General features: G+C 25.1%; 2 protein-coding genes across 2 annotated transcripts; one reads left to right on the plus strand and one right to left on the minus strand.

The window, feature by feature from the left end:
- Positions 1-1,324: 1,324 nt before the first annotated feature.
- LOC145830202 (insulin-like receptor) lies at positions 1,325-36,127 on the minus strand. Its single transcript, XM_082938121.1, has 34 exons — positions 35,814-36,127; positions 35,238-35,391; positions 33,054-33,216; positions 32,261-32,365; positions 31,682-31,805; positions 31,300-31,496; positions 30,880-31,144; positions 30,406-30,531; positions 29,932-30,094; positions 29,345-29,580; positions 27,614-27,821; positions 24,136-24,321; positions 23,898-23,963; positions 22,456-22,616; positions 21,753-21,974; positions 19,468-19,529; positions 16,174-16,341; positions 15,592-15,710; positions 15,261-15,349; positions 13,189-13,264; positions 12,459-12,788; positions 11,522-11,688; positions 9,461-9,530; positions 7,406-7,562; positions 6,784-6,900; positions 6,190-6,449; positions 5,588-5,723; positions 5,314-5,408; positions 4,074-4,233; positions 3,450-3,678; positions 3,179-3,306; positions 2,923-3,002; positions 2,385-2,528; positions 1,325-2,315 (listed from the first exon to the last, which is right to left on the minus strand). Exons 1-34 carry the CDS (start codon positions 36,037-36,039, stop codon positions 2,123-2,125), a joined length of 5,382 nt encoding a protein of 1,793 aa, XP_082794247.1. The 5' UTR covers positions 36,040-36,127; the 3' UTR covers positions 1,325-2,122.
- An 18,105-nt stretch (positions 36,128-54,232) lies between these two features.
- LOC145829744 (uncharacterized) lies at positions 54,233-68,812 on the plus strand. The gene is made up of 6 exons (XM_082937613.1): positions 54,233-54,357; positions 62,125-62,223; positions 66,193-66,332; positions 66,752-66,925; positions 68,128-68,209; positions 68,436-68,812. The coding sequence occupies exons 1-6, from the start codon at positions 54,244-54,246 to the stop codon at positions 68,496-68,498; spliced, it is 672 nt and encodes a 223-aa protein (XP_082793739.1). The 5' UTR covers positions 54,233-54,243; the 3' UTR covers positions 68,499-68,812.
- The last annotated feature ends 3,277 nt before the right edge of the window (positions 68,813-72,089 follow it).

Consider the following 72,089-nt stretch of genomic DNA (forward strand, 5'->3'; position numbering starts at 1 on the left):
CACGAGGGAACAAAATTGCACGAAGACGATTTTGCACCAAGAGTCATTTTTGCACGAGAGTAAATAATAATAAAAAGAAAAGTTACGAACTAAGAGTAAGGGTTAACAGTGGTAGAAAAAAAAGCTACTGACCGAGGGTAAGGGGTAACAGTTAAAATTAAGATTTAAAAAAAGTAATTTACCAACCGTGGGTAGGGGCTAACAGTGATAGTAAAAAAATAAATCAAACAAAAAATTTTAAACTGTGCAAAAATGTCTGCTCGTGCAAAAGTTACCCTTCGTGCAATTTTATCTTTGTTCAACTTTGTACCCTCGTGCAAAAGTATCTTCGTTCAGTTTTAAGCACTCGTGAAATTTTGTACGCTCGTGCAAATTAAACAGCTACCCGTTTTATTTGGGTAGGTGACAAAAATGCATAAAGGGTCACTTTTGCACGGGTTGAATTTTTTTTTTTTACTACCACAGTTACCCCTAACCAGTGGTTGACAACTTTTTTTCTTAGTACCTATTTTTTCAAACTATCACAGTTCCCCTAACCCTTGATCGGTAACTTTTAATTTTTTTTTTGTTTTTTTACTATCACTGTTACCCCTAACCCTTGGTCAATTTTTTGTTTGTTTATTAATTTTATATTTATGCTTTATATAGTTTTACTATTTTCATTTTATTATCACTGTTACCCATAACCCTTACCTTTGGTCGGATTTTCTTTTACTTTGTGCAAAATTGTCACTCGTGCAAAAGTGTCTTCATGCATATTTGACTCGTTCCCATTTTATTTAGATTGAATAGTTAAATTCTGAAATTCTTTTTTAAATCTCAGAAATTTTTGAGCACTTGTACTGACAAACCTTGTATTTTGCCAATATAGTTTTACTTTACTTCAAAAACCAATATTAATTAGAAAAAAACTCACAACTTTAAAATCTATCTAGAAAAAAAAATCGAATTTCTTTAGGAACTTTAAATATTTTTAAACATTTGGACGGACTAAAACTAAATATTTCCGATATTTTCAAAAGAAAGATTTAGCCAGACGCGTAAGAACCTTGTTATATGCTTAAATAGCATTTGTTATTATGTTAACAACTATATTTATTATTAGATACATTTATTTGTTTGTGTGTCAATGATATGCCATGAAAGCCTTAAGAACTTACAAAAGAAAAATCTTTCAAAAAGACTGTCTTTACTTTTGAGACGCGATGAAACTGTTTTAAATCAACTATTTACAATAGATTTTAATTTAGTAATTGTACTAATACAAACAAAAAGTGTTCGTTTTTATTAATCGACTGAATCAATTTCCAATAATTATTTAGAAACTTCATCGTTATTATATTTTATTTACAAATAAAGCACAAACAGACATGAGATATTTACAATTGTAAAAAAGCAAAGACATAGCACTAAAGCAACTTAAAGTTTTGAGAAGCACCCTTACAATTTATATTGATAGAAAGGTAGAAATTATCTTGATAGTATTTAACACCTACTAAAAATTTATAACACGTTAGTTATTTAAAAATAATTACATTATGCATTGAAAAAAACAGGTTTTATAGAACGTAATTCAAATAAAATAGGAAACTTTTATTAATGATTTAGCTATAAAATTTTAATAATTAAATATTGATTACAAAAAACATCTTAGTGATTGAAGTAGATCGAAAACAGTGGCAGTAAATTAAAATTAGTTCTTAATAAAAGCTATTCGATTATAAGAGTACCATAAAAGTTCTGTTCTTAGTTCTTTTACGCTTAGTAAAGCGTATAAATTTTTATAAAAAATGTACAAATAAAGCAAAAAAAACTGTCATCGAAAATACAACGAAGGTTTAAGAAGAAACTAGAAACATTATTCAAACTAAAATTAATCTATTAAAAAGTTTTGTAAAATTTTTTAACTAAAAATATATTTTTGCTAGCTTCAAACGTTTTTGTAATTGAAAAAAAACTTAAGTCATGATTAAAATTTTTAAAACTAATATGAGTTCAAACATTTATACGAAAAGATAAGTAATTATAACAAAACAAAAACTTGTTGTGAATTATCTTCGATTACTTTTTCATCATCGTAAACTCGTTTTACTCTTTTAGGAAATTTCTTACTTTGACGAGATCATACAATACTCTGTTCACGACGAATTTCGTCCATTTCGTAGTTTTGGGACTTATTTCCATGGTACTTAGATGAAATGACGTCATCAATTGAGAGGGGTTCTACTGGTAGCATGGGTGCAGTTTCAGTGTACACGTTGCTTAGCAAGTCGTTAAAATCGTTTGAAGGAAGTTTCTCTGGAGATGCTTCCATTCTGTTGTGTTTTCAAGTTTAATAAACACCAGTTAAATTTATGCGTCGAAAAATGAGTTAATAAACTTACTTAGTAGTGAAGTAATAAGAATTGGCTACAAATTGGTCGTTTAAACACCCATCAATATCCTCCCTTTCCCAAAGTTCTAGTATTTTCATGAAAGTCGGTCTGTCTTCCGGGTTGTAAGCGAAACAATACATCATCATTTCACATCTGCGTCATTATACATGTCAAGTTTGTTAGGTAATACTTTCAATTTGTAAATAACTCGGTAAACCGAAAGATAAATTTAAAAAAAAGTAGTAATTAAAAAAATAACTTATAGTTTAAACGCCTCCCAGACAACTTATTTAATCTTTTTATATCTAAAAAGCTAAATAAAAAGGCTGTTTAAAAGTAATAGGTTAAGTTTTAATTATTGATTTTTTTTTGTCTTACCGACACAAACATTTTTCTTTGAAGTTGTTTTTTACTTCAGAAATTTAAATGTATTTATAAAGAACTTTTTTTTAAACTAAACCTAATAAAACTTAAAATTTGTTTTTAAAATTTCATACACAACTATTTAAAAAATAAAACTTAGGAAGTTGAAATTATAAAAACGAACAATATCTCGTGACATCCTGCCGGTTTGCTCAGATACCCGCCATCCATCACGTACTTTGTCACTGATTCATGCGGTCTGCCCTGTAAATTTACTTGCTTCAAAAAAGCACAACTTATAGTCTAACTTAAAAAAACTGTTAGTTCCTGATTCTTTCCTTTGAATTTTATTCTATTGTTTACAAATCTACCATTAGAAATGTATGCATGAGAGCAACTAATTATCGTAGTTAAGTGGAGTAAAAGGCAAAGCATGTTACTTGGTAAGGTTGCTGCGCGTAAGTTGCAATTTCCCACAAAACCACGCCGTAAGACCACACGTCGGTGGCGTGATCCCACAACCCGTCCCTCAGCGATTCAGGAGACATCCACCGCACCGGCATCTCACCTGTTTTGTCAAGCATTGTGAATTGCAATATGACAATCTTAATAACATGAAACATATTAGTATTTTATCAATGCAACAGCAAAAACTACAATCTTCATAAATTAGTGAGTTATTTTTTCTTATTGTGAATTGATGATAACAACCTTTCCTATCAATGCGGTAGTAGTCCCTCTCGTAAACGTCTCGAGCAAGCCCGAAATCGCCGACCTTCACCGTGAGGTTCTCGTCGACCAGACAGTTTCTGGCGGCGAGGTCCCGGTGAACGAACTTCTTCGAAGTGAGGTAAGCCATGCCATCGGCGATCTCGATACACATGCGCATCTTCTGCGCGTCGCTCAGAACCACCCTGCAGTCGCTACCGCTCGTCTCGTCCTTTCAATGAAAAAGCGATGTTTGAAAAGTTTAAATCTTTTACAAAACTGTGGAAATTTCTCAAGTGTGCGAAGAAACACAAAACGTATTTAACATTTAAATGAAGGTTTGCTGTCAATAACAGTTCTGAAGAAACGTTGTGAAAATTGTATAGAGAATAAACTTTCATGATTATTACATAAATTTTGAGATTTAAAGTTAAATGCTGTTTGATGCTACATGATGATGTTTAAACTTATGTTTTAACTAATGAAATTGAAAGTATCAAATAAAAGTATATATTTTGATCAAGATTTCTAACTTCCTAAAGTTCAAGGATTACTGGTTTTAAACACCGAGCTTCGTTTATCATAGTCAATTGGAGCTGTTACTCAGGTAAAATAATTAAAACTAACTTCTGGCCTGTTGTTTCTGAGGAAGTTCTTCAAATCCCCGTTACTCATAAATTCCATGACAACCAGGGGTTTTTCGTGTTGCGATACAACTCCTATCAACCTAACGACGTGGTACGCTACAAATTCCTTCATCGTGTTGGCTTCTTTTAAAAACTCGAGTCTGTCGATAAGAAAAGGTTTTGTATAAATAAATTATTTTAGCTCATAATGTGAAAGCTTGTCAATACAAATATAAATAATTATAAAAAACACTTTTTATTGTGGTTATCTTACGATGAAGTATTAAAAGTTATCATTTTAAAAATTAATCTGTGTTATTTTTCTAACATGAGTCTTAAAACCTAAAATTAAAACTATAAAAAAGTTCTAAATACGTTAAACTTATCGAGTAGTTTCTAAATAAATACATTGAAATTTTCACTGAAAAAACTATTTAAAATCAAGGTTTAAACAAACAAGTCAAAACAGGTTTAAATACAACATATAAAACTAAAGTTACACAAAAATGTAAGATGAAACTTTTTAAAGTTAATTTTGGTAAAAGCATAATGAAAAATACTAACGTACTAAATAATAAAAATAGTTAATAAACAATTTTAAAACTTTAAAAATCTAGAACGCCATACTTAGTATACAAATTTAATAAATAACGTGTTAGATTTTTTTAACTTTTTTTTTTCTAATTAATTAAGTAGTAAAAGCGTTCAATATCTAGATTTATAAAAACTTCACTAGGATCTTTTGTTAGTAAACAATTAAACCTAAATTTTGAACAGTTAAAAGCTATTATATTATTTTCATTATAACTTTATACAAAACTACTTTCTTTAAGTTTATAAATTATAACCAAGAGTTTTAATACAGAATTGAAAAATTAAAAATATTAGATTTTTCGTGTAAATAAATTTCACAGGTATATATTAATATAAAACAAATTTAAACATAAAGTTTTGTACTTTACTTTTGAGTTACAGATAAATCAGAAATTTTTTGTCACACACAGTATAAATTACATTAAATTTTTGCGAAAAAAAATTCCATTACCTTATACATAAACTCCCATATTTTTAATACTAATTTGCATATAGCAGCAGCTGATAAACTACATTGAAAACAACAAGTACATTTTTCAACAGAAAATAGAAAACTCTTTATAAACCACCATAGTATCATATAGATACATATTCTGCACTGATTTCTAAACATTTGACAAAAAACTTATAAGATATTAAAGACATACCTTGTCGCCGTATTTTCATTGTTGTGCAGAGTTTTGATGGCGACTCTTGTTTGGCTTTCACCTGCTACCACATCCTTTGCAAGTCCTTCAAACACCTGCAACAGTTCGATAAACAAGCGTAAACAACTCCATACAAAATACTAGTTCTTTACCGAACAAAATGAGAAATAATTGAACACAAGCTTTTATATTTTTTTTAAGTATTATCTAAAAAATAGAATAAATTATTTAAATTAAATACTTTAAAATACAATGAAATATTAAAAAACTTTACCTCTCCGAAATGACCTGTGCCGATTTTTTGCATAATTTCGATTTTTTCAAACGGAATTTCGTAGGCGTCCGGTTTGTACCAAGGACCATAGTCCAAATTGTCTTCCCAAACTGGTTTCTTGCTCGCTGCCCTACTCCTTCAATTTTTTAAAAATAAACATTTATTTAGTTCTTTTAATAGTGAGCGCATTTTAATTAGTAAGCTTTAAAGTACAGGTAGCGTTTTGTGTAATAATCACTTCTATTAATAAATAGAAACTTTACAAAAATTAAAAATAATAAAAATGTAAGTCTGAAACAGCATTTAAATCTTAATTTATTTTAAACATTAATTTGAAATACATATTCATTAGTGTGGTCATCACTTAAACTGGATGTTTTTCAAGTAGATTATTTGAAATATATGTAAAATTAATTGGTTGCAGGAAACTTCGGTGAAGAAACGTTTTGATTAAATAGCGGATAAGAAATTTATAACATAATTCTTTTTTGTTTTTGCTTTACGCGGTCATCAATCTTATAAAAAACGCTTTTACATTATACTAATAAAAAATGCTTGAAAATGTACCAAACTTATTCAAATAAACCAGAAAGCCAGCAAACCTCTTGTAGAAGTACGCGCAAATAACGCCGGCGATTACAATGAGGGTGGTGAGGCAGGCGACGGTGACTTCGTAATTGTAATTCCTCGGAGCGGTCACCGTGAACTCCACCCACGGCGAGTAGTTCCACTCGTTCGCCTCCCACATGGAAGTGGCGAGCACCCTCGCCTTCGTGTCTCCTCCCTGCAGGTCGTCCAGCACGCATGTGCGGTTGTTCGATTCGTAATACTGCAGCGTGCAGCACTGCGTGTGCAGCTCTTTCTGTTCGGAGAATTTCAATTTTACGACAACTGTAAATTTACGTCCTTAAATTGGACTTTATTAACTAGTTTTTTGTCTAAAAGTTGTTTCATTCTAAATTCAATACATTCAGTTTTTGAATCAACTTCGTGACTTGAGTCGAAAAATATATATTTTTCACAACTTAATAAAACTATTTTTCTTAACTGCTTGTTTTTTAGTTTTGATGGTTCTTGAATAAAATTTCAATGGAAAAACGGTCTAATTACATCACCGGTTATATTGTATAGCAAACCAACAGTTAAGTTTGTTTTTATTTTTTCAAAACTAGTAAAAGTAAACTTGTTTAACTAACACTTCCTTCTATCTCATACTCGATAGTGTAGAACTTTATGTTTCCATTTGGAAACTCCGGTGGATCGAACTTGACAACTCTCGTGTTCCAGTTACTACCATTTGTTGAAGCTGGCATCTGAGTTTATGTGTTTAATTAGTGGAATTTTTTTTATTGCATTTCAATGTTTAATAGTTTTAAATATTAATAATTTTACTACAGTTTTCATATAGTACATCTTAGAAAAATTATAAATACAAAAAACAAATTAAATACTTAGTGTAATTTTAGTGGAAAAAAAAAGTGAAGAAAAAGTACTGAGTTAAAACTATTTTATTTAATCTTTTATTTAAAAGCTGATTAGTATTTTAGACCGTCTATATAATAAAAATGATATATGTGATATTTTTAATAATTTAATAGAGCTTTATTATAATTTTTTCAACAAACTTTGAATTAGTTTAGTCAAAAAATTTTTGTTTCAACTACAATGAAAAGTCTTAAGATTATTTAACAATTTGCAAGACATTTTGCTACTGATACCGACTAAACACAAACAATTTTAACAAGTATTTCTACGATCGTACAGTTATTATCCCTAATATTTTAAAAACTGCTCAATTGAATTTTTAACTCAACTAACATAAATCTCAACATTTCTGACAATGTCAGCGTACTTGTAAGGGAATGTGGTGACCGTGCCGTTTTTACTCTTGTCCTTGCTGGTGCACCACACAGCACCTTCCCTGTCATGCACGCAAGTGACCACTTCAATTTCATATTTGGTGTTGTGGCACAAACTGGTGAGATTTTACAAACTTTATTCAATCTTTTTTTTAATTGCAAATCTAAGAAATATGCTTTTTTTCTCGTTTGTTTCTGAGTGTAATGCTTGATTAAAAAATTAACGATAACTTTAACTTTTATGTTGTAAAAATAAAATTGTTATTTTTCTAATACAAAATTTGATTTATCAACATTTAACTAACATGATGGTCATTTATGTACACGTTTTACACTAAATTAAACTGTAGTAAATAGCAAAGCGAAGAATAAACTAAGTTTTAGAAGATTACTTCCTTAAAAAGTTCAGTAGAAAAACTTTCTTTTAAATGAAATAGAATATATTTGGAGGAGATACTTAATAGCTATAACAGAAAAAACTAAACTTAAGTTAATATTTAAATCATTTTAAATAGTATTTTATCCTGGAAAAATTATCCGTATACGTTATGTTTTCTCTCACAAAAGCTCTAGAACTAAAATCTTACTAAAAGAAATAAAACTTTGGTTTTTAATGGAAACAAATATTATTTCTTCTGAGCAAATTTAATATGTTTTTTAAATAAAAATTGATTATATTTAACATTCAATTTTTGTAAGTTGTTGAGTTAAAAAAGTTTAAAAGTCTGTGTCTGGTAAAAATATTTAAAAGTTTCACTTTAAAAGTAAACATTTTTAATAACTTTCTACCGTAATACAGCTATAATATTAAAAAATATTTACTTTTTTTTTTGCAGAATAATGATATTTTTTGATTACAGGTAAAACTTTAAATTGCTGAACTAGAATTTTTACTAAAAATTAAGACTTTTTTCATATAAATATATTCTTAAACATTATTTCACAAAAACCAATAAATAAAAACTAATGTTGAATTTGACTTTTGACTCGTTTATTTCTAATATCTTTAATTTTCAGATGTGTTTATATTGCACAATTAAATTTGTAATTTATTTTTAATTTTTACTCTGAGTCATAAAAAAAAGTTATTAAGTAAATATAATTATGTTGAAATCTTATATACTTGTGTTTGGTTATTTTAGTTTTTGTATAGTACTTTAATAGTTAATTGGCTTTTTTACCTGCTACAAAAAATTACAGAAAAAAATATAGCTTTTGTGAGCAAAAAAAATAAATAAAGGTTTTTTTTTACCAAAAAATACTTTCCTGGTAGTTTAAATTGGTATATTTATACAAAATATAAAATGGCATTTATAAAGGTTGTTCGCAATACACAATTACTGTGCAAATACATAACGTTCTAATTGACTGATTTTTTGTAAGCGATGAACTTGTTTCAACTTATTGTTATAAAACTTGTTTACTAAATTATTTTTGGAGAAACTTTTAGCGTTTATTCACTTGCATAAAACTGGCTTTCTTTTGATAATCGACAAAAACGCTTGTTTTTAAATTATTTGTTAATCTTAAACCAATTCGTTGTATTTGCATTGATTATAAAACATCTAAAAACTAAGTTTTTTGTATAATTTTGAGATGATTTCTTTCTTAAAATAAATAAGTAAATGCAATAGATTATAAAACTTTTTGGTTGTATTAGCTATTTTGTAAAAAATCAATGAAACGAATTTTAGAAATATTTACACATTGAAAAAAAAGAGAGTTCGTAGTAAAACACAATACAATTTGTGTAGTCAACTTTATACCGATATATAATAAAAATACCCTACATAAGCAAAAACAACATGCTGGTTTTACATAACACAACAAAACATAATACTTTTCACAAAAAAAAATAGTGATTTAATAACTATAAGAGTAATGTGACAAAATAATTAAATAAAAAAAAGTTTTACTACATCTTCAACTCGATTGAGAACTATTGTTTTCTTTTTTGTTGAAGTTTAAGATAAGTTAATTGTTAAGCATACTTATAAATTTTACTATAACTTACTTTTCAAATGTGTAATCATTTTTATAAGTGATTACTTCAAAGTACTCGTCTTCACATTTTCCACTATCATCTATAAGAAAATATTTTTCTTATTTATTCACAATTGTAAAAAATTCTACCTAAATACGTTAAAAGTCGATATAACACTGGCTAGGTAACAGTGAAATAACAAAAAAATAAACTATATATATTTTTGTATTAATATATTGTTCACTAAAAATAAAACTACATAAAATGGGCATAATTTAATAATGATAATAGATTTATGTGACTAAATTGAAAAAGAAGGTCACTGCTAAAAAGAACAAGGTGGCCACTGGGCTTTGGAAAATTTTCTCCAAGTTATCAAAATTTCTTCCAGGTTTTTGAAAGTACACGTTTTTAGATCTAGTTTTAGTTCAAATTTAACGTGAAACACTTTATTAAATAGTATAACAAAATTTAAAAGATACTGTAAAGCTACTTTAAATTTGTTTTTAATGAAAATAACTTTTGAAGATGAAAAAAAATTCATATGGTAGATTTTTTGTGTGATATCAAAATTTTACAACTTAATATATAAAATTTTTTTAAAGTTCCAGGTTTTTCCAGATTTTCTTTTTAATTTATAAAATCCCAGCTTTTTCTAGATTTTTTTAGTCTAAATTTTCAAATTCAAGGTTTTTCCGGGATTCCAGGTTTAGTGGCTACCCTGAAAGAATTGATAAAAAAAACAGAAAAGTATCAAGCTTAAGCAGCTGTTAACAGGGTTTCTACCAAAATTTTGAAATTTAAACTGACATGCCTCGATTTAGAGTTTAGATTGAGATTTACTCTAGCCTTTGCTGGTAGCTATATAAGTTGGGCTTATATATAACTAAGGAATGATGATTAAGTTGTAACGGCGTAACCTATTAGTAGTATTACTTTTTGGTACATTATTTTACTTTTTTTAAATAATCAAATAAGATGTAGCCTTGGAAAATATCATAAGAAACTGAGTTGTCAGAACTTGAATTTTTATGAACTGTTTCAGACGTACTTTAGAAGTTCAGAAATTTTCAAGCATTCGTAGTAACAAATTTGACTTTTATCGTACAAAATTCAAATGCAGGGTAGCCAAATGTTTTTTGTAACTTTCTTTCAGGTTTTTTAAAAACACGTTTTATAATTCATTTCTAGTATAAAATTAAATTTAAGGTAAAAAAAAACTGTGTTTAATAGCATAACAACAATAAGAAGATACTGTAAAGCTACTTCTAATGTGTTTTTTAATGAAAAAATTTTAATTATACAACTTTTTTATGTTTATGGTAGATTTCTTGTATCTCTAATCTATTCGAAATTTCATTACTTTACATGTAAATATAGTTTAAAATTCCAGAATTTTTGTTAGAAATTCTAGTTTTTTTTTCAAAATTTATCAAATTCTATTGTTTTCCAGGTTTTTTTGCTAAAATTGTCAAATTCCAAGTTTTTTGATTGTCCTAAAATATATATTTAGTACAGTGGTCTTCATGGTGTGTACATGTACACATTAGTGTGCACAGAAAATTCAATAAGGTGAAACAATTTTTTTGAATAATGTTTGACTCATATATGTTTATTATAAAAAGGTAATTATAAAGTAATTTAAAATCTTAAGTTCTCAGTTATATATTGATACACTCAAAAACAAAATAATACAGATTTTCCTAAAAACTGTTTTAGAGTATATGGTGCATTGGTGCACCACTAAATTTATTTTCATGAATGCATAGCTTTGAAAAGGTTAAATACTACTTATTTAGAAAGATTTCACAAAATTAATTATCTATCAAAATATAAACTTATTATAAAATCTCCTTTAGAATTTCAGAAATTTTAAAGTATTTGTTGTAAAAGTTTATACATACAAAAGACTTAACTATATTTTTAAAAACTCTTAACCTTCTTTAATAATTTTACTCGATTTTTCTTTTATTTGAACAACTATTTAGCGTAAGTATTTTTTAATATCCCTCAATTTAAATATTCCATCATAAGAAAACAAAATAAATTAAATATTAAAAAAAAAATCATATAATACTACAATTCACTAACTTGTTTGTAACTGCTGACAAACTGGATCAAGTTTGTTGAGTGGGTACGGCAACTTTGTCATATTTCTGTATTGGTATTCAAACAAATGTAAGTATTGAGACTCGACGAAACCCGTTAATTCCGACGTCTCATTTCCTATTGGGTCAAAATTGAACGAACCCTTTAATCTGTGTTTGAAAAACACCATTAAAAATTATTTTTTGATATAAAACAATGTTGTTAAAATTTAAAAAAATAAAGTTAAACAATTTGAGTCAGTTTTAGATTGAAAATAAAGTTTTAAAGGCAACACATATAATAAAATACATAAAGTTAAACTCTGATGTTAAATCATTAAATCCGTATTAAGTACATGAAATTTAAATAATTCTACTTAGATTAAAAAAAGACATAACTTTAAATAGAAGTTAATCTCCAAATCATTAATAAAAAGAAAGTATTAGCCTGGATTTATAAAAAATAAAGGTAGATTGAGCTTCATTGTAATAAATATTGTAAACTATTTAAAGTAAGCCTGAATTTTTCTATTAGCCAAAATGAACAACTACCCCAAGACTTTCAAAAATTTATAAAATCAAACATTATATAGCTTGAGTGAGTGGTAATAATATTTGTTACAAAGTATTTAAAAAGTTAGTAATGTATATTACTACACGGATAGCTAAACTTTATTCAATTAAGTTTTTAAAGAAAACTATAAACTAATCTCTAACGACCAGAGCAATTATAACATTTTTAATGCTTTAATAGAACTACACAAATTAATATTTAGTATTCTTACTACTAATTATATCTGTTGAAAATAAAATTGATATTAAGTCGTAATAACTTTTCTTTTTTATAAATTCTAAATTTTGGTTGAAAAAATATTTTATTCAAGTTAAATTAAATTTTTGTTATAATTCAAATATGTTCAATATTTAATACCAAGACTGACCCATATTTTTTTACTCTCATTCTTAAATTCTTATCTGAACTATTTCCATATTCCTTTTCTATATAAACTGGTCGATCTTTAGGACTCCCGCTTCCATATTTAAGCTGACCTTCGTACTTTTTCGCCTCATCGTTTTCTCCCTCGTTTATATCTTGCTCACTGTTTTCCGTACTTGACTCCGAAAGGACTGTTGAATTATAAACTTGCCTTCGTTTTCTCAACAAAGGTGCTTCAAAGTCACGCGTCTCTGGATTTTCAAGTTCCAAGAGGTTTGCGTGTTTTTCTGGGTCAGACTCAACGTCTGTAAAGACCGAGTAAGCTTCGCGGGTTCTGCTCAGATATTGTTAATGTTTTTGAACTTGATCAGAACATTTAAGACTTGAACTAATTGCTAGTTGATTAAAACTGTTTTTGAACTAATTAGTTTTTAAACTGAATTTCAAAAAGTATAACTTTAAGCAACATTTTGAGCTTTAGAAAAAATAACTGTTGTTTGAAGTTTAAGTTTATACTTTACAACAATTAAATTTAAGTAAATGCGATTGTAAGTAACGTAAGCTCTTGTTCAAAACCTAGTTCAAAACGTTTATTTTGTTAAAAATCTACGTATAATTTCAAAAATTTATTTATTAAATATTATATTTCATCTATGCATTATAATAAATTTCTTAGACATACTAAATTATTTCGAAAAAAAGTTTCTTCATACTTAAAATAAAAACAAACTAACTTTTTCAGGCTGCGTTTTTTTCTTTCAGTAAATTCTGTTTTATTGGCAACATTGTTCACATTATCATCTGTGGTGGCTATAAAAAAGTATTTTCTTTCTTTTATTTTATTTAAAAGTATATTATTAATAGATATTTCAATCACTAAAAATAAATTTATAGTTGTTAAAAGTACTACTGCTCACGAACTAATATATCTGGCCAGTAATGTTAAAACATTGCAAAATTTTACCACCGACCCATGATATAAATAAAACGATATTTTGAGATCGTAATTCAAATTAAACGTATCACACACGTAACAAGTACAATAAACAAGTATATTTGTACAAATTTACAATTTCCCAAAGCTTACTTTTTAGAATTCTTCTGCATGTTAACAAAAGCTTTTGTATGCTTACTTTTTTGTTGAGATTAATTAAACACAAAAACATTCATCTTTTCTTTAACTCACCAAGTTTTTTAAGTGAATTTGAAAAATTAAATATTTAATCTTGAACACGACGGTTTTTGGGTAAACTGACTGAATTATTAATTTTACAAAGAATTTTTTTAACTTAAAACATAAATTTTAATATTGTATGTCTTTTTACAAAAAAATGTTTTATTAGTTATCAGTATCTAACTAATTCGTCACTATTTTTTTGCAGTATTCTAATAAATATTCGACTTACAAGTATGTACTATACATTAATTATTGCATAAAAGTCACAAGTTCAGCGTAGAGCGAAAAACAAAAATCAATTAAATGAAACTTAAAAATAAGATGGAGCAATTCAAAATGTAGTTATAATAAATAAAACTAGTATAATCAAGTAAATTTATTTAAATAAAATTATTATACTTTCTTAAGATTTGTAACTAAAACGTAAAAGTAAAACTATGTCATAAGATTTATTCATATATTCCTTAAAAAAACATAATTAAAAAGTACTGTTTGATATTTATTCATTCTTATTATAATAAATCTGATAACTTTGACAAAGCTTTACACTATAGAATACTTTTAAAATTAAATCTTAGTAATAGAACAGTAAATTAGTTTTTAAAAACTTATTTTAAAGTATTAATGTTGTTATGTTGTACTGTCAACTAAAAATCAAAATTTATAGGACATTTTAGAATTTCAGCTTTATAAATAAATACTCTGTTGTACATTTTACATACCATTTAATCAGTTTATATATAAAACCTAGTATTTATTGCATTTTAGTTACAAAAAAAAAACTATTTAGTATGGTGAATTTCAAACTGTTAGTTGTATACTATTAATTACTGAATTTGTATGTCACATTTAAAATGTAAAACCCCTATTGTAATATGACACATACTCAAGGAACTTGATTTAAAAACATGTATGTAAATGTATTAATGTATCGGAATTTCCTTAGAGCTTTTGTTAGGGTTGCTAACTATTATTACACTATACTAGACTCTTAATAAAGATGTATCACTCTTGAAACCGATTAAGAAAACTTTAATCAATTGTTCTTATAAACTTTAATTTTTAACATCACTAAAGGTAATACTTATCCATAGCAATTTTCAAAAGATTAAACGTGTGTACAATTTCTGTAAAAAGGTTCAACCAAAAAAAATGTGGACAAAGTTTCATAACCTTAAAAATTGAACTAGAAAACAATGTTTATTTATCTTCTAAGCTAGATACTAAAATGACAGGAAGTTGTCAAAAAGTAATGTCACAGCTTTTAGTCAACTAAAATAATACAAAAAGTGTTCTATATACTCTCTTATAATAAAAAATAGAGCTGCTAATGAGATTAGATGATCTTTAATAGAAAAGAAAATAGTTTTAGTTTTTATTGCCTAATGACCACACTTTAAATCTTTAAATTATATATTTCAAAAAGTTATCTATAAAAACACCTAATAAATTTAAAAAATTTTTCAATACTAACTAAAACAACAATTAACAGCTATTTTAGTAGCATAAAAGGTATTTACTCAATCAAACTTCAAGCTTAGAAAAAACTAGGTTCAAATTGGTGAATTATGAAATTTTTTTATGATTTAAGAAATCAGACTATATGGGATCACTGTAAAACAAACTCACGTGTGTCAAATACTTCTGGTTCTACAAAACCACGATATTTACTTATGAGGAGTTTTTCTAATCTTCTAAATTGATTGTATGGGTATTTTCTGTAAAAGCGAAACTATACAAGTTTACAGTACTTAATAGAGATTTTAGGTAATCTTTAACTTCATAACTGAATAAACGTATTTATAATCTTTTTGTTTTTGAGCAAATAAATTTCAAACTAATTAACTAAAAGTCCTGATAATGCAGAAGAAAAGTAGTTTTACTTTTAATTTCAACCTCCGGCTTTATAATTAATAAATTTAATTCTATTATTAACAATAACACAAAAAAAAACACAAACCCATGCCTTAGTGTGGAATAATATTCCTCGAGAAACCCTTCAAAACCCGTTATTTCGTACATTGGTACTTCTTTTTTCTTTTTAAAACTAATTGGTACTGGACCCTCAGTCTCGCAGTTCTGTCATTAGTAGATGTTTTATTTGTTTTATATAGATCGAAATCTATATTTTTGCTCTTAGTTTAAGTTATAAATGCATTTCTTCGGTTGTATATTTACTCTACAAAGTTTTATGAATATTTAAAATATGGTCACTTAATATATTCAAATTACAAAAAATATTTATAAAAATAAATTGTAAAAATGAACAAAGTGTTTTAAAATTATGATATTTAAGAAAAAGTACTTACATACAACACACTCTTTTAAACAAGTGTTAAAAAATTTATCTAAATATTTTTTTTATTCTGCAAAGATTCCATAGGTTTAATATAGCTATGTTATTTCATTAGTTAGTATATAATTGGCGAGCGAAAACTCAAATTTCTTTTCATTTTATAAACAACACGAGTGGTAAATGTAAAAAATTTTTAGCACTAAGTACAGGAGGAAACTTTTTGAATGTAAAAAACAACAAAGTTACTTGAAGGGCCTCGATCTTATCATCAATTGTTAATTTCGCATGCATATCCACGAGCTTTTCATTGTCGGTTAGAACTTCTCTGCCGGGAGTGTTATCTGGTACCTTCGTGCAAAAGTACATTTTCGGCTCGGAACTTTTCCGGTTTTCGTCTTCCTCGTCGGCTTGCAGCTGTTTTAAGTTTTAAGTTTTTTTAAAGTTGTTTAGCTACTTCACGTATTTTAAGAATATTCAATAAAAATACCTTGCATGATATTGGCAAAGAGCTTGAAATGTTTTATTTTAAAACATAACATAAATGTATTTTTTTTACATAACCAAGGGCTGATGCAATACAAAATGTTTCGCAATGAAAAAGCAATGCTTACTTAAGTCTAACCAGACATTTAATGGCAAAAAGCTATAAAAAAAAGTTCTGTAAAAGGGTATTTAAATTTTTAGATGTACTTTTCACATAAATAGTTGCTATATTTACTTACAAAACCAAACAAAATTCAAAAATATATAACAAGTTTGAACAGTAGGTTTATATAAGTTAAGCTTTCTTAGTTTTAGTTTTTATAAAAAAACGATCAGATTTTAACAAAAACACCAACAAATAATTAAGTATTAAACAGACAAATACAACTTAAATGGTTGAAAGTGAAAAATACATAGTAAACATGGCGAATTTAAAATATATAAATTACGAAACATTAAGGATGAAAAATATAGTTTTTTATATACATATGCAACGAAATTATCTACCTCACTTAACCTGGTTGATTTAACTATAAAAAAAACAGTATGTATTCAATAACAAACCTGAAAACGTTTGCATTTTAGGCGGTCTTAAAGAAAATGGAAATTATATATTTTACAGAAAAATTTTACTGAAATTCAGTAGCTAATTGGTAAATACTACGCTAGTTATAACTAAAAGTCTAAATAGTAAAAAGTGTCTATAAAAGTTATCAAATGATTGCTTTTGTTTATGTGTAATATTTATGTGGACTTTCTTAGTTAATTCTATTTATTATTCTGTAAATTTGCTATTATGTTATTCAACAGAAAATGATATTTTGAAAAACAAATATTATTCAAAACAAACTAATTAAGCTATATATAGCAGTCAATTAACGATTAGTAATTGGTTTGTTTATTCCTTTATTAGATGTTTTTTATGAAAAAACAATCCTTAACAACAAACAAATAAACACTAATGGTTGAAAAAATTTTTGAAATGTTAACTTAAACTTTTATACAAAAAATATTATACCAAGAACATAAAAATTTGAAACAACTATGATTTTTTGTTCAATAAACATATTTTTGTTTAACTTTAAAACTTATTTAACAGTCTTATTTCAAGAAATTATAATAATATAGTTTTTATACCACCAAAACATTGGTTATTCAATAATCAAAACCAATTTCTATCTACAGTTCCTGTGACTTTACCAAATTGGTCAACAAGCTGCATTCTAAACGCTAAAGCAATGAAAAATATTTAAACAGTTAAAAACACATTTTATATAAATTAAAATACCGGAATAAAAATGTATAACTCTTTAAAATCAAAACAAATCTGATTGTACTAATATTTGTGACCTGAAAAATTTAACAATGTAAATAACTTATTTTGAAGAATAAAATACAGTTGTAAGGCGTAGAATGTGTTTAAAATTTTATATCTATTTAATCATAAGAAGTGGACACTGGACATTTAGTCATTTTAGACTTTAATATTATGCATAAAAAAAAAATTTTTTTAACTTATTCATTATGTATAGTTATTTGCCTTAACTAAAAAAGAATGCTCAATTTACTAGGATGTAAAGAGCTTATTCAAATAGATTTATGCAAATTGTATATTTTATTTGCGACCGGTTTCGGTGGCAAGAGATTGCGACCTTTTCAAGCAAAAATAAAATATGAAACTGCATATAACAATGTTAGTTAATTATACTGTTGTTTAAAAACTTATTTTCTAAACTAAAGGTCGCAATCTCTTGCCACCGGAACCGGTCGCGAATAAAATATACAATTTGCATAAATCTATTTAACTTATTCATTAAAAACACTTTTAATCCCGCTTATTTTTGAGATGTATTGTGTACCTTATCGATTTCTCTACTGTAAACCATTATTTTGATTTGAAATACTATACTTTTTTAATACTATAAAAATATATTGAAGTTGTTTTAACAATTAATTTTTAAAGAGCTTCACAATTAAGGAGCCTTTATACAATTATGACAAAAGTTAAATTGTTAAAAAGTTTATTACTTAACAATTGTTTCACGCTAGTGCGATGATCACAAGTAAAAGTAAACAAACTAATAAGTTGCAACGGACAAACATTTTATATAGTTTTAGATAAGTAATTAGTTGATTAGGTGATTAGTTAACTAATTGAATTTTAGTAATATTCAGCAAGATAAATTATAATTAACGTAAAAACAATCATAACAAAAATCAAACGATAAAAACAAAACTATATAATGAAAACAAAGGTAGATTAAACTTAAATCTAGCAAATTAAGACTTTAAATAAAATTTTGTAAAATGTCTACATTTTCCCACCAGTTCTGATCTCAAGTTTAAAAGTTTGTTTTTATCCGCAAATGCGATTTCGAGTCTTTCTAAGTTACATAGAGTGCAAATTTTACTGGGCTTGTTTTGGTTACTGCGATGAACAATTTCCCATTTTATCATATTTTTCCAATCAGGGTTACTATTCTTTATTTTGTGAATGAATCTACTTAATCTTGTGCTTTCTTTCTTCTTTACATCATTAAAGGATTGTGTATGTTCGTAAAATCTATTTTTAAATTTTCTCCCAGTTGAACCAATATAAATATGTTCTTTTTTGTTATACATGACTGTTGCTTTGTAAATAACTCCTTTGGTAAGACATTCACCTTTAACTGGACAATTGTTTTTTGATCTACAATTGCATAATTTGCGGTTTTTTTCAGTTGTATCATTTGAGTTTTGAAGTAGTATACATATGATAGATTTTTCGTGTAAAAAAAAAAATTTCCTACTTAAAATAAAAGATTGTTTAAATTCCAAGTTTTTCAGTGATTTTTTATCAAACCAAAACCAAAAAAAAAGTTTTTTTTTTTTTCAAAATTTCTCAAGTTTCAGGTTTTTCCAGGATTCCAGGTTTTTAGGCAATCCTGCTGTCTACGTAAAACTAAGATTACTGTTAATTGTTTAAAGTTTCGACAAAATATTTTAATTATTTTAATCAAACAAATAGACTCAATTTAAATGTAATTACAGAATTATAGCTTATTTTGAAAAACTTACTTTCAGTTTTTCATTAAGAGCATCTATCTCACGCTGTGCCACACTTTCTTTAGTTATTCTTTCTAAAAATAAACACATTTTTATCACAAGTATTTGATAACAAAGAAAAACCAATAGTAAACTAGAGATTTAAGATTAAAGTTATAAATTTTAAAAACAAACAGATATTTACTTTAGTTTTTTATACACTTTTTTAGACATTTTCTATAAAAAGCAATATTTGATTTAAAATAAAAAGTTACGCACTTAACTTTACTGTCAAAACAATGTAAACTAGTTTCGTTTACTTTACTTTTTAATAAAAGTAAAAACTAACTAATATATGTTCCCATTAATATTATTTATACAATGCTAAATAATTCTACACTATTTAAGATATGTAATATTTAAGTTTTAAGCTTGTAGGTGTAGCTGAAAGTCAATAAAATTGAAATTTAGAACAGCTTTCATTTTAGTTATCAAACAAAACTTAATAATTCTGGATACATAAAAACAAAGATAGAGTTTTTTTTTCGTAACTTTGTAAGCGTTTCTGTTACAAAGGTAGAGAAACAGTTAAAATATTTATAAACGGCCGTAATAGACGCCGACAGATCTATACTTTCCTTGTATTTTATTGTTATTTAAAAATACTAAATTTATGATACAGTTTAGCAACTTTAATGCTCATTAATATTAGTTAACTATCATTTTTGTTTTAGAAAACTATTTTTGACAAAAACAATGTGCGAAAATAGCTGGCGGCTACAAAACAAGTGTGAATTGATTGTTTTTTAAACATCAAACCTTTTCTTCCTAAATGTTAACAAAAGACATAAATTGCTTTCATCTTCCGCAAAAACACTTAAAATATTATAGCATATTTGACAGTAAAACATATTTTGTCATAGAGTAAGTACAAGTTAACGCATAAAATACACATATAATTTTATTTAATAGATAAACAGTAAACGAAATTACTATAAAAGCAATAACAAACTTCGTTCAATTACACTAAGTTTTCAAGGTTTAATTGTGTTCATTAATATCAAATATTTCTCAACTTATTAAAAAGTAACAAAATGCAGAGCTAAAGTGTACATAGTACACTATGTAAAACTACTAAGAATTTTTATTTTATCATAAGCTTTATGTTTTCTCACAAAATATACAAATATTATATGTGACCTTACTGTACACATGTGCATGCTTTAGAAATAATGGTATAGATATTTTAACTTATAGTAGTAAAATTATCAACAAAAGTTTTAGTGAACACACAATGTACAACAATATCTACAAAAACTATACATACTGTAGAATGAGTTTAATCTAAGACAAAAATAACCTTTAATAAATTTAACCCTCATAGAATTATACAAATATTTAAGATTCTTTACAGAACATAATGTTTGTTAAATTAAAGAAAAGCAAATTACAAACAAGTATTATAAAAAGTTTGTCGATTATGATAAACTACAAAGCTTACACTTTGATTAAGTAGTACCCTGACTGAATTTTAAACAAACAATATCTTTCAAAACTCAGTTACAGGTTATTTTAATAAATTTTCTTTTTAATTTTTAAATGCTAAAATTCAAAACTAAGCAAATTTTTTAATAGTGTTCGATATTTCTATAAAATGAATTTTTTTACAGCTATTGTAATTTTGAATAAAGTATCCGTTAAAAATTTTACTTTTGTTATATCTCAAAACACTTTAAATACTGCCAGTATAACGTTAAAACTTGATTAACACACACACACATCTTGTTGTTATTGTTTGAATAACTTTTATACATGCTTCAACTCAGTCACTTATAATAAAGTTTTAGAGTGTATTTACTTTTGTTAAAACTAAACAAGGAGAGTTAGTAGTATAGCCTGACCAAAAATTAAACTATTTCATGAAAAATAAAAAATATTTTCAAACAAATGATGTAACTATTAAGTCTACACAGTATACTTGTTTAATTATAAATCTGATTTTCAAAACATCAAAATAAATATGTGTTCATGCTTAAGAAATCAAACAAATACTTAAAAATATAGCTTAATTGCGGACATTTAACATCTATTCTACTACTAAAAAGTAACTATGATACAGCAAGAATAGTAATAAACTATTATTAGTGTTGTATATTTAAGAAAACTTAAGTAATATTAAGTTATTTTCCCAATCAATATAAAAAACATGAGCTGACCTGGTGAAGCAATTTCAATTTTTTTAATGCATAAAACACCTTCATTTTTATTTATACAAACGACATTTATTATAAACTTTTGTTAATACAGCTTAAACAAACTTTTTTTACACTTTTCGTTGTAATTGACTTTTTTGTGGCATTTTCGTCTAACTAAAATCTTATAAAAAGTTTTCCTTCCACCGGGCACTCCATGAGGCGGCACCCAATTAGCGTACACTCTGTTCTCGATCTTGTTCACTAAATAAGACTCTTTGTTCTGATCGATGGTGGAGTTGTTGGGGGTCAGTATTTGAACGTTCATCATACGGGGCGGGTCAGGAGCTGTTTTAGGGAAAAATAATTTAAACTATAAGGACTAACTGCAGCACAGTAAACTGTAAGACGCTTTGACTTGCAGTAGTTAATGAGGGTTGCAAAATGTTTTTGGGAAATTTTCTCCTGGTTTTCAAAATTTCCTCCAGGTTTTTATAAGTATACATTTTTAGGTCTATTTTTAGTTTAAAGTTAAGTTTAAGTAAAAAACTGTTTTAAATAGTATAAAAAAAAATTGAAAAGATACTGTAAAACTACTTCAAATGTTTTTCTAATAAAAAAATTTTTGATGATAAAAAAAAAATTATCTATATTGTATATTTTTTGTGTCAAATCAAAATTTTTCGACTTGACATGTAAAATTTATTTAAAATTCCAGGTTTTTAGCCTAAAATGTCAAATTCCAGGTTATTTCATTTTTTTAAGTTATTTAACAACCCTGGTTAATGTTTAAAAATTTTGCTGTAATATTTATTTTAACTATAGTTACCATTAGCACGAGTTGTAAAGTATTGCATCTCACTCTCCCAATTGTCTGCATCTTCGCGATCTTTTACAACAGCCTTTCCGTAGTAAGCATACGTTTTACCAGGTAATAATGGGTCAACTATTATCTTCAATTTATCTGAAGGCAGTGGTACACGTATGAACCTGTTGTTTGTAAAACTTCAAACATTCGAAATGTTTAATCTGTAGTACTTTAACATCTTAAACTTTAATTTTTTAACAGTTTTTAAATACTGAACAAAAAAAGAATAAAATATTTTATTACAACGGTTATTTGATTTTGGTAATACATAACACTTAAAAACATGTATAAATGGATTTTAATTCAATAATTTGGCCTGAGAAAAGAGTGCATATAGATCGGCATATTTATACGTTATAAAAACTTTAAAGTACATAATTATTTGAAAGGTTTTATTTAATTCTAACTATCAGCTTCAAAAAGTATACCACAAGGCAGGTCTTTTTTTTTTCTTTAAATTATGTAAAAAAAGCTGTTTTTTAATATATTTAATGCTAAAAAACGTTAATTTTTTTTTTCTGCACACAGTTTTTATTTTTTACTTACTTTTCACATCATTAATTTTTAAGTTAGTTTTATCACAATAATATCATATTTTATAAAACTTTTAGCTGATCCATAAATTATGTAAGTATTGACTAAGCTTGATAAAAAACCTTAGTTATGTTTATTGTAACTTATTTGTCTGTTTTATTAACGTATGTTTGATCATTATTAACATTAGTAAATTATAACCACAAGAATGACAAAAAACATCTTATCAATAAAATGGACTAACTATGTAGTGTTAATTTTTTTTGTAGGCAGTGATAGCAGAGGTCTTACCAAAAAACAGTTATCAGCCACAATGTATAAATTACATTTGTTTAAAAAAGACACTTTACTTATATTACATTAATTGAATGTTGGAAAACGTTAAGTTGTTCATCTACTACAGATTTTTGCATAGAATTGCCTTTGTCCACCTACTACAGTTAAAAGACGAGAATCCAACTTTGTTACATATAATTGCAATATTTGAGGTTATGCTAGGTATCGGCAAACTGTGATCAGCAGGTCAAATGCGGCTCGCAGAGCGAAATCTTTATGTACTTTTAGGTAAAAACATACTGATTTAAAGCTGAATAAAATAAAAAAATTTAAGGTGGTCGATTTTTACGAATCAGTATAGTAAAAAATACAACATATAGATAAATAACTTTTAAAGTTAATATTATAGTATTGTTTTCTAACTCAATTTTTTTTAAAGCTTAGCATAAACTCATTTATTAAAAATATATTGATTAAAAATAAAAGTACAAAAAATTTTTTTTCAATATTAATCTACATTAATGGACACCACAGTTGATAACTTTAGAATTGTAATTTACTTTAAGTAATCAAACTGATAGGTGGAAACTTACCCGTCCATATCACTCGGATCCAATACATTTTCTACAGGTTTTTCTACTTTGTTCTCATTTTCGAACCTTTCAAATATTAACACTAATTAAGTTTATTAAAAATACTGTATTCAAAAACTAAAAAAGTGTTTGAACCTATAAAAGTTCACTATAATAAGAGTTAAGTTAGACATACACTGTTCATTGAAACTGTTTTAAATTACAAAAAGCAGACATTTTTCTTAAACCCAAAACTCACAAAGGTCTGTAAAATATATTCCATCCGTAGCTCATCTCTTCTGGTATAGCAAATAATTTATGAAGTTTTTTACCATTAGACTTCCCATTTGAAATTGAGTGTACCAAAACCTTGTCTTGAGTTGTGTTTTCATTTTCAGGAAATATTAGGTCTCCATCAGTTTCATTTTTTTCAAAAAGATAATCACTATTAAACATTTAAAAATCAAAGGTTTGAAATACTAAACAAAATAAGAATAAAATATTTTATTACAACGGTTATTTGATTTTGGTAATACATAACACTTAAAAACATGTATAAATGAACTTTAAGTCACTAATTTGGCCTGAGAAAAAAGTGCATATAGATCGGCATATTTATACATTATGAAAACTTCAAAGTACCAAATTAATTGAACGGTTTTATTTTAATTCTAGCTATCAGCTTCAAAAAGTATACCACAAGGCAAGTCTTTTTTTTTTTCTTTATATTATCTTAAGAAAAATAGTTTTTGAATTTATTTAAAGCTAAAAAAATGTATAATTTCTTTTTTGTTTTTCTGCACAAAGTTTTTAATATTTTACTTACTTTTCACATTATTAATTTTCAAGTTAGTTTTATCACTTTAATTTCATATTTTTAAACACTTTTAGCTGATCCATAAATTATGTAAGTATTGACTAAGCTTGGTAAAAAAAATTAGTTATGTTTATTGTAACTTATTTGTTTGCTTAATTAACATATTTGATCATTATTAACATTAGTAAATTATAACCACAAGAATGACATGAAACATCTTATCAATAAAATGGACTAACTATGTAGTGTTAATTTTTTTGTAGGCAGTGATAGCAGAGGTCTTACCAAAAAACAGTTATCAGCCACAACGTATAAAATATATTTGTTTAAAAAAAGACACTTTACTTATATTACATTAATTAAATGTTGGAAAACGTAAAGATGTTCATCTACTATCATCTACTACAGATTCTTGCATAGAATTGCCTTTGTCCACCTACTACAGTTAAAAAACGAGAATCCAACTTTGTTATATATAATTGTAATATTTGAGGTTATGCTAGGTATCGGCAAACTGTGATCAGCAGGTCAAATGCGGCTCGCAGAGCAAAATCTTTATGTACATTTAGGTAAAACATACTGATTTAAAACAAAAATAAAAAGTTTTGGTGGTAAAAACTAACAACAACGCTTTATAATTTTTAGTTACGAATAACTAGTACTTTAACATTGCTTATTTTATCTTTTTTTTCAAATTATTATTTATTTAAATAAGCTCTTTAAGTTTCAGTAAATTGAGTAATATTTTTTATATAAAAAAAATAACTATATCTTTTTTTATTAAATACTACGGATTTTTTTCAAGTTGCTGTAGTCTGAAGGCTTTTTTCTATACATTGCGGTCCGCGAGTTATCTCTACTGGAAAAATTATAATAGTAATAAGAAGCTGCCGAGCCCTAGACTATAATATTCTATTTCTTGGGATAAGAAAGATCTAAATAGCTAACAACTTCACTTACAAAATTATAGTAACCATTTTTAAATAACAGCTTCTTTTTTTTTAATAATATAGTTTATTGTTGTAAAATTATCTTTTTTTGTTTTTTCTTTGATATTGCTTTATAGTACCACCAAAAATACATTACTTGTGTTATTTTATTTTCACAAATTTACTAAAAATTTTTGATTTAAGGTGTCATTTAAATTCACAGTTTAAAATACTTTATTGAAAACTCTGTGAAAGATGTATAACAGTCTAATTAATAAAGTAAAAAACTGATAAAGAGTCTACTTATTTTACTAAACAGAATATACTTTTAATATTATTTAGAACTTTTTCTTAAGAAGATAAGTTTAATAGATATGCCAAAAGTTGTTTTTTAGTAAACTATTGTTTTAAAAATAATTACAATACAAAGCTGTTATTGTCTTGAAATAAAAAATAACATATATGATATCATTACTTACTAGAACTATAAAATACTTTTAGTTGTACTAATTTTAGTTAGCAAAACAAAGTATACTAATGATTTAAGGCCATAGGGGGGGTAGAAGCCATTTTTTGACCAAAAATAACATATAGACTTATATTATAGTAAATTTCATAATCTTTCAGATGCTTTTTTTAGATTTTAAGAATATTAAGTAACTTTTTTTTATGACCGGTTATATAAAGGGTTGTCTTTATAAAGGGTATATAAAGGGTAACTTTAAAGCCGTTTTTCTCGGGTTTTTAAAAACGGGCTTTAAAATCTATCTTCTCCTTCATTTTTCAAGCAATCTTCTTCAAATTTTTAGGAAATGTTCCTTACATTATGAGAAAAAAACGTTATTTGTGAATTTTAATAATTTTAAAAAATAAAAAATTTATGACAAAAAAAAAAGTGATTTTTTATCAAAAAAATTTTTTTTTCAAAAAAAAGGTATTTTTACTTGAAATTTTTTAAAGTCACTAATAACGTTTTTTTGTTATTGTATAAAGAATAGACTGTGAAAGTTTGAAGAAGATTGCTTAAAAAATGAAGGAGGAGATAGATTTTGAATGCATTAGTCTTTTTTGCCGTTTTAGTTTTTCCTTCCCCATAAGGAACCTGTTATGCGGCCCGACTTTGGCCGGTCATATCTCAAAAACTAATTCGAACTTTTAAAAACGGTAAAAAGCAACTTGAAGCTTAGTAAAAACTCTATAAAAAAAGATCAACTTGTAAAAAACATGGCCTACCCCCCCCCCCCCTATGGCCTTCAATAATTCAAAACTGTAGTTTACATGTCACTTTAAATAACTATAAAAAGTATATTCAAATATTTATAAACAAGTAATAAATCAGATAGTTTTATTTTTTCTTAAAAGTTTTTATGTACAAACGTATTTTACCCTTTATGAAAAAATGTAATACAATGATTTTTTAAATCTTAATAGTTTAAATAAACTATCTAAACTTTATGAACTTTAATGACATTTTAACTAAACCAACTTTAATAACTATTGACAGACTTCACTGACTTTTTAAAAATCTTAAAACACTAAATTCTGATTCAAGTTAGATAATTTTTAAAACAAGACATTAGCAATCAATAGTTTGTTAAATAATGGTATACTATTTTTTTATTTAAAACATTTTTGTACTAGTAAGAATATGGATAGGTCCAAACTGAATATTAAAACAAATATAAGGTATAATTACTTATTTTATGAAAAGTCTTCAAAAAATTGCTTAAATATTACTGTGTATAACAACGGTAATGTTTACATTATAAAAATCTAACTACTCTCGTCTTTTTTTAAGTTATTGTAGTTTAAAACTAATTCTAACTACATTATTGCAATTGTAAAGTTATTTTAGACAATAGTTTTTTTCAGGTAATTAAGACTCTTTCACGGTCTATTAAAGATAATTGTAAATAACCAACCAAAAAAAAATTTAGCATAAAAAATGTATATTTATAACAACTTTAATATTTAAACAAATCTTAGCTTACTCGACACTAAAATCTTCTCCAGTATTAAATTTCTTAAGAGAATCCTTGTCTACATATCTTTTTTCTGTTATTGAATTTATAAAACCTTCATCATTGTAATAACTTCCTTCTAGAATACTAGGCTCTAGTTCAAATGTATACGACCAGTAACCCTGGTTACGTGAAAACCAGTTAGGTGTAGCAGTAATGTCCAAAAGTCTTGTCTTGCCTGAAAAATTATAAAAGACTTGAATCTTTGGTTTTCAAAACATGTAGCTTTTTTAATATAAAAAATAAAAATAAAAAGCTTTAATGCAAAGTGCCTTTAAGTGAATATCTTTTTTTATTTTTTGTTTACACAGCAAACGTTTTAGACAGTTATAATTGAGTTTCCAGAAATATTTATAGTTTAATAAAGAATTCTAAAGCAATAGCAAAGTAAAGTCTAATTTTGAGCGTAGAAGTTGTGAACCATGAGGGCAGCATGCACCTCACGGATCTGAAACACTAACAAAAATTTCTAAACCATTATTAGTTTAAAAACATCCCGTGCAAATCAAACAAATCTGTAAGCTTTTTATAACAAAAAATTTTAATTTGTTCTCATAAGTTAACTTTAAGTACACAGTATTACTTATTAAACAATTATCTCAATCAGGGTTCGTACGCGAAATATTTTTCATTTAGCCTGACATTTTTCAAACTAAGGAAAATCCCCTTTAAAAGTCAATTTAGGTATTGGGAGGTCTTGATTAGTACTATTATAGTTACTGACTTCAACCAGCTTTATCTCAAAAATATTTTGAGCTATAAAAATCTGCAAAAGGTAACTCATAGCTTAGTTACAACTCAATAAAATAAGACTAAATTGTGAAAAAAGTGATCCTAAACTCTAAATAAATACAGTGATTGTTGATGTCATATCAGATTTAAAAAGCTTACACTTAAATAAAAAAACCTTTAATATTTTGTTCTTATAAAGAAAAATGAATTGTACCTAAAATTTGTACTCCCACAAAACTTAGTGCTTATATCTTAAAGCTAAGTTTTAGTGTTGTGAATATCTCTAATAACTTTAAACAAACAGTAAAATATATAAATAAACAGCTAAGAGTTTTAATCTAAAAAGTATTTGGTATAATGCCTTTAAATTGAAAATTAAAACAGTTCAACCAACTAAGCTCTGAAAACATAGCTGATGTAAACATACAGCTAAGTAGTTGAACTAAACTGTAATGTTTAAACTGTATTTTTTCTATGAATATTCATAATTATGACGTATATAATCTACTCAAAACAAAATAATGAAGATTATTAATTTTTTTTAGAGTTTCAACAAAAGATTTTGAGCATTTATTTTTACAAATACTGACTGATTTTGTCTTTAATAAGTAAATCTTTATTTATAAATAAATTCACATCTCAATTTGATCTTAAAAAGATTTCTCAATTTATTTTTTATCAAAAATTTTAAAGCATTTAAACTGAGAAAAACTGAGATTCTCAAATTTTTAAATAATAAAAACTCATTTAGCTTGACTTAGCCTGACGCGCACGAACCCTGCTCAATGGAATTTAATTTTTTAATTGTTATTTTTTTATTTTAACAGAAAATATTTCAAATTTAAGCGGCTTGCTAAAATATTTTTTTAATTTCGACCCACAAAGGTTTGTCTTCTAGTAAATCTGGTCCGCAAGTTATATAAAAGTTGCCCACCTAATTTGAATCATTTTGAACGAAAAAAAACTAACAAGAAGGTGAACTAGTTTCAAAATCGGATATTTCATCACTGCCATCGGTTACATTCTGCATTTGTCTTATAAACATAGTATATTGTTTACACAGTTTTTTGTTGGCTATTAAAAGAGACTTTCCATTTATTGAGAGCGATGTGTTCTTACTTGTACCGATTATATTATAAGGAGAGAGAAACCACAAAGTTTTCAAGTTAGTGGTTAAGTAAACTGCAAATGAGTAGTTTCTTGGACTGAAAAAAAGTTATGATTTTTTTTTTGTTCTTTTATTTGAATATCATTTAAATAATCTGCTTAAAAGTATAATTAGTAGTCCCTTTTGCTAAATTTGCATTTTTAAAACATTTTAGTATAGCTAGTATAAATGAATAAAAATTGCACACTATAAAAAAGTTTCAGTTTTTATTATCGTTACTACTATTATTATCAAAGATTTTACTTGACAAATTATCAAAAACAAAACAATAATTCACTATAGGTGTTCCAGAAAACAACCATATAAGAAAAAGTTGTTTATTAATATTTAAAATTAAATAGGTTATTAAATTGAACACTTTTATTTTAAAGCATTTTTTTGCATTTACCTATCTGGTATGTACCTAGGATCTATAACGATGTCAGAATGTCCTGTTATGTTGTTTAAGTTTTGCAGATAATCAACTGTAGTTAAAGAGCCACGTATTTCAAGTGCATCAACAGTAACCAAATTGCGGAAATTTTTTTCCAATAGTGCATATTCAGCATTGCCTATAAAAATATCATATGATAGTATTTAGATTTATTATCAAAAGTAATAAACAGATTTAATATTTAAATTTAGCTGATAGATTATTTTTTAAACTATTAAAATAGAAGTAAATCTAAATTTTTAATTGTATAAATTTTAATACGAATCGTAACGTTAAGTATTCAAAGACCTTTGTTATTATCACTTGTTGTGTATATGTAAAAAAATAAACAAATTATACACATACTTAACATGTAATACTACTAATCATATTAACATGTAATACTTAGAGTTATATGCTACTAATCAATTATTACTTAAAAAGTCTTACTGGTTCCATAGAAGTTTAAAAAAAGTATCCCCTTGATATAGTTGCAACCTCTAAATTGAGTAGTTTCCCAAGACTGGATTATTGGACATTTTTGACCTTGCAAAAATAATACAGGACAAGGGCACTCTGCAAAAAATAATAGTAAAGACATTGAGTATTTTTTATATAAAAGAAAATAAGAAAAAAGCAGTTTATTTATGTTCGTATTCATTGCTCTTTTTATAACAACTTTAAAAACAGTAAATTACAAACTGAAATTATTATTTTTATATATATCAAGGGTCAAAATTTCATTGAAGTTCGCTAAGTAAGTTTTTTTTTAATATTTACAATTCAAAAAATAAAGCTACTAAGACAATATTTTCATACATTTTACACTTACTTTTTTATTCAATAATATTTTAATAAACAAACAAGAAATCAACCGTAGAAAGCTGCATTAGTAAGCTTATTAAAATCCGATATTATATACACCTTTAAAACATTCATTATCTCTGCTGTAAATTTCTCCTGGGGCTAGTTTCTGTCCTTCACATTTTCTACAAAACATAGCTAATGGGTGAGCAATTGTCTTATTGCGCTGGTACAAAAATGGTTTATCTACAACTAGCTTCCAGCCAAGGGGACAAAATTTATTTGGAAAACACTTTCCTTGCTCAGACGAAGCATTATAATACCATGTACCTAATTCATAAGCACATTGATTGCTGGTAACACACATGTTGAGCGACTCATTGTACTGTAGAAAAAGTTTGAAAATAATTACTGGAAAACAAATAAAAGTTCTGCTTTAATCGAGTAAACTGCTGTAAAAAGTTTTAAACAGCTATTCTAGAATTTTTTTGAAGCTTAAATTACTGTTGTATTGTTTGAAATTGTAAAATTAAAACTAACTTTTAAAGTTTTCGGGGGGCAAGACTCTACGCAAGTTAAGTTTTTGTCGAGGTAGCCTATTTCACCTTTTTTTCCAACTTCATTACAAACAATGCAGCCACTAGGGTCGTTAGGACGTTTGCAAATACCACGACACAAGCGGTGACAACCGCATTCACCTTCTTCTGTGCAGCTGTCAGGACATTGTGGAGGACATGCTAAAAAAATTAATTCAATTTCATCTGTATTACATGCAAACAACTTATTTTAACTTAAACAACAACTAAGTGAAGTTTTAAGGTTAACAAAACTAAAAAACATTTAGGACTATACATAACTTTTGTACATTTAGAGTAAAATTAAAGTTTTTGTGTTTAGTAAGAAGTTAGCTAAGAAAAAAAACCTTTCTGGCATTGATGAGAACTAGGTCCCCAGCAATGTCCTAAAGTACAATTTTTATCACATATATCTAAACAGTACTTTCCATTGCCATAAAACTGAGATTCTCTCATTAGTTTGTTCTCTTTCTGAAAAAAGCAAAAAATAATATGTAGAACTTTCATTTTTCTTAAAAATAATTACATTATATATGAATTGTTTACTAACACTAATAAACTTATGAAAAAATATCCATCTATGTCATTATTAAATTTAAGGATCTACTATAATTACAGTGGGTAGTAAATTAGAAAAAATACAAAAATGCAGTTCTGAAGAACACCTAAAAAAAACTTGACAGAGGAGTTAAAAAACCTTTTTTTTAAACCTAGTTGAACAGCTCCAAGTTTATGTAAAAGTTGTTTAGTTTAGAAGAACCTAATAATGGATAGTTAACAGTAAAAATTAATACTTTTTGAGAATTTAGGACTAAATAGTTTGTTTATTAAATAAGAAGAAATCATTTACATATAATATTTTTAACAATATTGTATTAGTAAAAATAGTTTGATAATTGCCGTAATCTTAAAACCAACAAACTAACTCCTGTAAGTGCTATCCAATTTACCGTATTAACAAAACACATTCTAGGATTATTACCTATTTTCACTGCTCCTCTTTCTATTCTTTGTAGCTTTGAAAAGCCAATCTGCATTATTTTTTTAAAGATATTACTTTAATTTTTCAAGCAGTTTAAACTTTTTTTTATTTGTATAGTTTTTATCTCAACTAAACAAAAAGTATTACTTTAACTTTATATTCTGAATTACTATATAAAGTTTAAATTATCATAAAACTAAAATGAAATGGATCTTCATAATTTACAAGTACCAATAAACAAACTGAAGCACAAAAATTTTAGGCAAAATTAAAAATCAAGGCATACACCATTCAGTAAATTACCCAATTTTATGTGCTTTAAACTTTTAGTTAAATCAAAACACTAGTTTTTAACCAAGATAGAGAACTATATTGTCATAATTTTTATTTTTTAATTTGTATAGAATTTTAATTACTCATTTTATCTAAATAGTTTATATCTACATGTAAAATTATTTTCACTTTCTAATGCTGTGTATATTAGACTTAGATAACTTTTCAAAGCCTCAATCACTTTTAATTTTTAAAGTCTTGTATACTTGTTAATTTTAATTACTATAAAGTCTTATTCATTCATACATAAATAAGTTCATAAAGATATTCAAAAGTTAATTCTATTTATTCGACAACATTAAGCTTTAAAATCAATATTCATTTTAGAATAATGATTATGAATCAGTTAGTTTTTTTTTTATAAAGTTTACTATTTAACATCAAACATAAATAAAAAGACTAACAGACGCAGTATTAGTTTTAACAACCACCAATGCGTATTTATCCACAAATAGATTCTTACCACCTATTGAAACAAGATTAGGAAAAACTTTTCCCAAGTCATAAAAATACTTTGATTGTATCAATATGTATCCAGCCACATGCTTTAGTTTGGGTAGTGTGAAACTGTTGGAGTTGTTTGAATTTTTTTAAATACTATCATCAATTTGTATATTGTTTCTCATACTTTTACTTAACACAGTTAAACTTTAGAACTAAAAACTTTAAAACTATATTTAAGGGCATAAAAGGGCATATCTCACACTTTTTTCGGAATTTGATCTTATTTATATAGTTTTTACCAAGCTACAAGACTATTTTTACAGATAATAAAAATTCAAAATAACTTTTGAGATAAAGCCGGTCAAAGTCGGGGGCAGCAATAGGATCCTTATGAAAGGCGCAAACTAAAACAGCAAAAATAGACTATTTCAATAAAAATCTATCTTCTCCTACGTTTTTTGAGATAACTACCTCAAAATTTCAGGAAGTATTCTTTGATTTATTAAGAAAATTCTGTCAAAAATCATTTTTATTTTTTTATTTTTTTAAATTTTGCTCGGACAGAATTTTCTAAATATTGCAGGGAACATTTCTTAAAAATTTGAGGTAGTTATTTTTAAGAACGTAGGAGGAGATATATTTTTAGTGATTTCTAGTTATTTGCTATTTTAGTTTGTGCCTCCCATAAGGATCCTCTTGCTCCCTCCGACTTTGAACGGTTATAGCTAAAAATTATTTTTAATTTTTATAATCTGTAAAAAGAATCTTGTAGCTCAGTAAAAACTATACAAAATAGGATCAAGTTTCAAAAAAAAAAAAAAGTATTAACCCCCCTATGTCTTTAAAAAGTTTTCTTTTTCAATCATATTTGGTTAAATTTACATATGGATAAACTTTTATAAAAATTTTTTTAATATATAAGCAACATTGTTAAAATGCAGTTTACTACTTTTGTTATATATTTGACATAAACTGGTAATAAACAAAATAGCTATATACTAAATTACACATTTATTATTTTCAACACAAAAAAAAGGTTTTTCTTCAGTCTTTTCAAATATTGTACAAATATAATTTAAAATTTTGATTATTTATAACTTTGAATTTAGTTTAGTATTAACATATATTCAGTTTTCAACTGGTTTGTTTTAAGCTTTTAAGGCCATAGGGGGGTTTAACCATGTTTTTTACAAGTTAATCTTATTTTATAGAGTGTTTTCTGAGCTTCAAGATGCTTTTTATCGTTTTAAAGCATTCAAATTATTTTTTGAGATATGACCAGTCAAAGTCGGGCCGCATAATAAGTTCCCTATGGGAACAGAAAACTAAACAACAAAAAAAGACTATTTCATTCAAAATCTATCTCCCCCTACATTTTTCAAGCAATCTTCTTCAAACTTTCACAGTCTAATCTTTATACAATAACAAAAAAAAATTACTTTGGAATTTTAAAAAAAATTTGTAAAAATTTTTTTTTGAAAAAAAAACACTTTTTTTTCAATTTTTGTGAGAAAGTTTTAATTTTTATAAATTACCAAAATTCTAAAGTATTTTTTTTTTTTTAATATAAGAAACTTTTTCTGAAAATTCGAAGAAGATTGCTTGAAAAATGAAGGAGGAGATAGATTTTTAGTGAATTTTAAAATTTCTGAGAAAATTGACCCCAAAAATTATATCAGAATTATTTTTTTACAAAAAATTAAATATCTCAAAAGTTAAATGATATTTTTGAATTCTATAAAAACTGGCTTGTAGTTTGTACTTTAAGCTTTCATATAAAAGCCAAAGTTAATTTTTGTAAAAAAAATGTTGGACCTTATGTGACTAAAAATTATGGACCCCCTATGGCCTTAAATTAAGCTTGTAAAAAAGTGTAATAAAGCTTGGAGCTTTTTGCTAAGATAATCAAAAAATATAATAGTCTTTATTAGTTTGTAAAAATATTAATTGAAATACAAAAATTTAAATAACTTAACCAATCTGAATTTTTTAACAAAACTGTTAGCTATATCTTTGAAACAATAATTGAAAACATTAATAACTATGTAACTTTTTAATAATTTTAAATTTAAAATATGTTAAAATGTTTCAACCCATTGTTTTTCTTAATGATAGATAGAATTTTAACTGTATTAGACTCTTACTTCTTGTAGATATCTTTTAATTTTTCAGGTTCATGAGGGTCAAAAACTTGTAAAACATCTTCTATTTCAACATTACCCCATATAACCTCACAATCTTTATATTTTTTTACATGCTCAGTTGGATCTTCGTCTACATGAATGAAACTATCACACACTAAAATAAATATTAAATTTCCTTGTTGTAAAACTTTTATCTTTTAAGATATTTCCATATTAAAAAAAATATCAATGTATATAGTACTACTTTTACATTTGTTTAAAAACTATAACTAACAATTCTAAGTACTAGTTGTAAATGATTTATTTATGTAACTTCAATAAAGCGAACATAAAAACAGACAACATATAATATAAATAGACAAATCGTTAATTTACAAAAACTAATAAACGTTTTTAGACTTATTAAAATATACAACACTTGTTCATTTTATTTATATTCTGCAAAGCACTTTAGTTATTTTTGATACTAAAAAAAACTTAAATTTTTTATTGTTAAGTTTTTCATTTAAATTAAAACTCATTTTTTATCATACAGAGTATATTTAAGAAAGATATTTTAGTTCTTTAACTACATACCTTTTAAATCTTTGTACTTGTTAGAATTTCTAAATCTAGTTGTATGCCTGTAAGTCAAATGATCAGCAAGATAACGTGTACCTTCATTTTCTGGAATTGTGTCATTTTTTATGTACATATCTTTAGGAACTTTGTACTTTTCAAGAAGCTCTTCATCATAACCAACTACCAAAATAATTTTGGTAAAATTACAAAGGTATAGAAATACCCAAAATGGTTTATTCATTTTAAAACTAATACTTGTTTTTTTTTTGTTTTTTGTTTTTTTTAGATAAAAAACTATGTTGTTTAAATCTGGTAAAAAAAAAAGTTTTTGATTTCTTGTTAACATTATTTTTATCTTTTTTTAACTAAGCCCCTTTTTAACAAAGTTGCCACTGATTTTTGAGAAATTTCTTCTAGGTTTTTTTAATTTCTTCCTGGTTTTTAAAAGCACATGTTGTTTTTGGGTCTGTTTGTATTTTACAGCTAAGTTTAAGGTTAAAATCTATATTGTATATTACTTACAACAACAATGAAAAGATACTGTGAAGCTACTTTAAATATGCTTCTTAAGCAAAAAAAATGATGATGACAAAAATATTTTGTTACATGATAGATTTATTTGTCAAATCAAAATTTAACTACTTAACATGTAAAAATTGTTCGAAATTCCAAGTTTTTCTAGGTTTTTAGTGATTTTTTTTTAATTACAGGTTTTTTAACCTAAATCCTCAAATTGTAGGTTTTTCCAGGATTCTAGGTTTTGTGCAACCTCGTTTTATACAAATATTCTAAGTATTATATTAGGATTTTATAATGTTTAAGCTTTATTAATTGATTTTTTTTCAACAGATCAACCTATACACTAAGTCAATGACAAATAAAACAACTATAAATAAACAATAAATATTTTAAAAACAATTTAACAGACCAACAATAGATAATACAAATTTTAGATAAACTATACTTTAAGTTTTACCACTAAAAGTTGTTGCTATATTTTTACAATAAATTTCAAAGAATTAAAGCTTCTCTTTGGCTATAGTAAATTTATTTTAGACAAGGTTTATTAATACTTACAATATTAAAAAAATAATATTAACTTTTTATTAACACTATTAAGGTTGCATCTCTTTGAAGTTAGAATGAAATTATATGACCAAAAACAAGCAAAAGTTTTATGATTTTTCTTAAGTAGTAATACTAAAAAATTAAAAACAATACTGTAAATCAAAGTTGAGTACTTAAAAAAACTTAGGATAAAAAGATATAGAGTTTTCCAAGTCTTTTTCACCTAGTTTGTCAAATTCTAGGTTTAGCCAGGGTTCTAGGTTTTTTGGCAATCCTGTTTAATTTTTTTGTGTATAATAAGGTCTTTATGTAATTTTTAAATATGACTTTTTGTAAAGAAAAAGCTTAAGCTTCATATTTTAAAATTTTTAAATAAAAAATAATTTACTTATTGAAGCAAAAACCCAACCTGTATGGTTAAAAACTAGCCAGTGTTACATCAAGCTAGCATGATTTGTAATACAAGGTTAAAAATAAACATTAAAATAAATAAACTCAATACAACTAAATTTCTAAGAAATAAAAATCAAAGTTAAAATAGCTAGCTTAAGTTTTGTAGAAAAAAAACAAATGTGAGTTTTTGAGCCTAAAGTTTTTAAAAATGCTTTGAAAACCTTAATTTAGCATGAGTTAGCATAATTCAGCAAGAGTATTCTTATTTCAAACTAGCCTGAGTTATCCTGGCTAGTCTGATTGTTTAGTAATCCAGCATCAAACTATGTTGAGTCAGCCTGAATTAAAATAAAAATTAAACTCTATGTAGAAACAGCAAGTACCAGTTAAAAATTAATGATTAATAAGCTTGAATTCTTAAAATCAGCATAAAAAGAAAAACTATTATTTTTATAATTAAAATTTTAACTACAGAGAAAAAACTATTTAACAGTCTAAAAAACTAGCTAGTGATTATGGAAAAACATTCAAACTAGCCTTGTTTTGCAAGAAAATTCAAACATGTATGAGTCAGCATGAGATTTTCTAATATTAAATACTAGCCTGAATTAATGTGCGGTAGGATACCTAGTAATTAATTTACTAATTAAATACAAGACAAAGCATTATTTTTTTATATTGTATGTCTTTTTTTGATTTAAGTAATGTTGGGAACAAAATAAAAATTCTACTCTATAATTTAGATATGCAATGCAGTGTTTTGTAAAGAAACATTGATTAATTTATAAATTTTCAAGATAAAAGCTTTAGTGATTTCTTGTTGTGTATTTTCAATATGAGTTTGACCCAGGATATATACCAAAGTGTTCATGGTAATTCATCAAGTCACTATATTTAAATAAAAAAGGTTGCAGACTACCAACTTAATTGCAAGTACTACTTTATCATAAATAAAATAGGAAAAAATTAATATCAAAAAAGAGGGCAAAGTAAAACTATCCTTGGAAATAAGAAGCAACTAAAGTAGTTTATAAATTTCTAAATTTATATAATAAGTCTGGTATTGAACTTAAAAGTTGAGAGGATCAAACTATTATTTGGAGAAGCTACTGCATCATTATACAGGGTTTGTGCAAAAAAAAGTTTTTAATTTAGACTGATAATTAACAGTTTTGACCCATTTAGTCTGATGTTCACCTTCCTCTTATGTATTTGTTTTGAGTACGCACTTCTCATTAAATACACATTTTGAGCGCTTATTTCTAGTATGCATGTTTTGAAAAGTACGCATTTATTTTAGGCACATTCAGTAAGTACACATTTTAGTACGCATCTATTATTAGCTACAAATTTTTGAACCAAGATAAAAAAATTTGTCAGTGTTCTTTTTTATTAAGACTAAAAATGTTTAGTTACACTCTTTCTATGGAGTATGTGCTGTGTTCAGAATGTGTTAGTTTTGTTAATAACTTCAGTAACTTGTAATAAACAAACAGTAAAACTATTACTAATAAACTGCTATGAGTTTTAGTCTTAAGTGTATTTGGAATTGAGTTTCTAATTTAGGAAATATAACAGTTAAACTATCTAAGCTCTAAAAAAATAGCAGATGTAAACAAATTCAATCTAACAGCTAAGTTGTTTAAATTCAACTGTTAGGTTACATGACTATTCAAATTAGGTCAATTTAAATTCCTACAATTAAAATTCTTAAATTTTTTTTTAATAAACTATATCTTTAAATATAAATTCAAGTTGAGAAAAATAAAAATAGGTAGCTAGATCTGATTAGAAAGAATATGATTATGAAAAAAAGTTATAAAATATTTCTTATATTGAAAACTTTATTAAGAGAAAACTAAAAACATTTATTTTTTCTAAGTTTCCAAAATATACCATGACAAATAGTTTGAGTTTGAAAAAAATAAAAAATGCACTCATAGATCTGATTATTATAATCATGATGGTGAAAAAAAAATAATTGTGTTTTGCTTAAAAGATCAGAATTTAAATGGTCAGAATTTGAATTGTCCAAATTTGAATTGCTATGCACCTTAACTGTAATGTTTCAACTGTATGATTCTGAATAAACTTTAATAATTATGATGTATATAATCTGCTCAAAACAAGATAAAAAAGATACTTAAATTTCTATTGGAAACTCAAAAAGTTTCAAGCATTTGTTTTAACAAATACTGACTGATTTGGTCTTTAATAACTAGAATTATATTTAAAAATACATTCACATCTCATCTTGATCTTTAAAAATAATTCTTAATTTTTTCAATCAATAATTTTTAAGCATTTGAGCTGAAAAAAAAAATAATATTCTCAAAGTTTTAAATTCAAAAAATGATTAAGCCTGATGTTTTCTAACTTTTTTCAATTTAACCTGATTTGGCATTGTTTAGTCTGATGTGCAGGAACCCTGATTATAAGACATTAGTAAAAGGTAATAAGAGGAAAGAAATATATTTATACAAAACTATGCACTAGAGAATTTAAAATACTTAAGACACAGTGAATAAAAAACAGTATCAAAACAGTCTTGCAGTGTCCAAATTAAAAAAATGGCCATTTTGCTAGATATAGCTCTTCAGACTAAACAAAGATTATTAGAGTTAGAATTTTCAAGCTAAATATACACAAGGTAATTTAAAAACCATTTGGCTGAAAATTTATGACAGTTAGGAAATTGCTGACAATTCCTTTGTAATTCTTGCCAAACAGATTAAGATGTATCATCATTTTTTTATAACAAAAAAAATGTCCACACAGGCCTGTTAAAAACACATGTGTATCACTTGCTGACTTTGTTATTCAAAAATAAATTTAAATAGTATAGTTGATGATTGTAGCAAAAAGCTGCATGAAACATATGAATATTTTTTTGGACTTAGTGTTTTGAAAAAATTTATTAAAAAGTTTTTTAAGCCTGCAAAGTATAATATTTTTTATTCATATATACTAAGGTGCTCATAAAAATGATGAAACTTTCTGCTGGAAAAGTTTAACCTGTGCCAAATGTAACAAAATCACCCTGTGCAAAATTTTATATGATTTGAAGAAGCATAAGTGAAGGTAAAACCTATTTTTCTCAAAACAACCTCTACCTATGTGAATTTTATGGAACCTTAAAATTTGACCTTTAAGTTTTTGGATGGAAATTTACTTATATGTATCAATTATAATAATTCTATGTGTTTCAAGACAGTTTGAAGAAAGTTTCATGAAGGTATTTCTTTAATTTTTCCATATTTTTTTATCATTTTTATTCTTTTTTTTTTTTTAATTAAAGATGCCTCTATTAAAGTATTTTCAAATTGTCTTAAATTTTTTAAAATTTATTTGAGTTTTTATGATAATTGCTACATTTTAAAATTTTCAAGCATATAACTTGAAAGTCAAATTCTTGAGGTGCCATGCAATTTACATTAAGTTTGTTATCAGAAAAATAGATTTTGCTCTATTTTTTAAATTATCTAAAACTTTGCACAGTGTGTTTTTGTGATATTTGTCACATGTAAAAACTTTTCCAAAAGCATATTCAAATTAGCTGCTTTTATAAGCCCACTTAAAATTCATGTATTCTACTTAAGTTGTTTATCTTTTTAAAACTAAGTTTGTTCATAACTTAAAATTAACTTGATAAAGTAGACTCTATAATTTAGTCACATGCAACTGTTTTGAAAACAAAATAAAAACTGCTTGATAAACAACTTTTTTGGTGCTTTGATGATATTTGATTTTAGGAAACATAAGAAAAGCTCATACAAAAGATACTCTAAGAAAAAAAGACAAAAAATTGATACATGTATGGTTAATTAAAACACGATATAAAACGACACAAAGTTAATCTGAAAGTGGTGTTCCTAGAATTAACATTTTTTCATCTAGATGTAAAAATTACACAGGAAAAAATAATTAAAATGTTTAGTGCTTTGGGAAAATTAAATAGGTAAAGTTTTACTCAAATCAGTTTTTTAGCACTAAACTCAAATAAATCGATTACATTTTTTTCTTCACAAAGACAAATAAACTTGTGAGCAGGTATATCTGCTGTTACTTTGTCGAATTTTACATTCATAATTTTAAATACAAAAATATAGCTAACTTACGTTGTTAAAAGAAAAATAGCTCGTAGTCAAGCAAAGTATTTTACTTACACTGAAACATAAAAACTATTAAGTAAACTTTTTTTAGCGAACCAAGAATCAAAAACATTATCTGATAATACTAGCTTTGCCTAAAAATCAAGTTGTTCTATTGTTTATCAGTAAGTAACTTAAAAGCATGTTTGACAGGGGCGTCACGTGTCTAGACTTTTTCAGTAGGATAGCACTTTGTTATTTGTTCAAAAACAAAGTATTTTCTTTAGCAGCTTTTAATTAACATTTTAGAAATTTTCATAATTATCTATCATATAATAACAACAAATTATACAGTATCCTTCTTTTATTTTACTAACATGTGTTTCTAAGTGTTAACGGGTTAACACACTTCAACGGAGCTCTGTAAAAAAAAATACTCCAAGGAATGAGTAGAAGCTAAAGTAGGTATATAAATGAGTCGGTTAAAAATAATTGCTACAGATTTTTATAGGTTAATGGTTAATAAGAGATAAAATACTTAGTGTTAAATCCGACTGTTATAAAAATATGTAACATTTGTAATTATTAAGTCTAAATTAAACAAACTAAAGTAAAAATACAAATTAAAATAACAAATCATAATATAAACTACATACCTGAAAATGAAGAATGTACTAATTCTAAGTGTTTACTGGTTAATATTTATTGAAAAATATATTTAATAATCACGTCACAATGTATATGAATGTAAGGACTAACTAGTTAATTTATACTAGGAAGTTAATTAATGTGTTCTTTATGTTTGAAAAAAGTAGTTCATCGCTTTTATTTAAAAAAGTAATATGTTATCTGTTGTGAATAAAGAGTAAAACAACAAACATTAATTATTAAACTAATAAATTAAACAAAAGTAAAGGCAATAAAAGTTACATATAATATATGTCTATTATATATTCTTTTTTAATTTACTTAGCTACATAATTTTATTAAATACTAGTCAACCAGAATGCAAAATCTGGATAATAAATACAGTTCTTTAAATTTCAGTAAAACAATTAAAATATACATCTAGGTCATTTATTATTGACAATGTGAAAATTTTTCCTTAAATTGTCAAGCTAACATAAATAACGAAAATATTTACAAATAAGAAACTGAACACGAAGACGATTCAATATTAGTAGTCAACTTGTCTTAACATTAGTAAAACATATTCAATGATATGTAAAAGAATTAATAAGTCAAACAATTCCAGTTAAAATAATTTAGCTACACATCAAACTTTAATCAAAAATTAATTATGTTTTTGCAAACGTAATATAAGCAAAAGTGAAAGTTTCAAAAATTAAAACTGAAACCCTTTGAGTTGTAATAACGATTAAAAATAAATTTTTTGAACAATTTTGATTGGCTCATTTTTTATCAAAAGTTTAATTTTTCATATGCGCAACTTTTACAATTATAACATTTTTATATATTTTTTACTATTTTTTCAGCATAAAAACTTATAAAACTACTTCATATTAGTTCAACAGTATTCAAAAGTTTAGCAAAAAAATACAACTAAAACTACTTAAATATGTTAAGTCTCTGGTTAAATAATGTTTTAATTGAATAATTTAAGTTTTTTCTCCTTATACTTCTTTTTTCAGGGGGTGCACAAGAAACAGGAAACCAGTCAAAACACGACCCTGATGTTTGATTAATTTGAATTCGACTAAAGTAACCTTGTAGTATTGTTAGACAACTTAAAAAAATAATAATTTAAACATAGACTTATTTTGATAACCTGGTAATTTTGAAATTTTTGCAAAATTACCAAGTATTTCTGTTTTTAAATTTTGTTTTGTTTTCTTTTTTGATTCATTTATACCTTATTAACAGTTTAATTTTAGTTAAGCCTAAAGTCTTCTAACATGTTTTCAATATTCTTTTAAGGTTTTATTATTAATTGTTGTTATGTTTTCTGAGTGAAAAATTGATTTTTATAAAAAAAATTATAATATTTTAAGTTATATCACTCTTCTTATCAATAGTTTTAGATCTTTAACTAATATTTTCAGATCACAGATGCTCATTTTTGAAACCACTTTTTCAACTTATTTTAAATAACTCAATTTTGTTTATTTGTAATTTAAGCACAATTTTCTATTATAATTAATTTTTCACTACTCACTATGAGTAAGAGAGCACATATAAACTTTTCAAATAAGAATATACTATAAAGTTAATTTAATTAAATAATTTCTATGCACACCAATGTACACTGATGCTCATTTTTTGAACAAGTTTTTTAACTTATACTTAAGTTAGATTAAATGTAATCAAAGCACAATTTTCTATTATAATTGTATTTAAATATAATACTTAAATGGGTATATATACATTTAAAACGTTATATGACATAATTTTTTTTCTGCACAGATTTTTATCTTTTTTTACAATATGTTTTTGGTAATTAAGTCATATTCCTATGCATTGAACACTAATTTACATGGATGCTGTTTTTTGGAACTGTTTATTTAGTTTTAGTGTATACTTTATTTAGGGTTGTTAAATTTATTCAGTCTTAATTATATAGTTATTTGTCTTAACTAAAAAAAGATTGCTCAATTCACGGAAATGTAAAAAGCTTATTAAAATAAAGTTGTGCAAATTAGATGTTTTATTTACAACCAGGTTTCGTTGACAAAAAATTGCGACCTCTTTATGTAAAATAAAATAGTAAACTGCACATAACAATTTTGCTTATCTATAATGTTATTTAAAAACTTATTCATGCATGAAAATCTAAAAAAAAATTAAAATGTTACATTTTCAAAACTTAAAGCTTATCAGTGTGTAATTAGGTAAAATTAGTACTCATTTTAAAACGAATTGAGTTTAATTGATATAATGAGTCAAAAAAAAAAAAAAGAATCAACAGCTTTAAAAATTTTTTAAAGATACTTATAACTTGAAATTTATCTAAATTGAATTAAAAACTATCTAAAGTAGGAATTTTAAGACAGATATCGACAAAACATTAACAAAACTCAAAATCACTGAAAATTTAAAAATCTAATTTGTATCAAACTAATGTAACAGTCAAAATTTAAACGGATTAGGATTATCGAAAAGTTTTAATTTAAACCAAATATCAACAAAACTTAATGAAGATGTCAAAAACTTATTTTGTACTAGTATTATAATCCTATTAAAGTTTTGTCTGCTTTCCAGTTTATAATTTTTTTTTTCTGTGTCTGCATGAGTTCATTAAATCCGTTCCTTTGTTGGTGTATTTTCTACTATATTCGAGGATTAATAAACTTCTTTTAAGCACAACCTGCATGTTATTGTACCTCGTTTAGTTTTTTTTTTTTTTTTTTAGTATTTTCCAACTTTATTTGTAGTTTTTGTTTTCAGTTTTTAGTTTGTGTGTTAGTTTTGAAATTTCAGTTGCTTCTCTGTACTAGAGGTAGTTTTTGTCGTTCAGTTTGCTGTTAATTGTGGTATTATGTGTTGCTATACGTTTTTTATCTGGTTGGCACTTAGTCCAATGTATATTTTTGGTGAATTGTCTGTTTTTATTGTTGCCAGGTAAATTACATTTTCTACCCTACATTCTCTTCCTACCAGGGTGCATGTTTATTTTATTTCTGCAGTTACATGATTTATCTTTGTTTATCTTATTGTTATTTATTTGTTTTTTGTTGTGGTTTCTTATTATTGTTTCAATGTTTGTCATGCAGCTGTAGCTTAGTTTTATAATATTTTTAATTTAATGTTTTTTTAACTTACTATTTTCTCTAAAGTGTTGATTTATTATTTTTAAAAACGTTTTACCTACTGTTTTTTTTTTACAGATTTGCAATATTGGGGGTTGAACCATATAATTTTTTTTTCCTTTTCCTTTCTCATTTTTTTATTCTTTTGTGTAGTTAATTTCATAATTGTTAATGTTTATCTTTAAGGCATCATTATAGTCTTTTTTATGTTGTTGAACAGTTTTTTGTTACTTCAATATTTATAAAATCTGCATGGCAAACATTATATAATAATTATAGACATTGTTATGTGCAGTTTACTATTTTATATTACTTGAAGAGTTCGCAATTTTTTTGTCAACTAAACCTGGTTGTAAATAAAATATTTAATTTGCACATCTTTATTTATTATCAAATCTTAGTTAAAAACAAAATAGGTCTTTTATTAAGCGCAAAAATATTTCAACAAATTTTCATCACTTTAACACAATTGTAACAAAATAATGAAAATTTCGAACGTATTAGCCTCATAACTGCACCATAAATTAGTTTATAAAGCAAAAAACAACAAAATAAGTAATTTAATTCTAAAAAAAGTATTTAAATCTAACATGAAAGGACTAATTAAATAAACAAGGGTAATTAATAAAAATTTATTTCTGCTTACATAATTAAATATAATATATTTTTTGTTGACCACTTGGAAAATAAAGTATTACCTGAATTTTATTCAACTCACTATTATTCTATAAATAAAATTCTCTTCATCGCGCGATCCAGTTTACCAAAGAAACTAAAGTAAATAATCAAATATGTTTTTGGATGTTTCGATCAAAAGAAAAGATATCAAGTTTATCACGTCAGTATACAGAAAACCTTAGTTCACGGGTCAATATATAAATTTTCAATCTTTTTGTAGCAAAAGGAGAAAATTGGTTTAAATAAAACCTTATCTAACAGAGCTATAAAAATATAATTTCCGAAATTTTTGAGATTGAACTTAAAGTTATAAAAGAAATGCTAATAAAAAACGAATATCTTAATCCTTTGATATATAGAGATTTCAAAACCAAAATTAACTGATTCAATTACAAAAACCTTATAGTCCTGACTCCTGAGAAATTTCCAATTCTTTTATATTTGCCTTAAGCAGGTGAAAAATCGACTCAAATTGTAAAAAAACATAAAGAAGTTAAAGGGAAAAAATAACGTGCTGCTAATCCTAGAGTTTTTTTAATCAAGTTCTGTTTTGAGTTCTAAAGGTAAAGACCTCATATCTAACAAAAATAAAAGTTGCGTAATTTTCTCGTTTGAATGCTTTTGTTCAAACAGTTATATTGGTCAAACCTCTAGCCACCTTGAAACCAAAATTAAAAAACACATTCTAAAGTGTGTATCACAGCATATTAACAATCAGCCAAAGACAATTAGTATAGCAACTTTAAGTGCAATGAATAGATCTTAAATATTGGGACTTTTAGTTAAAAATCCGATTTGTGGAAAAAGTTACAGTGAAATTATATTTGTTGATGTTAGTATTGAGAAAAAAATCATACAACAATCTCGTGAAAACTATTTAGTAGGGTGATTATAATAAATTTGTCATTTAATTTTCAGCTGAAAACAGTTTTACACTATTATAATAACAACTGAGCAAAATTTTGGTTAATTTTGAAAAACCAACATAGGGATAGTTTTGATTTTATGAAAAAAGTCTTAAAGTAAAATCAAGTTTTCTGAAAACAACCCCTATGAAAATTTTTAGGAACCTTCAAAATTCGATGTTAAGACTTTGGTGGGAAAATTTTCAACATGTAATATTATCTTAAAAACACATTCTCTGTGTTTTAAGACAATTAGAAAAAAGTTTAATGCAGGCACTTCTTTATTTTCTGTAACTTTTTATAATTTTTGTTAGTTTTTGTTTTATTTTTAGAAAATGTTTAGAGTGTTTTTGATATAACTACCTAAGATATTTTGAACTGCAGCTGAAAGTTTGAAGGTCGCCATTTTCATAGATACCCTAATAAACAGGAGCTTAAGAGTAATTGCATAAAAGCCTGAAAATCTTTTTTTAGGTATTTTAAATACTTATGCTGAATAAAGCTAGTTTTTAGTCAGAGACTAGTTTTTTTTTTGCTTTAAAGAGTGGAAGCCCTGATCCCGTTAAACTTGAATATCAATTTAAATACATTAAACAATATTGAACAATGGTATACTTAACTATGCCTTGCTCCGTAGTAGAAGTATACAAGTTAATTTTACTAACAATAAACATATATGGGTTGCCACACACTCAGGATAAGTCAGAATACTTTGAAGCTTTTGAAAATCTTAGGATGACTCAATGCAGCTCAAGATTTTTAAACTCAGGCTGACTAAGGTTAATTTTTTTTCAATAAATTACCCTGGGTAGTTTTGAAAATTTTTAAAAATCTTAGGACAGATTTTTTTAATGAAATTTAGTTGGTTTAGATTCACTTTGGCTTTGTTAGAGTTTGTTGAAGGGGTACTGTTTAGTTTTGATAAGGGAGACGCAGTTTGTGCAGTCTTTTTTGATTTAAGTAAATAATTTAATTTGGTAGTGTAAATAGAAATATCTCAATAAGGAAATTGGAATATCATCATGTAAGAAGCAATATGCATCTACTAAATAGTTCATATCTAGATGGAAGGAAACAGTTTGTTAACTTTGGAAGATATGAGTCAACCAGTGAAAAAAATAAATTTTAGGTACCACTAGACTCAGTGTTGGGACCGTTGACAGTCATATATACATACAATTAGTATACATATAATTACATATATTAGTATACATATAGTTAATACATATAATTGACTTACAAAATAATACTAGTCTTAACGTCCTCAACTTTGCAGATGTTACAATTTTATACAAAACCTTTATAAAAGATACATATCTAATGACAATAAAATTTTCAATAATATTAGTTAATATTAGTTTATTAAACGAGATAATAAAACGCTTAAAATACTTAGTCTTAAGACCTTGTACACGAAGAACCTTTCGATCATCGAGTCGCACCATTTTCGGATACATTTTAACGTCTTATCCAGGACAAGTGTCAGTAAAAGTTATAACATACAACTTAGTAAGGTATTAGATTGGCTTATGGTAAACAAACTCAAACTAAATCTAAAAATAAAACCAGAAGTTTGCAACAATAAAAAAATAGTTTTTTTTCAAAAATATGGATCTCAGTGTAAATATAGGTAAAACAGTTATAAAAAAGACAAATAATTATAAATATTTAAGAATAATTGTAGACATAGATTTAAAATGGTCAGAACACATAGAAGCTGTACAAACAAAGTTACAAAAAACATTGGGTGTATTATATAAAACAAGAAAATTTTTTAATAAAAAAGATTTTTCTATAAATACTTAATTCTTTGTTTATGAGCATTGTTAGATATGGTTTGTTGTGCTAGGGAACAGAACAAAAAAATTATAAGCAATATAAATGTTCTTATAAACAGAGGACTTACTATAGTTTATTGGAAGAAAAAAAGCGCTTTAAATGTTTGGTCCTGGGACCTGGTGCACGAAAAAACCTCTCAGTTATCGAGTCACACACCACTTGCATACCTTTTAACGTTTTGTCCAGGACTAATACTTAAATGCATACATTAAAAGAAATATGATGATAGTGTTAGAAAATTAAAAATAGAAAAAAAAAATTTAATGTTGAAAGTCTGTATCTATACGAGTTTTGTGTTTTTATGTTTAAATTCAACGATAATTTGTTACCAGCTAACTTTAAAGATTACTGTAAAAAAGTTAAATGTATCCATAATTATCATACGAGCTCTTAAGAAACTAATTATTTCCTACTAAGATTCAACAACAAGAGTGGTCAAAAATTTCTAGTTTACCAAAGTAGTAAATTATAGACTGAGCTACCATTGTGTTTAAAAAATCAAAGTTATTTCGGAACGTTCCATGATAAATTAAAAATTATTTATTATGTATTGATTATCAAGGTAATAAGTGATCATTGGTACTTTTTTATTTACTCTTGTTTAGGGAGTCAATAATAAATGTCATCTAATACCCAATAATTTTAGTTTAAAAGTTGATTTGTTTAGTTACAATTACAGTGGTTTAGTCTGAATTGCAACATTTTCTTTCTGGCTATTCTTTAGATTATTTATAGAAATTACTATCTAGTGTTTTAAGAATATTTATAAACTTCTTTGTTTATATATATATATTTCTCTACTATATCTATATAAAAAATTTGAAAAAGATGTACTTTTTAACAGAGAGTTAAGTATGGTTAGGACTCTTTTATGCACGAAGATACATTTGCACGAAGGTATTTTTTGCAAGAAGACACTTTTGCACGGGTTAAATTGTTATTTATTTTTTTATTTTTTTTTAATAACTATTACCGATAACCCTCACCCTTAATCGAATTTAATTTTGTTTTTTTTTATAATTAAATTTTTTATTTTGTTTATTTTTATTTATTATTATTATTTTTTTAATAAAATTTTAGGTATGTATATATATATACATATACTTTTCTTTCACTGATACCCATAACCCTTACCTTCGGTCGGTATATATATACATATACTTTTTTTTAAAGTTTTTTCGTTTACTTATTTTTTTCTTTTTAACTATTACTGTTACCCCTAACCCTAGGTTGCTATTTTTTTTATTAAGTAATCTTTTTGCTTTTATTTACTTTTTTTACTCTCGTGCATAAATTACTTGTCGTGCATTCCCGTTAAGTATATAAATAATAAATGGTAAGCTGAGCTGTGATTACTGTCTTAAATTAAATTACATAAAAACTATTCTAATTTTCTTAGGAAACCCAAACAAAAAAAATTTATGCTTGCAAACACTATTTGTTTCTTTATAGTTACATTTTTGGGCCTTAAAAATGATTCAAGAAAATTTTAACAGAAAAACATTTTTGTTGTTATTATTATTCATTGTTATTGTTTTTCTCATTAAGTGCATAGTGTGTAAATGTTGCAGTACTTATTTTTATAAAATTATTTATAAAAGTAAAGTTTAGTAAATATTAAATTCACTTCTTTAAAAAGTATTAAAATTTATATAATACTTTTTTTTATTAAAGTATAAAAATTTTTAAGTATTTCAATCAATATTAAAAAAAATTAGACTTTTAGAAGAAAATACTGATATAAATCCTATATCTTCGTTTAAGAAAGTTGTGGACTTATTTTTCAAGTATTTTAATATTTGCTATTAGTATTGTTAATCTCGTTTTATAAATTCAGCTAAAGTCAATTTTTTAAGTCTAAAAATGTTCTCTACTTCTGTTTTTATTCTTTTAAGTCTGTGTTTTAATTTTTGTCATGTTTAAAAAAAAATTCTTGTACATTATGAAAAAATTTTCAAGTACGCACATAACTTACTTAATTTTCCTTTCTATTCTTTTATTTTATTGATTGTTTTTTTTCTTAAGTTTTAAAAGTTTAAATTAAAAAAAAAAATTATCTCACAATAAAATGTAAAAGCATGTGGTGTACGACTCGACAACCGAAATGTTTTTTCGTACAACGGGTATTTAGATCAAATTTTTTATGAATTTTTTTATTGTTCAATAAACAATATAAGTAAATTATTACTTAAACTAAAACCAATAGGTAACTAGAATGTCACTAAAACTTGGCTATTAAAATTAAGCTTAGTCGTGACCATAATAGTCACTTATATTTGCTAAATCAGCAAAAATGAATTATTTTTCTTCTAATTTTTTATTTTAGCTATCAAAACTTTATTTTTTTGATTAATTTTTAATATGCTTGGGTAAGGTGGGTTAGGGATAAGAGTATAAAAAACAAACAATTAAGAATATTGCTGTTTCAGTAAATATGCAAATCAGACTGAGCTTTAGGTTTAATTTCCCTAAAAATTTAGGCTCACGAAGTTTAAAACTTGAAATTTGGCCATTGAGCACCAACTGCCTGCCGAGTCAGATCCCTGTTCAAGCAAGTATGATTAATTTTAATATACTAAAATGATTAAAAACTTTTCAATACTTTCAACTAGAAATTACTAAACAATTATCCTTTAGTATTTTATTTCTGCTATGCATTATGCTTATTAAGAAACTTTCTTTTTATTAATAGTAGTTAGTGTTAATTTATTTTCAAACGTTGTACCTAGCCATCAAAACCTTAAACATAAACTAAAAAAACAAACGAAAAGAGAAAAATAGCAAACACAATAATTTGTTTTATACAAAATTAGAAAACATAATCAAAAGAATAGAAAAAATAATAATCAAGTTAATTGTTTTAACAAGTAAACATTATACTAAAGGGCATATGTAAACATGAATTTAATAAAATATAATAAATACGGTTTACTACATCAGATTGTCTATTAGACGAAAAAAGTGATCAAAATATTGGTCTAAGTACTTGGTACAAAATTTATAAACCAGTCCAAATTTACATTTTAATAGATAAGCTAACAAAAAATATATATATACATAAAAACAGCTTATTTTTCTTAAAAGAAAGGCGTTATTTACAAATAAAATTAGATCAAAAATTGAACTAAATCTAGTAAATTAAATCGATGATTGTTAGGGTAAAATCAAAACAATTTAATTGTAATTTTTACTAATAAGTACTTGAACTAAATCGATTATTTAAGGTTTAATCGAAATTGTTCAACTTTTGAATTGGGAGCAACTTCCACAATTTAAATGAATAATAAAAAACGTATGCTAAATATCATTATTGAACCTATGTCTGCATGTAAATTTTTTTTAATTAACCTTAATAAGTACTTTTAATTTCGAAGATTTGAAAATTGTTTGTAATTTAAACGTAGTTACCCAGTCAACTAGTTTAAAAGTAATGTTAAATAGTAATGAGGTCAAGCTCAAGTGTTCTATAATCTATACACTAAAGATTTAGTATTAAGTTTTAAGAGTCTATCATATCTCTATATTTCGAATACGCTAACAAAAAAATTTTAAAAACTAAAAAAAAAATGATAAATTAATCTGTATTTAATTCAAAATAAAATGTACTTGTTTTATGATTGGCAGAAAGTATTTAAATGTTTTTCAGCAAAACTTTAATGATGTAGCTTACGTAATTATTTCATCAACTCTTATTATCTTAAAAATGTATTAATTACTCATTTATATATTTTAGTATATAAAGAATAAGTAGATGTTTTTAAATACAGTGCACTCGCGCCTATCCGGTTCCTTGCTAATCCTGCCAGCTTCAGTCGAAAAGTTAATTTAAGAAAAAAAGCAAAAATCAATGTTGTAAGTTAAAAACTTATAACTAATATAAATTAAATTGTTTACGCTGTGATGTGTTTACATTAAACTGATTTCAAACTGTAAAAAAGTTCTGCTTTGTTTTTTTGTCTATTTTAATTGCTTGATTCGTTGAAAAGTATAATAATAATTATTATTAAAAAAATTTAATGTTGTTTTTTTAAATGTATTGCATGATATAAAAACGAGTATTTTTTTTTAAATGTTGTTTTTTCTTAATCAGTCAAAGGGTAATCCGAACATAATTACAAAAAACCTTGATCAACATGACCGAATTAGCGAAAAAGCATTGTATTAAAATTTTTGCACTAAAAAACATAATTTTAGAGTTATAAATTTTACAATGTTAAGAAAAAATATTCTGTATATAAAATTTTTATAGTTTTTGAAGAACTTAGCTATACAAAATAAATCTATCTATAAGTTTTGTTGAATTATTTATACATTAGCCACTTATTTTGAAATTTTGAAATGTTTTTTTAAGCTTCATTTAGTTTATTATAGCATAAATTTTTAGTTTAGTATTTAAATATTTATAACTAATTAAATTATTTACAAAAAATTATACTAGTGTTAGTTCTTAGCAACTTTTATTCTGACGAGAGCTAAACAAATGTATAAAATAAACTGTTCAAATTTTTAAAATAGTTAATTTTTTTAAAAACTTTTTACTACCAATTTAAATACAATTTTTAGTATGTAGAGTTTAGAAGATGTTAATAAGTTGATTTTTTACTTGTGTAAGAAACGACGACCCAAAATATAGACTCTATAACTTATTTAAAACACTATTTATTTGATTTAGTAAGGAGTTGTTCAACCCTCCTACACTTTAGCATACTACGTTTTTTCATCCCAGATAACTTTTTATTCAATAAAAGTTTGTAAACTATTTCTTTAAGCTTTATCTAATAAAAATGTATTAGTATTTGTAAGAGTATTTGATCTTTAAATTACAATGTACTTACGTTAGTTGCTTTTATCTGTGTTATGAAAGCACAGATTGACATGACTTATGAGTACATTTTAAAACTAGAATTAAATTTTCAACATTAGAGTCCACGTAGAACGTATTCTTAATGTTTTAAAAATTTGATTAAATTTTTTCTAACAAAAAATGCTATAACTAAACGAATTGGTAAATAATATAATTAATGAATTAAAAAAAAATAGGTTTTAAAAGCTAAAACTTTCTGATTCATAACGAGTTTTAGATAAATTTACTACATTAAACTAAAAACTAATCGCAAAATTGTTGCAAGTTATGTTCTAACAATAATTTTTTTTGAAAACCAATGAGAAAAATCGAGAATGCGTAAAAAAAATCTTGTCTACTAAGGATCTAGTGTACAAAAAGATCTCTCGGTCAACGAAGCCTTTTTAATTTTTTTTACAACTAAATGATAAATTTTAAAATTGTTAAAAAAGTGTTTTTCAATCTAATTATAAATCTTTTGATAGTTTATGATTAACCTTAACGAATTACTTAAATTAGATTCTAATATTTTCTCTTAACTTAATTTGGGTGAATAATAAAACAACAAGCAATAAAATACGCACATTTAAGTAAATATAACTGATGTTAATTTATTTCTTGCAACGGCTAAATTACCAGTGGTAAGTATACTGGAACGAAATATTATTTTATTTCTGTTATTCAAATTGCTGAAAGTTTTGTTTTTATTTTCAACTGGCGAATTTTTTAGTTTACAATGCATAAGCGCTTAGCATGCTAGAATTAATAACAGAAGCTTAAAAGATTTTTAGCATTGTTTAAGCATGTATTCAAAATTGTTAGATTATTGCTAATACTCAAAAAAAATAAACAGTGGTTAATATGTCAGCTGGTATTTCAGATGTAGATGTCTGTAATTATGCTTATGAAGGCCAACTAGCTTTACTTCAGCACAAATTTAGAGAAGATAAAACTAGCCTATTTAATATTGATCAGGTATAGAAGATAATTTTTGTGCTATGTAATTTAACACATTCTAAGTTAAAAAAATATGGTTGTAGAGGGAGAGTAAGTCTAATTTTTTTCCACCATAAAAAAAATATATAGAAGTTTGTAACCTCAAATTCTTCAAACATTTAACATTTAAAAAAATATATTAAGATCAGGGTTCCCTAAAAATCCCTATAATTCCTTATAAATCTCTATGAGTTTGCAATATTCTAAAAAATCCCTATAAATCCCTAAAAAAAATTTTAAAAAAAGTGAAAATTCTTATAAGTAATTTTTTTTTTGCTTGGTGATTGAAATTTTAAAGCCAAAACCAGGGTTGCCACTCGGTCAGGAAAAGTCAGGAAACCAGGAAAAGTCAGGAAAAATTTTAAAAAATGACAAAAGTCAGGAAAAAATGGGGGGTTTTGAGAAAAGTCAGGAAATTTGATAAATTTAAAAAAAAAGTCCGTTTAGATTTAAAAGATTCCTTGTTTTCCAAAGCCTTCAAATGGTAAAAATTAATTTAAAGTCAGAAAATAATTCCAAAATTTTCCTAGAAATTTACAAAAATATTTAATTTTATTTCCAATGCCTTCATCTGGTATAAATAAGTAAAATATCTTTTACAAAACTGCAAAAATTTTCTATTAACATATTGAACAAGTACCCTACTTGAACAAGCAGATTTTGTAAGCTTTTTAGTATTGATGATCTGTAGCAAGGACACTTCCATAGTAAAACTGTGATATATACACAAAAGTTTATCTAGCATAATTTTAGAATCAAAGTATTTTTTGTTTAAGTAAATAATTGAGTTCTTTATAACTAAGCAGTTAGTTTAGTATTTTATGTAACAAGTTAATGTGTATACTTTACCTCTTTATATTTTTTTTAAGTTGTTTAAACTTATAAAATAAGTTATAAGAGAGGTGTGTGCCAAGATTAAGTTTACTTATTAATTGTATTTTTTTTAGAGTAACTTAAGTTTTTAAAGTTAAATAAGAGTATATTTATTTTTTACAATTTTTTATACTAAATGTTAAGAGGAAATATTTTATAAATGAAAGTAAAAATAAATGAGTGCCAAAAAAAAAGAAATGAAGCCCACAAGTTGGGCTTAATTTAGAGAAAAGATTCTCTTCAACGAGTGTAGGGGAAGCAGATGAGAGCTATTTAAATAAAATGAGGCAAATGATTTTAACTGCCAAGAATAGAAGCGGAATGCAGTTCAGATGAAGGAAACCATATCTTCATTAGATGAAGAGGTTGAAGTGCTAATAAAAAAACGGAGAAAATAAATTTTAGTACATACATTTAATAAGCAGTATTTGATTAAGTTCTTTATTTTTTTAATATTCTAACTGTAAAAGTTCGTTTTTGTTTTAAGGTTTGAGCTGTGAAAGTTCCTTATTGATTTCAGGTTTTAATTGTAAAAGTTCCTTATATGTCGTTTCATTTATTTAGATACATTTATGCTAGGAAATTCTAAAAAAGTTGTGTTCTTTATTGTTTTAAGGTTTCAACTGTAAAAATTTGTTGTTGTTTTAAGATTTTAGTTGTGAAAGTTTGTTATTTATTCAAGGTTTTAATTGTAAAAGTTCCTTATCTGTTGTTTGTTTATCTAGATACATTTATGCTAGGAAATGCTAAAAAATTGTGTCTTTTTTCAGACAAGCTGTATTTATAAGGTAATAATACAAGTATTTTGCTGATAGAGCTATTTATTACAAACATCAATCATACACAGATGGTTTAAGTGATGTACTGGAAGTTTGATGATAGAATTCAGCAAAAAACTGTTGTTTTTAACCTGTATTAAAATCAGATTGAAAGCTTTATATAGTTTCAAGTGTTAGATTATGTATTTTAGAATAATTTTAATTTAAGAGTTTGATTAAAAAAGTCAGGAAAATTTTGGTAAAATATCAGGAAAAAGTCAGGAAAAGTCAGGAAATTTTTCTCAGCTTGATCAGTGGCAACCATGCAAAACAGCAGCACCGCAAGCTTAAAAAAAACACATATAAAAATTTAATTATTTTTTATACAAAACCTTTGCAATCTAGTACAAAACTGACTCTATTGTGCTACCTTATAAAATTTTTCCATTATTATATTTAATACAATTTATCCAAAAATAGAGCTCAAAAACCATCAAAATTTCGTAAACTTTTTATTAAGACTGTGCTTATAAACCGTTAAAGACATATTTTACTCTATGTACCTTAAAAATATGTTAGTAACGTTTAAAATTCATTGTTCTTTTTGTTTAACTTCCTATAAATTTTCTATATTTAAGGATTTCCCTATAAATTCTAGTGGCAACCCTGTATGATGCTCTTACTCCTTATTGGCTACTTGCTAATTTTATGAAGCGCAACTAAATAAGAACAAATAGTATATAAAGAGCAATGTTTAAAAAAGGCTATGTTAAGGTTATTATTTAATGCCATAAGGTAAAGAAGAGTAAGGTTATTATTGAAAAACTATTTTTGAAAAACTTACTAAAAAAATATATAAATGAAAAAAAATATCAGTAATTAAGCCATATAAAAAGATTAAAACACTGTTTGCTGAAGTTAAAAATAACTTAAATCCGGATCACATTTAATCAACAAATGCAGACAATTTACCAACTTTTACTTGATATCATGTTCATGTTTTGCTATCATCTGTTGTTTATATTTGAATGCAATTTTTTTGCAATTTATATATGTTTAATAAGAAACTAAATGAAGTATTGTACCAAGTCTAATAAATGATAGTTTAAATACAGGGTTGCAAAAAAACATGGAAACACCTTCAAATACCAAGGATTCTGCAATTAGGGCAAAAAATCCTTGAACATAAGTATTTCTGAAAAAATAGGAAAAGCCTAGAATGTTGAACAAAAATCACTTAAAAACCTGGAATTAAGAAACATTTTTAACAAGTAAAATTATGAAATCTATTTTACATGCAAAAAGTTTATCAATTACAAATTTTGTTTTGTATTACATGGAATTTTTTATTCAAAAATACATTTAAAGTAGCATAATAGTATCTTTTTATTGTTTTTATACCATTTAAGACAGTTTTTACCTTTAACTTAACTTTATTATATTAAAAACGAACTAAGAGATATGTATTTTTAAAAACCTGGAAGAAGTTCAGAAAACTTGGAAATTGTTTTAAAAACTTTTTGCAACCCAGTTATATAGATAAGCTTTGTTCAACTAAACATATCTTGTATGTTCTGAAAAACCTTCAGGTGAAACATCATTAAATAAAATTTAGTTGCAGTTTATATTTTTTATTTTATCAAACATACTTAACAAATATAGTATTTAAAATAAATAGTTACGTAAACAAAAAATTGTGTTATAAAACAGTTTTTCATTCTAATAAAGATCTTCAGATACAGATCTTATAATAGAAGAAAATTATGTTTGAAAACTATTTAATATATAAGTATAATAAATTACTACTGGAAGATTTTGATACAGTGATATATTTTTTAATCCATAGTTTTATGTTAAATATCTCCTTGTACTAATAGTGAGAAGTCTAGTTATTGTACTAAAATCAAACTACTTTTTTTTAACTCTTTTTGTTTTTAGATCTTTAAGAATATAAAGTTTCCCAATATTTTAAATATATTGGACATTAATATAAATAAAACCTAGTTATAGACTATTTATAATAATAGCCATGATTACCTTTTTGTTTTAATGAATAATGTTATCAAAAGAAATAGCTTCCTGCATTTTAGTAAATAAATTGTTTGTGAACATAGCCTTGGCAAAATTAGTTGAGCATGTTTTTACTTTTAATAGGATGCAGCCCAAAAAAAAAGAAAAACACTGCACATGAGCTTGTAAATCTGACCTGTCTAAACAAAAACTGTTGAAAACTATGCTAGATAACTTTAGGTTTGTAGTAGAGAGTAAAAATATACACCCAGTAAGTAAAAACACAAAACTGTAGCCAAACAAAGGTTTTTTTAATAATTTTACTCGCAACCAAATGCATGAAAAAAAGTGCAAAAATTATGTAATCTATTGACTTCTATTAGTAGATCTCTTCTAATGGATATAATAAGTTTATATAGTCTCTTAGTTTTATAAAAGTAAATAGTCCAGTCCAGCAAAAGTATATTTCCAAATTAATTCGGCCGTTATGTACAAAATTCTACTACATCTGACAAACTTTAGAAGCTGTCTAAAAATAAGGTTTAATATTATTTTTAAAGTTTTTTTAGAAATAAAATAAGTTTAATAATATTAAAAGAGGTCCATAAAAAACAATTGATAGTTATCATTAAAAGAAGGAAGCAAAATTATATTAAATCAATTTAATCAACTTGCTTTTACTAATTCAATTTAGGTAAACATATGGCAATAAAATTCTACATATAAAAAACAACTACAAATTTCAAATTAAATTTTTACTACAAGTTTAGCAATGAGAAATTTTTTCAAAGTATTTTTAAACCTACAATATACAAAAGTCACAATTTGTAATAGTATTTAACACTGTGGATTTCTTTATGCATATAGTTTACTAGTTTCTTTATTATAATTTTTTTGTTATAAATAAAGTGTGATAGATTTTAAACTAGATGCTTGTTTCAATGAAAAGAAATTGACATTGCTCCTTTCAGGGTTGCCACTTTACCTGGAAACCTGGAAAAACCTTAAAAAACATGGAATTCGACAATTTAGGTAAAAATAACCTGGAAAAACCTTGAATTTGAGAAATTTTGAAATAAACCTGGAAAAACTTGGAACTTTGATCAAAAAACCTGGAATTTTTAATAATTTTAACATTTTCAGTACTAAAATTTTAATTTGACACAAAAAATCTATCATATAAATAAATTTTTTTATTAATAAACACATTTAAAGTAACTTTACAGCATCTTTTAAATGTGTTTATACAGAGTTTCTTTCATAGAAATTAACTTAAAACTAAAAATAGACCCAAAAATGTTTACTTTTAAAAACCTGGAAGAAATTTGGAAAACCTGGAAAAAATTTTGAAAAAACAAGTGGCAACCCTGTCCTTTAATCGTATCTAATTTTTAAATTAAGATCAGGCGAAATTTTTTTTGTTAAAATAGGAATTGGGTCGACATTTAATAAAAAATATTAGATACAGTTTCCGAATCTAATAGATAATAAAGTTTATGTTCTTTAAACTTGATAATACAATCAATAATAAAACCCCAGAAGAAATAAGAAGTGTAGTAAGTAACAAGTCAAGTAACTAAAGTATACACTTTATTTTATAGCTAAACAAGTTTAATTTTTTTGTACAGTATATCTTATAATTGTGCTGTTAACAACATATTTAAAATTTGAAAATAAGTTACAAAAAAATAACAGTTTGTAGTTAGCTAATTCATTAGCTTCTATGTCTAAAAATTACTGTTCACTGTGACAGTATTTTTATGTCAATTAAAGTATAAGCTTTTTTGTTGTATGTTATTTAAATTTCACTTAACGCTTTTTGAAATAAGTTTTAGTATATATATATATTACTTGCAGTATAATAGTAGATTATATAAAAACCAATAGTTATAACATAATTTTATAACAATTTTTTATATATAATTAATAAAAAACTGTACAATTGTTTTACACTAACCAATGTATTTAAAACTTGTAATGATCTCTCAAGATTTTTTATTTTTTTATTGCTTTTAGTTACTAATGTCAAGAAAATAATTGCCATTTAGTCAGTTAGACCTCATATTTGTCTTATAAGGTTTTTATTTATTATAAAACACTTTTCTTATGATATTTTGCTAAATAATAATAATAACAGTTGTAACTTTTATTGTCAAAAATGAAATGTGGTCTTTCCAAATTTATTTGCTTTAATTTTTCATGTGGTGAATATTCATTTTGAGTTGTGAACTAGTTTTTCCTTACACTAGTTAAAATGCTTGCTACCACTTATGTGTTATAGAATTGTTAATTTTTACTTTTAAAATTTTACATTAAATCTGCATGATTAAAAAGCTGCTTGATTTCTATATAATTGTACTAAAATTATAGGGTTGCCACACACTTAAAATAACTCAAGGCATTTAGATTCTAGAAATTTTCAAAAAGACTCAGAATAATTTTAATTTTTTTTAACTCAGGATGACTCAGGGCAGTTCTGATTTTTTTTAAATCTCAGGATAGTTTTAAGATTAAATCAAAAACTTAGAATAGATTTTTCCTGATCTAGAATGAGATTAGTTGATTTAGTTTTAATATTTTGTTATTTGTATACCCAAATTCAATTCGGCCAATGAATCACTTTTGAAAATGATTATATGTTTGTTTAAAAAATTTTAGCCTTGCAACTAGCTATTCACTACTCTTGAATATAACATTGTAGTTTTTGTTTTAAAACTGTAGTTAATATTTATTACGATTTGAACTACTTTATGGAAATTGAAGTTGATAAATATATTTTCAAGTGAATACTTTATATGACAAGATTAAAGTTAGTCAATTGAAATGTCAAAAAAATTCAAACAGTTATAAAAGTTATATATAAAAGTTAGCTAATATGGTTACATAAAATTATCCAGAGTGCTTGTTTTGTAATCTCAATTGGTTTAAACTTTTAACGTTGAATCTTCGAAAAAAAAGTGTTTTTTTGTAAGTTTGGTGAACTTCTTATGTAGAAGCATACACATACAGCCTTCCCATTAGTTATTAAGAACAGGATTGCCAAAAGAGTTAGAAAAACCTGGAATTTGACAGTTTAGGCTAAAAAACCTGGAAAACCCTGGATTTTTAAACAGTTTTTACATGTTAAGAAGAAAAATTTGGATTTGACCCAAAAAATTTATCATATAGATAAAATTATTTTGTTATCATCAAAAGTTTTTTTTATCAAAAAAACATTTGAAGTAGCTTGACAGTATCTTTTCAATGTTTTTATACTATTTTACACAGTTTTTTAGCTTAAACTTAACTTTAAACTAAAAATAGACTTGAATGTGTACTTTTAAAAAACCTTTAAGAAATTTCAAAAATCTGGAGAAAATTTTCCAAAAACATTTTTCAACCCTGTAAGAAGAAAAATGAACATGAGTTATAAATAGTTTTCGCCAGAAGCAATAAATAATAATGATTTAAAAATAAACTCAGGATAACTCAGGGCAACTTATGGTCACTCAGGGAATTTTTTTGATTCAAAGAGTGAGAACCCTGAAATTAGCTTCAAATAAATTTTGTTAGACAATAAAGTAACAATTTTAAATACATAACAATACTTGATTTTTTATATTTGTCTTTATCTTTTTTTTTACAAAGTTTCCAGCCTAATAAACAATTTATTTTAGTTTGTATTTATTTTCTTTTAACCAAATAAATAATTATATTGATCAATATAATTGGATTGATTTCTAATGTGTTTATAAGATTTATTTTATGTCTTCTAAAGTCAAATAAAGCTACTTATAATTGAAACTGACACATTATATTGAGATAACAAGCAAAAAAAAAAGATTTTTTAATTTTTAAACTAAATTTAATTATAAACAAAATAAACTGATAAAATTAAAAAAAAAACTTCTTTTAGTTTATATATAGTGCTTAAAAGTCTTTGAAATTTTCGTTTGTTATCTCTAATTTTTTAGATTGATTTTTCTTTAATGTAATAAATTAATTTTAATATATTGTTGAATAAGAAAAGCTATTAGTTTGATGTTAACTATATGAAAAAATCTCCTTAAAATCTAAAAGTTATATCTATATACAGCAAACTTTTAAATTGAAAACATTTTTTTAGGTTGGAAGAAGCCCACTGCATTGGGCTGTTTCATCCAAAAAAGTTCATGTATTTGACTTCCTTGTAAACAATGGAGCTGAAGTAAATTTAGCAGATGATGTTAGTTTTTTGTAATAACTTATTGAAGTAGACTACTTCTATAAACTTTTTGTTATTTAGTTTTTGTTAAATATACCTATTTTTTTAAATTTTATTAACGAAATAATGTTTCACTCACTTAAACCTAATCTAACAAGATCGTCAAATAAATGAAATCTGTATTTTTTTTACAATAACATGCAAGAAGACATTAGGCTAAACTTGAATTTAAAAACTAAATAAAAATTGAAATAAAACTTATAGTTTAAAGCTATTAATGTAGGAAAATCATAATGTTATTAGGTCAGTTTATCTTAATGTTTGAAAAATTTAAGCTACTTAATTATATTATAATCTTAAAACTCAAACAGACAAATAATAATACTAACATTTAGCAGCCTTGTAATATTTGTGAACAACTAAAAAAGAAAACAATTCTTCAATTAAAGCATGAGGCAATTACTCGTTTAGAAAAAGTTTAACTATCATATTGTGATGTAATTATAAATTATGCTTATAAAATTAATGGTGTTATGAATTTGAAAATTTAAAATTGGTTTATAAATTTTCTTTTACAAGTAAACATAGTGATGTACTTATCAAATTGTTCTTAAGTTTTAAAATCAACAAAAATATCGGCGAAAGTCAGCAGAGCAGAAGCCTGGACTTTCGTTTGCCTTGAGACTAGCTCAAGTTTAACAAAAGGGTTGATCATGCCAATTCGATCATCAGACCACTTGTTTTAAAATCAAGCTTTTTAAATTTTACACATGGCTCACCTTGATTTTTACAAGTTGATTTTATTTTAAAGAGTTTTATCTGAGCTATCAGACATTTTTAACCGATTAAAAAATTCTAAAGTATATTTTGAGATACGAGCAATCAAAGTTGGTGACCTCAATAGGTTCCTAATGGAAGGCGAAAACTAAAAAGGCAAAAAAAAAGACCATTTCACTAAAAATCTATCTCCTTCTTCATTTTTTAAGCAATCTTCTTCAAATTTTCACAAAAAGTGTATTATTAAATTTTAAAAAGATTAAATGCAGGAATTTTATTAATTTAAAAAAATAAAATTTCTATTAAAAAAAAAACTAACTATATTTTTTGTTTTTTTAATCTAAAATTTTTGTATTTTAAACACTTTTAAAATTCCAATATTCAAAGTCTTTTAAACTATAAAAAGAATGTTTCTTAAAAGTTTAAGGTCTCTAGCTAAAAATATGAAGGAGAAAATAGATTTTTAGTGATTTTAAAAATTACCAAGAAAATTGGCCCTGAAAAATTTGTGGTCCATACTTTTGTATCGGAAAATTTTTATAAAAATTACAATATCTCAAAAGTTAAATAAGTTTTTTTAATTCTATAAAAACTGGCTTGTAGTTTGTACTTTAAGCTTTCATATAAGATCCAATGTTATTTTTAGTATAAAAGAAATGTTGGACCCCCCCCCCCCCCTATGCTCTTAATAGCTTTAAACTATAGGTTTTTTATCGATTTTTATTTAGTTTTTAATTTCAAGTTTAGCTTAGTGTCTTCTCGCATGTTATCGTTTAAAAAAAAAAATCCAGATTTGATGATCTCATTTGATTAGGTTCAAGTGAGTGAAACATTGTTTTTTTAATAAAATTTAAAATTTTGATTTGATCATTCTCCTTCTAATTAAGTCGATAATTTTTATTGTTATCTATAAAGTAAAAAGTACACAATATACTTACTAAACCAAAATCAGTATAATATATAATTAATGATTTTTATAACTACCTTTATATTACATAATTTTCTTATGCTATTATTTTTTTTAAGTTGTTCATAAAAATTCACTTTTTTCGTTCGTAAATAAATAATAATTTGTTTGAAACTCAGACTGTTAGGATTGTCTTTTATTAAGTAGGCTTACCTTTTTTCTATAGTTATAGTAAGATAACATCATTATTTTTAAGCCTATATTGGTGTCAAGGCATTCTTTTTAAATGTATTGCCATCAACCCTAAACTGAAAGCTAAAAAGTATGAACTTGAAGCGCTTTTATTTAATATAGAGTTTTAATAAATTTTAATGTCAAGTTAAGTTTGAAAAACTTAAATACTTAACAACTAACACAATGGATTTATTTTAGACTAAATATGAACCAACTAATAAACTCACAAAAGTTCACGTATGTAAATAATAAAATAGTTAGCCATGAATAAACTAAAAAAAATAAAGATGATTGATTGAGAATTGTTAATAAGATTATATTTAAATTAAGAGTCTTTGTTTTGTTTTCACTCCTCATACAAAACCTATATTAAGTTAAGTAAAATTGGTGCTTGTAGCACTTTTTTTTTAATTTTCATGTTTTAAAAAGTATAGCTAAGAAAAAAAAAAGTAAAGCTTTAACTACCTAAAATTTAAAAAAAAAGTTTTTTTTGATAACTTTGATTACACAAATCACTCGAAGTTTCAACATATTTTCTAGTGACTATTTCAAGTTAGCTTAAAGCTTGAAAGTAAATTTATCAAAAATATGTTTTACAGCAATATATTCTTATATAAAGGTGATAAGTAGAAATAAAAATCTGACTCCCATTTTATTGGCTAAATGACAATTCAAATTCTTATTGCAAATCTTAAGGGAGTATATTAAAAAAATGAAATGAAAAAAAATTAAAATGTACTAGAAAGTTTTAGATAATAAGGTTATTATATTCAAAAAAAGTTTTTCAAGGAGATAGTTCCTAACTAAAAAAAATCATATTTTAGTAGTTAAACAATTAAAAGTCTTATCTAAAAAAAATTGAGTTTAAAAAAATTCTTTAGATGGTCTAATTAGTAAGACTATGATTGATAAAAAATTTCATTTAAATATATTATTTGAAATGACTCAGATAGATATTTTTTTGTTTTTTATTCGGTAACTTTAAAACTCTGATAGTTTTAGTTTGTTAAATTTGTTGTACTAGCTAAGTCAGGGTTTCCTAACTCCTTTTCATAATGGCTCCTTTTTCAAAAAAATGAAAAATGATCGACTCCATTTGTTACATACCCCAGACTCGCTAAAGTTGTCCACTTTAGGAAACTTATATTTAAAGGTTGCGATACCTTTATGTTATAGAGAGTGCAAGCACATGGCACTAATTCCATTCTAAGTATTATCATACATTTACAAAGAGATATATAAAACTTTAACAACTTACTTATTTACTCTACTTAATCTGACTAAATATATTTTGCAACAACGCTGTTGTTTTGTACTAAGCTACTTACTTATAGGAAATTTTTAGATAATAAATATAACAAATAACTTTTAAATTTCATAAACTTTAATCGAACATTAATGTTATTTAAACTGAAGTTCATATATAGTTTACAGTAACTAACTAACGGGTTAGTGCTCAAATATAATACAGCATAACTCATGCTGCACAAGTGTTACAATTTTATTCAGAAAGTTATTAAGCTGACCAACAGTCTTTCACTACCACTTGTTATCACAACCATTTGGTTAAACATTGTTTGTGAGTTTAGTAGTAGTTAAGTTGATTATAAAATTCGACTATTTTATTACTTTTTTTAAGTCTTCTTCCGTCCATACCAATTATCAAAAGTTATAAACAATGTTAAACTTCCTTTAAATAAATTAATCATAAAGCTTCAAAGTATTTTCAACGTTTAACTGTGTAAATTTTTTATTGAAGAAAAGCTAAAAATTAACTTAATGAGCATCCCTATACAATTTTAATAGATTTGGAAAAAATTAATTTTTTGTAGTCTTATACTAGAAAGTTCCATAAATTATTCAACTGGATTTTAATGTATATTATACTCTAAAGGCTAATCAATTAGTTTTTCTCAGGATGTAAAAATTTTTAATTAAAAACTTTTTAACAATAATATTATAAGTCAATTTCTTAAATAAAAAATTGAACAGAAGATTTGACATTGTGGAAACATTAACCTAAAACTTTCCACGTTCTTTAAGAATAACAGTTTTCTTATATGCCATTGCAGAGTGGATGGACTCCCTTGCATATTGCATCATCAGTAGGTGACGAATATTTGGTTTCGTTGTTACTAGGAAGGGGCGCTGACGTTTCCTTAAAAACTAGCAATGGTCAGACACCTCTTCACTATTCTGCTTCTAGAGACAGGTATAAAAACTATTAAAAAATCATTTAAAATTAAAGAATTGTATAACTTCAAAGCTTAGTTTAATAATCGAAATATAACTTGTATATACCTGTTGTTTGAAAATATTGTGTATGAGTCATAAAGTTGGGCTGGGTGTAAATTTTTATTTATATTGTTTTACCGTTAGCATTATGAAAGCTTTCGTAGTTTGTTTTTCAAAGTATTTTTTAGTGTAAAGCTGATTAGTTACTTAGCTTTAAATTTTTTAATAACTACATCGTAATATTTACTCGAGTTTGTTTAAACTGGTTAAAATAAATATAAACTGATTAATTCTTAAAGACTGAAAAGTTTAGTTTGCATTTAGTTATGCAATAATTAAAAATAAAACTTTTGTAAATTGTAACTAAAATTAAATTTCAACTGTAATCTGTTGCAGATACGAGGCATGCCAGGCGCTGCTTGCACATAATGCGAATCCCGATTGTAAGGACAACTTGCAAGCAACTCCCCTGCATCGAGCTTCATCGAGGGGAAACCACCGAATATGCGAGTTGCTGCTTGCCCACCACGCTTCGCTGAACTTCTGCGACTCTGAAGGAAACACTCCTTTGTTAGTCAATTTTCATGAATTAGTTTTTTATTTTCCTTCCACATGAGAATAGGTATTGTTAACTAAATTACTTTCAAGTTGAGTTGCTAATTCCAACATTAAAAGGTTTTTAAAGTATACTATAATAGGAACTTTTAGTGGAGTAAAACTAATTTTTTTTCTAACAGAAATGTGGAAGTTAGTTTTTTGGGTGTATTAAAAATTTAGAATAACAAATGTAAAGCTAGGTTTTTAATTGTATTTCATTAATTTAGTTAGTTATCTTTCGTTGTTGCCAAAGTTTTTAAATGTTTAAAAAAATATATAGTTTCTTTATTTTGTTCAAGATTGTAATAAATTTTTACAATGAGTTTAAAATTTTTCATAATTTAATCTTTAGAAAAGTTTAAGTTAATATTAGTTGAGAAAACATTTTGATTAAGTCATTTATAAATATTATCTCAAGTAATTTAATTTTCAGATAAGTAAACTTTTTTTGATATTTTTTTCATAAAAAGCTCAAGTAATAAAAACTCCACTAGAAAAACTTACATTTTTTAAGTCTCTAAAAACCAGCAAAATTTAATCAATTTTTAGAAATAAATAGTATTTCCATTTTCCTTATACATCTTTTATAGTTAGCCAACATTGTAATCAATTCAATTTTTTTTACTCTGGCTAAATAAATAAAAGTAAATAAAATTAATATTTTTAAAATCGATTACAAGGTAGTTTATTTATCCTCAATTCTTATGGAAACTCAATAATTTACATAAATTTATATCCTCATAGGTATTTTTAGCTAGAGACCCAAATTTTTCAAAAAATTTTTATTCTCTAAAACATTTAAAAATTTGAGTTGAAAATGTTTCGTAAAGTTTGTGACCCTAGTTCAAATAAAAATTCATGAATCAAAAAATACTTTACTCACAAGTTATTTAAGAAATAGTTAAGAATTACCTGTGATGTCAGTAAAGACTTGAAATAAATTAATATCTATACCTTGCATCTTCCATTAAAAACCGGTTTAATTCAAAAATTTAAATTGATTAACTTTAAAAGCTAGAAAAACTTTCTGGTAGAGTAACAATGACTGGTACTACAAAAATTTCTAATTTGGTTACTTTTTTAGAAAACAAGCTGTATTTCTATTTGTAGTTCACTAACTAAAGCAATTTTTGTTTAAATTGAATTTTTATTTATAAAAAAAAAAAAATTTGTAGGCATCTTGCATTAGATGGTGGAAACTTACAGTGTGCAAAACTGCTAGTAGATGCTGGTGCTGACACTAATATAAAAAACAAAGTTTGTTTCATTTGTAAATACTTAAAGTTCACACAGTTAAATCAAGTTTTGTTTTTGATCTTTTTTTTACTAAATACGTATAATTTTAGACTTATACCTTGTGAAGCATTTTCAAAAGACTAACTTTTCCAAAACTAACTATGTATAGTTATAATTATTAGTTTATATAAAGACTCTTGTTTTACAGTATATTTGTTTATAATAGTTACTATAAACAAATGCTTAGGAAGAAAAAACTCCTATTCAAATGGCTAGTGATGCAATTAAAAAGAAGTTGCTATCTCAATAAAAAGACACTTGGGCATACACAATTAGTGTCGTAGCGTTTATTTTTTCTTTTTTTATTTAATATTTTTACGTAAAACTTATATTAAAATGTATTTTTTAAAGCTATTAAAATACTTTTGTTTTATATTTAACTGAAAAAGTACATAGTGTTTTATTTATTTCTTTAAAGTTTATTGGATTATTAAAGCGTAAGTTCTTTATAAATTTGAAATTTTATCTATTTAATTTAAAAACTTATAATATTACTTTTTAATATACTTATTAAGTATTTATTCATTCTTTACAAATAGTATCATTTGTTTTTACTTACAGACAAATATAACAAAAAAGTTGTCATCAGTCTTTACTTCATGTTAAAGTTTTTATTGTAACACAAAGGGTAAACGCTATGTCGTTAAAACAACCAATGTCTTATAAAAATAAACGCTATAAGTAATGAAATAATTTAAGCTATTGTCCTTTTATTTTCTAAAGCATTACAAATAGTTTATAAATTTAATACTTTTTGTTCTTTAAAATTTAAATCTACAAAAAAATAATTTTTGTACTACAAATAACTTAACATTTTGTTTTCAAAACTTTTTGAAACAGCATAAATGATTTTTATACTATTACCGAAACAATAAAAGACTAATGATTATATTAAGTATGACTATTTGTAAACAATTTATAACCTAAAGATAAATAAGTGCCAAACTAAACAATTTAGCTAGCCAATCTTTTAAGAAAAACGTTTTACAGTCAGTAGATTTTTATCAAAAGTTATATAATTTTAATGATTTTATGAATACTATTAAAAATTACATTGACTAGTAGACTTATAAGTTTAATCTGAAATTGATATGTTAGTGTCGCCTTGAAATACTAGAATTGATTTATTATAAAAAAAATTGTTAAATAATATCTTTAAAACACTTGAAGAATTTTTTTTAGAAGTTTCGAATAAAAAAAATTATTTTAAGTTTTAGCCATCTGCTTTAGTAATATACATATGGCTACTTAAAATTTTAAAATGTATTTATTTTGTTTTAAAAAATTGCTAGAGAAATTTATTATAGTTATATACTTTTAAGTTTTGACAACTTACTTAATATCTTTCAAAACTTATAATTTTGATAAAAAAATTTAATTCATATAGTTTTTGTAAAGAGTTATATAGTATTTTGAAAATGTTTTATTTTTTTACACCAGGCCATTTAACTATTATCTATCTCAAAAAAGGAAATAAGCTTCAATATTAACCACATATACTTATTTATAATTTAAATATCCACTGACATTTTTTAAACCCAAGTTCAGGATGCCTTAGTAACTTAAACAAAATTAAGTAGCAACAGTATTTTTTCTCTATAGATAAATAATATTTCTTACAATAAACTCAGGTAAACGATTATGCAGATAGACACAACTTTTTTTTTAATATTTAGAGTCTGTAGTTCTGTAAATTTTTTTACAAAAAGCTAACTGTTAATAATCTTTCATTATATCACTTACATATTCTGTAACGTGTCTGAAAACCTACTTGAAAATTGCTTAAATTCAAACAAAGACCTAAAGTGATATTTTCTATAAGAAAAACAAAAATTTTATTCTAAGCTCGAAGTAGTTGTTATTTTTATGCTAAATACTTTTTATGTTATTGGATCGATTTAAAAGAGTTAAGGAAAAAATTAGTTCAAATTTAAATGACATGGTTTTTTGTAAATAGATGAAGTACAACATCTTAATTCCTCACTAAAAATATTATTGTATTATCAGTTAAGATTAAAAAAAAGCTTTTTTATTAAAATTTCATGAATAAAGCTTAGAGAGCATTCCAATTTTTTTTTTAATGAGTGGCAACCCTGTATTACATTTTCTTAACTTTAAGAACAGAAAGTTTCGGATTTTTTTTGAATAGATTCAGAACTTTTTAATAAACTTCGAAAATTTCTCATCTAAACTTTAATGAACGATCTATACATTTACAATCTACTTTTAGATTAAAATAATTTTTATGCATTTCAATAAACTTACTTTTATCACAATATTGTTCAGCTTATGTATAGTTAAATATATGTAATTCAGTCAGTTTTAAGTTGAAAATTATAAATAATAACTAAGGGATAAAATTCATTTAAATACGATTTTGGAAGACATAGAAACTTAAAATAGTATATGAATTTAGGGCACGGGTCAAATTTGCACGAGGGGATGCACAAAAGTAAAAAAACTAAAAGAAAAGAAAAAGTTACTGACCGAGGGTTAGGGTAATAGTAAAAAAAAATATCAAAAAATAATTAAGAAAAAAATATGTTACCGACCGAGGGTTAAGGGTGACAGTGATAGTAAAATAAATAAAAAAACTAAGTAATGGAAAAATTAATAAATCAAAATTTATAAAAAAATCAAAATTAAAAAAAGTTCAACCCTTGCAAAAGTGACCTTTCGTGCAAATTTAACACCTACCCATAAATTTAATATGCATTACTGTATTATAAGCCATGTTATTGTTTATTGAACGACAAAAAAATACGCTCAAAAGGTTTGGTCTGAGGACCTGGTGTACAAAAAACCTTTCGGTTATCGAGTCATACACCAGAACAGTTTAACGTCATGCCCAGGACAGTAATATGAAAAATATTATCTCAACTAAATTCTATTTTCAAAAACTACATGTAGCAGTGTGTGCAAAATTTTATTAAAATAAAGTTTCTAACAGTTTCAGTGATTTTTCGTCAATCTTTTAGTACTCTTTATATTAATAGTAACAAACTTAGACAGTAATCTTTCTTTATTAAACTAGCACATATTACTGTGTGTTATAAAGTCCAGACATTTCAATGGAGCTCTGTAAAAAATAAATACTGTAAGGAAAGAATAGAATTTAAAGTAGGTGTATACTGTATATATAAGTTTTTATCAAAAAAAGAATAAATACTATAGAACCTATGTAATTTATAATTTTAATAAACTTATATATACACCTATTCTAGATTCTATTTTTTCTTTACAGTATTTATTTTTTTACAGAGCTCCATTAAAATATATTTACTTGTTAACACACAGATTTACGTTCTATTTTAACAAAGAAAAAGTACTGTTTAAGTTTGTTATTATTATGTATTCCAGTTAAGTTGTATCATTTTATGTTTATTAGCGAACGATTAATTTTAAATTTTGAAAGATTATACTTTTAAATTACAAATAAAATTTACTAAAGTTTATTTATGAAGTCTCTTTAAAAAAACATATTTTGGTTTCAGAACCTTTCTCAATCAAAACAAATTCTATGTTATTTACAGCCTGTTTCTAATTTTTTTATAACTCGACTCAATTTATCTCTCTATTAAGATTTAAAAAAATAAAGGTACTTCTGTTAACTTAAGTATTTTTTCTGCTAATAAGTAAAAGATATAACACCTACATCCAGAACCTTACAATAAAGACGACATAAAAGCATTAGATACTCTTAACAAATCCCGTCAGTATTCTAATTAGATATTCTACGTACAAGGACCAACATTCCACAGAGAATGCTAGTCAATTACTTTTAGACTAGTTTAACTTATTTAAATTGATTTGTTCATATCGCTAAATTACCTCTACTTGC

This window comes from Thalia democratica, chromosome 2, assembly GCF_965202585.1.
Source record: "Thalia democratica chromosome 2, ktThaDemo2.hap1.1, whole genome shotgun sequence".
Lineage (NCBI taxonomy): Eukaryota > Metazoa > Chordata > Thaliacea > Salpida > Salpidae > Thalia > Thalia democratica.

Excerpts from the sequence above, each read along its gene's own strand:
- LOC145829744 (XM_082937613.1), top strand. The coding sequence starts at position 54,244 with ATGTCAGCTGGTATTTCAGATGTAGATGTCTGTAATTATGCTTATGAA. Across the intron at positions 62,224-66,192 it reads AAGTAAATTTAGCAGATGAT|AGTGGATGGACTCCCTTGCA; the intron begins GTTAGTTTTTTG and ends ATGCCATTGCAG. Across the intron at positions 68,210-68,435 it reads ACACTAATATAAAAAACAAA|GAAGAAAAAACTCCTATTCA; the intron begins GTTTGTTTCATT and ends ACAAATGCTTAG.
- LOC145830202 (XM_082938121.1), bottom strand. The coding sequence starts at position 36,039 with ATGAATAAACCATTTTGGGTATTTCTATACCTTTGTAATTTTACCAAA. Across the intron at positions 27,822-29,344 it reads TGAAACTAGTTCACCTTCTT|GCAAGACAAGACTTTTGGAC; the intron begins GTTAGTTTTTTT and ends ATAATTTTTCAG. Across the intron at positions 13,265-15,260 it reads ACCAGAAGTATTTGACACAC|CCACCACAGATGATAATGTG; the intron begins GTGAGTTTGTTT and ends ACTTTTTTATAG.